Here is a 55,385-nt window from a genome sequence, read left to right as displayed (position 1 = left end):
CTGGGTCACAGAGAGACAGTAACTCCTCGGCTTTCCAGAGATTATTTGACACCGGAAGTGCACTCTTATCTTTGGCTCAGGGTGAGAAAGTCAGTGGGAGTAGGTAGATACAAATGCTATTCATGCCTGGTAGCTGCAGGCTACAGTTCGCTCATGTTTACTTTGTTTGGGAAGACGTTCATTAGGTGGAAATGCTTGAATCTACAGTAGAAAGGAGATTGATGCTTACCCTGTAAGTCTGTCAGCTTTGCCTCATTAGCACACACCCTATTATTGTGCAGAATATTAAGTTAAAGCTTCTAAAGGAACGTTGACTAAATGAAAAACTGAATGGATCAGCTGCGTTTGTCACTTCAGCTGAAGGCCGTTTGAAATGTTGTATTCACTTGATAAAATCAGCAGACCGCTGGAGGTATTACTGATGGCTTCATGTTGAAAGGTCATTGTCTGTGCAGAGCGTCCAGGTTCCAGCAGCACCAAAAAGAGTTTTCTGTAGACCTGGACCTCAAGTCAAGTTTTCACTCAACAAATAATAAATTTCAGTTTATTTGCGCACCACGAGAGGAGTCAGACAGCTGTTTTTTGAATGAAAATGAATGAAGTGATATCCTGTCAATAATAAGCTCCGTGTGGTGAAACCTCAGACTTCACCGAACAGGTCTGCTCCTCGGTGGAGTCCACAGAGCTCATGTGTGTCACTTCCCTCCTCACACCAACAGGGTGTGCTTTCACACAAATATGCAAATTCCCAATGAGAAAGAGTGATGTGATGACATTACTGCGAAGACGTTCATACATTATTCTGAAATAATGTAAACTTGGGGTTTAATGCCTGAGGCTAATTTCAGTTCTCCAGTCTGAGCGCTCTCCAGTGTTCCTGGATCATCCTGGATCACTAAATCATTCATGATCCTGCTTGGTGAGACACCCCGCTGTGATTGCCTCATACAGCTCGGCTGAGGAGTGAGAGGGGGGGCATCTTTACATGTTTATCTTATACATTTTTATTCTGTTTAAAGCGTTAAGACTATGAAAATGAAAGAACTATGTTTTGAAATCCTCATTTTCATAGTTGTAATGATTTCAGGGGCTTCACCAAAAGGGAAAGTACTGCAGATTTAACAGGGGTTACCTGGGACTTACAAAAGACCCCTGGGTGGGTGCACCGGACACTGAGGTGCTGAACCCGGAGGGAACAGGCCTGCCGCGGGTGTCTGGGCGCCGTCTATCAGCGGTGACAGACGGGTGGGGTGGGTGAGACAGACCAGCGTTAAGGACCACAACCGCGTCAAGCTGAACGGAAACACACTGACTTGCAACAGATTTTGGTCAAATTTCCCTTCAAAATAAAACATTCCCAAAATAAGATAACTTCTGGGTGCATGGGAAATTGTATTAAACCGTGGCAACATTTGCATTTAGCAAAGTATTAGAGCAGAACTTATTACACTGGATGTCAAAAGGCTTTAGAGTTGCATTCAATAGTCTTGTAACAACTTCCCGCTACAATAGCTTTAAAATTCTTTATGAATGAAGTTGCAGACAGCTGTTAAATGGCAATGCATGTGTGTTTTTGAATTTATGTGTATGTAGGACTATATATTTGTATCGAATTTGATCATTTCAACAAGCTTATCCAGCATGCATGAATGGACAGTTGGATACATGCAACTTATATTTGGTTGTTATCATTTGGATATGGTTTTTAGATTTTCTTCGTGTTTTTATTGAATACAAAAATGATAACGATTGGTAGCAACAGTATCCACCACACACATTGTTTCCCGTTTTCCCATAACCTAATAAAATACAGTGAAAACAGTGTCATCCAAAGATAAGATGATCGAAAAGAAACATATTTTAATGCACTACGCAGCTTTTTTATATCCATCATTTGCAGCTGCCATGCTTTAATTTTTGAACTCAAAATAACAGAACAATGCAAGCCCGTTTGGTCAAGAAGCTTAAAGGTATTACTTTGAAGGTTGTGACCGGATGCGCCGTGTATTGCCGCTGCTGACTTGACTGCGCGCGGAGAGGCGGGGGATTGCGAACAGACCGACTGATTGGAGGTTTGCTGCGGACTCAGTCGGAGCAGCCGTCACTGAAATAGGTGGGAAAAGTTCCTCCTAACTACCTCCACGGTCGACGCAGAGCAGAGAGACACCGCTGGACTTCTGAAGGTCAGTGTGTTTGAGTTTTGCGGGGGGCTTTTCCGTCGCCTGGTCAGCGACAGGCTATTGGCTTCTGTCGGAGTTACTTTGTTGCTATGCACGCTGTTGCAGATCGGAGGGTTCGCCTCCGAGTGAACCTGCAGTGCTTTTGTCCGAGCACGCAGCCTCTGGAAATGTCACCAAAATGTCTCCCACCTCAAAATAACCGACATTCGAACATTGTTTTTCGTCTCGTGGTTGTTTAGCTGTGTAATCAGTACGTCCACGCGACAGCATCAGCCTGCGCGAGACGCATCTACAGAGATACTGAGCTCATTTTCTCGCGGTGTGTTCGGCTATTTGTCCCCGCTCAGGGGGGGCTTCCTCCCGCAGGCACGTCCCTGCCCTTCCCTCGCTCTTGGGGATCCTTGGTGATATCGAGTGAGAGTCCTTTGTTGTGAATGCACATGGATTAAACTCCTTTGTGTTGTATTTCTGCAGTCCGTGCGGGGCTGGAAAGGACCCTGCCCCCCACCTATGCCCCCCCACCCCACCACCTCCACCCGCCCCAGGCATGCTTTGGTCGCTCAGCTCCCACAATTTATAGAGTAAAGCTGCTTGCTTGCAGGGCTTTTACTGTGCGTAATTACAAAAGCACACTGTTTGCGTGCCGCGCATATCCAAATATGCAGGAAAAAGCCGCATAGATGGAGAGAAATGCTGCTGCAGTAGCAGCAGCAGCAGCAGCAGCACATGTTGGAGTGGATGCTGCTCGGCCACATCTGTTTTGAATGAAGCACAGGGACAAAGGCAGTCCGAGTCTCAGGGTGCTTTGCTGCTCCAGTGGCTGGTCTGCACATGTATGCAGACAAAAGCGCAGGTCGTGATCTCTGTGTTGATGCATGCATACATTGAGTGTCTGCCACCCTGACTGAGTGCTCTGGAACAGTCATTTGCCATTATCCCATGTACATGTGCAAGGATTTTTAACTAAATGCCACTCAATTGTAGCATTTCAATGCAGAGCCATATGGGCTCATGATTAAGGTTTTCTTCCAAGGGGACCACATCTGTCTGCGGATTGGTGGTATTGGTGGAGGGTTTCTATAGAATCTGTCTGCAGGTTCACTCTGCATGATGTCACGTCATGAAAGATCAGGTAAAGTTTTGCCATTTTTCAAAGTAGGTTAATTAATTTAAGGCCATCTAATAGTTATTTTTTGGGATAATGTATGGCTGTAACAACACAGAGGGATTTGAGTGGATGCAGAAAACCACTAGTTATCATAAGATGTAGACCTTGACAGCTTTGGCCCCGCTGTGTAAAACCACTGATTGATTCCCAAATACGCAAAAAATCAGTGGGGCTTTGGTCCACAGAGACTGGTGGACAGTAGTCGTTCAGCCACAGCCTGTGTCTAAATATGAGCGGCGTCCCGTGGGTCTCCACAGAGCAACAAGCTGGCTGGTGCTCTCCTCTGAGACTTCGCTTTACCCTGACACCACGCGGCAACGCAGATTCAACTGCAGAGAAATTTACTCTCTTGGGTCCTCAGAGACGCTGCAGTGGTTGAAAGAGAGCGGGGGTGACAGCGGAGTTGTAAATTTCTGCGGTATTGTGTCTGAGGAGTCAGATTTACAGTAAGTTTTTGTCGTAGTGACTCAGTTGTGGGGCCCCTGCAAAGGTGAGTGATGTCATGCTTGATCTCCTGCCAGCTTCTGTCTGGTTTTTGAGGTTTCCCAGGGTTTTGATTTGCCTCTAGAGAGACAGTTTAAGCTTTGTAATCACTGCCTGGGGAACAGTTAGAGTTATACTGGTGTGCATTTGGGACCTTTTAATCTTTTGATAAGTGTCTCCAACTTCAGATGCTAATGGTATGAAGAGGACAGTTGGTGGTAATCTGCAGATTAAGGTATCTTTGGGGCAAACTATCAGCATGACATGCTCATACTCTTGCGCCAGCATGTCACTTATTACAGGTGTCGTCCTTTATCTTCGAATGTAGAGTAAACACAGCTGAAAGTCACGCCACAAACGCGGCCGGTGTTTATATCCGTGCAGTAGTGCTGTGAACTCACTGCGAGGACGTTAGGATGGTGGTTGGCTGTCGTGCAGCATCGTTGATAGTGTTGTTATCATGTGCGTGACTCGCAGCTCTGACAGACTCCTGACTGCATCTCTGGCACCTCTGTCGATGGTGTGAACTGGAGATTGTGTCTGTGTGGTGTTAAGAGGTGCAGTGGCGAGGGATTTGGGACTGTTTTGCAACACTAATTTACAACCCTGCTTCCTAAAAAGTTAGGACGCTGAGTGAAACGTGAATAAAAAGAGAAAAAATCATTGTCAAACAAACTGTTCACTGACATCAAGTGTTCCTGAGTCCATGTAGTAATATATCTTTGACACAATCATGTGTTGGCTTGTGAAGGATACTATCACCTGTTACCAATGAGCCTGTTTACCTGTGGAAAGTTCCAAACAGGTGTTTTTGGAGCATTCCACAGCTTTCCCAGTCTTATGTTGCTTCTTTTATTTATTCTCATTTGTAGTCATGTACTTTTGTGGGAATATGTCAAAAAGGATTTGCCAATTATCACATTCTGTTTTGCACAGCATCCCAACTGTTTGGGAATTGCCTCATAAATGCTGACTGTTCATTGAGAGACAGTCATTCATAAAAGTTTGGACATGTGTGTGACATCATGGCTGAAGTTTGTATTGAGGCCTGGACTGGGCTGCTGTCAGCCACACACGCAGTAAAAGCCCTGGCATGACATAACATTGTGTGTGTGTGTGTGTGTGTGTGTGTGTGTGTGTGTGTGTGTGTGTGTGTGTGTGTGTGTGTGTGTGTGTGTGTGTGTGTGTGTGTGTGTGCTTCCTGGTGTTGAAACAGATAAAACAGGAACAATTTAAGCCCATTATGAACATGCAGCTCATCTCTGGTGGGCTTGCACTATGGCCCAGACAGCTCTCACCACCGTAAGTCTATTCTGGGTGTGTAGCTGTCAGTGTGAGCCTCAGAGTGTGTGTACATATTCCTTTACATAAGGATAGCCCCCTTTATAGATTCAGCGGCATGTTCTCACGCCTCACTAAAAGCACCTGCTTTTGCCGCCTGCACTTCCAGGATGTCAGTCCATGGCGGCTGCTATTTCAGGGAGGAAGAATCTGATATGAGGGGAGTCGCGGCTCGGTAGCAGTGGGAGCGCCCAGGTATTTATGTAAGTTAACCGAGGCTCTCTGACAGACGGATCAATGACAGGCCTCATCCCAAAACAAACCGTCACACAGTGGCGAGGGCCCAGCTGTCCTCTGACTCACAAGCTGTGTGTGATATACGCAGGAGCTTTTTAAAGGTTTCTGGCTGTCTTGCAACGGCATTAATGATTCCAAACTGCAGAGCGGGACTCTTTCAGAAGGCACGCGCTTTATTTTTGGACGCAGTCTCTGAGGGAATGTAAGCCCCAGGGAGTCATTGTAGTCACTGGATCGCATGCAGGATCAGCGTGTGGGGTCATGTTGTCATCACCTTTAGCGCCGCAGAGGGCGATGTGGTTACCAGGCTGGATATCCTTCGCAGTAGTATCGGTTACCAGAGCAATCAGTGTTGACTGTCTGTTGTGGTTTTTGATGTCAGAGGGGGGAGATGTGGTGTTCCTTGCTTGACTCACCAATGGAGCCTGTGTTTGGTAGTAGATCATGTCATAATGTGAGTGTAGTAGTGGTAGCACTTTGTGGTTGGTGGTAATCAGGTGAGTAATACGACTGGGTGTGACAGGCTTGGACATCTGTATGCTGAATTGGGAGTATGTTTGTGTGGTTTGGTGGGTTTGTGTTCATGTGTCTGAGCTTGCTAAAGGTCTTGGGCCTTAAAAAAATATAGGTTGTGACATTTAACTGGAAAAAAAACCCTTCCCCTGTCTGTCTCATCTCCAGCAGGGACCCCAGTCAGACATGAGGAGTCCTCCAGGCTTGGGTTGCTGAGCAGCTGAGGTCAGAGTTCAAGTGCTTGTTCCGGCAGTCATGGCTGACAGAGAGGGGCTGCCCATCGCCCCGGGCCAGGTCTACATCGAGGTGGAGTACGACTATGAGTACAAGGCCAAAGACAAGATGGTGACTATTCGCCAGGGAGAGTGGTACATGCTGGTGAAGAAGACCAATGAGGACTGGTGGCAGGTGAGGAAGGAGGAGGGCACCAAGGCCTTTTATGTGCCGGCGCAGTACGTCAGGGAGGTGCGTCGGGCACTCATGCCCCCCCAGAAGCCATCCTTGAGGGCCAAGCCCACCGTTTTGGATATCTGTCGGGCATCCAATGAAAACCTCAACAGACCCCAGCCGGAAATGTCCAGCTTTGGGCGTCCGTCTCCTTCCTCCACCCCGTCGCCGTCCTCTGATCGTGTCACGCCACCAGTTCTGCCCAAGGATGCAAACCAGAATGTGGGGAGTCCCCATCACTGCAAGGTGGTCGCTGAACTGGTGCTTCTTCACAACAACAACAACCATCACCACGCCAACAATTCAACGTTGCCAAGGACACGGGCAGACTCGCCTCCGCTCAGAGTGGGGAACAACCACAACAAGAGCCCAGATAGTGACAAGACCTCCCCACCGAGCGATCTGCCAGGAGAGGGGCTGAACAAGCTCCACAATGACTCCGAGTCTGGGGACGAGCTGAGCAGCAGCTCGACGGAACACACTCAGGTAAGTGTCGACTTAACTGTCCTAGAAATGTCCTTCCAGGATCTGCTAACAGTTACGAGGTTTGCTTTTGTGCATTTTTTTTTTGTAGTTTGAAGTTTGTCGGGACACTGCAGAAAATGAAAGTTAGCTGTTGAGCTCTGTCTCTCCTGCCTTCCAAACAGGAAATCTGGAGTGCTGACTCTCAGTCGTACCGTTGGTTTTGTCCTTCTCTGTGATCTTCTGCCTTCCGTTCCCTTCCTCGTCTTCCTCTCTCCCTGATTTCCTTCCCACCCTGTGCTCATTTTGTTCTCTTGGGCTGCTGCAGATAACCGCCCTTGTCCCCATCAGATTCTGTGATATTGGGCGTTCAGAGATTGCATGTTCTCTGCTCGCTGTCTCTTGCAGAGCCACATTCATTCATCAGCCCCTAAAACATAACCCGGAACAATTTTGCGCCCCATTTGCCAGATTTGACGAAAGCGACAACAGTTGCAGGTGCTTATTAAAATCTTCTACCGTTGCCCTTGAAGCATAATTTGTCTGGCTCGTGCAGATGTGCATTTTTTTGGGGAGGCGGCTGTAGCAGTCGGGTCATTAATGGCTAAATGGTCTGTTAACAGCTTCACTGTTAAATGGAGGGTTTTGTAATTGAGAGGCTTCAGGTGCATTTAATCCAAGAAGATGTCAAACACAGCGGCCTGGTTGTGTTGTTTTGTAGCACTGCTGTTTCTTTTGTTTTTTAAACTTGCTGATGTCCTTGCACTAGAGGAATGTCTGTAAAGGTATTACACCCAAACCTTGTGCTTTGAAGCAGATGATCTCCTCAAGGGGTTTGTTAAAGTAAGCCTCTATGTAGGGATCCAAACTTCCTGATGCTCCCCCCGCCACCACTTCCATGATATCTGCCCCATCCCTCTGATCCAGGAGAATGAGAGAATGGGTGGAAGGCTGCAGGAACCGAGGCTTATCCTCCCTCGTCTGCAGCGGAGGTAGATCAAAGTAGAAAAAGGAGATTTCAAGACAGTGGGAGTCCAAGCGACATTGCTCTTTGCGAGCCATTTCTGGGGTGGCTGTATCCAGGCAGGGTCAGGTTGTTTGAAGGCTCCAAGTGCTGCTTGTGTTCTTTGTTCGGCAGGCTGCAGAAGCCTCCTCCACCGTGGAGTGAACAAAGAGAGATGGGCTTGAATAGAAACTAGGTCATATCTGCGGAGGATCAGTCTGTTGCCCCCAGTCGCCCTGCCGTGGGGGCCACTGTGCGAGTGTGAGTGCCATGTGTGATGCGCCATGTGAAGTAAAAGGAAGTGCGAATGGAAGCCCACTAACACAGTTTAAGAGCTCAGACCCCCACATGCAGGACAGCTAAATGGTTCGTGGGTTGGAATTGACATACCTCAAAAACCCCCATCAAGGCAAGAAAAGGGTTGTTTTCTGTGTTGCTGCCTGCCTGCACCAACCTTTTTGAATTCATTTCACGCTTGTCAAATCACACAGGCCAAAATAAACACACATTTCACTCTTAGCCATTTACATTTGCATGGGGAGCTCTTTTGGGTGTTTTTTTTGTCAGGCTACAGTCGTGCTGGAGGGGCGGATAAGAAACAGACAGCAGACAGGATTCAGCCAAGAACTCCCCGTGAAGCTCAGCGCTGTCAGTGGTCGCCGGGGCAGGTGGAACCCACTCCCTCGCTCTTTGTGCCTTTTGTGGTGTTGTGTTAGTTTGTCCTGTTTGGCCGGTTGCCAGGCAAGTGAATGACCCTGCAAAAAACCCAATTCTTTCAACTCCCCTGCTTCCACTGCTTCCTGTCATTGCTTGGGTGCAGACAAACTGGGCCTGAGAGAGAGCGAGAGATAAAAGAGAGGATCATTTTGTGACAATGCTGTATTGTACAAATTAATTTTGGAGAATTGCTGGTGCTCACTAGAGCCTGACTGATCAAACTGATTTATTGCTGATATTTGTCTTTTTAACATAACTGAATAACAGAAACACGTGGAAACCTAGTTGGAAGGGAAATGTGGAGAAACAGTGGTGGTAAAGGAAGGCAGAGCAAAACAACACAGAAGTGCGTGATGCACAGCTGCAGCCTTTCTGCTCGCCACTGTAATGCTCTCAACTCTTGACAATGTTGAATACAAAGTGGACTGAAGTCATTCTCAGCCAGACCAGACCTCACTTCCTCTCGTAGAGCCCAGTTTGATCAACACAGGGCACAAACTCTGCAGGAGAGGCACTCCAGTGTCCTGAGATTTTTATCACTGAGCCGTGATTAGGATGCTCTCTGTTTATGGCTCTGGCTGTGTGCAAATCTAAAGTTTCAGCATTACTTTAAATGTAAACTCTGTGTTGATTAGAAAAAGCAGGAGTGCCAGTGATTTAGTTTGCACTCACGGGAATAAGTTGGGGATCTTGCAAGAGGATTCAAAAACGAGGGCAGTGCAGCAGAGGGATGCTGGTTTATGGTCAGACCCACGCAAAAGGAAAAGTTAAACAGATCCAAAAGCAGTGGATTCTAGAGCTGCAATGATGAATCGATTAGTTGTCAACTAATAAATGAATCAGCAGCTCTTCTGACTATGGCTGCAAGTAACAGTTATTTTCATTGTTGATTATTTTCTCAGTAAATCCATCAATTCCTTGGTCAGAAAACAGTGAAAACTGTCCATCAGTATTTTCTGAAGCCCAAGATGATGAGCTAAAATATCTTGTTTTGTCCACAATCAAAAGATATTTAGTTTCTGTCGTAGAGGCTGCTGGACGGATGGATCTTTTGGAGGGATTTGTCGCTGACATGCCTCCGCTCGAGTGCCAGCTGGCCACCCCTAATTGATTAGATTTGATCTCCCGGTGACGATTAACGCCTCTGTGTCTCTCCATGCTTTCCATATGTAATTTGCTTATCTCTGGGGCTCTGGCAGCAGCAGAGCGCGATAGTCCACTCCCCGCCTCCTCGCCCCCACCACGAGGGGCCGGTGGGGCAACACGGCCATCCTCCTGAATCCTATTTAGTCCCCCGAGTCCTCCCCTCTCCTCTAAAAGCACAGCTTCTATGCTCTTAAGGGATTGGCAAAATAAACCTCTTTTCCTCACTACTCAAGAACCTGGACGTGGGATAGTGTTTATTTTCTTAAAAGAACGTGGCAGGCCGTATGATTTTAAAAGCCTGCTTTTTTACATAAACATATTGGGTTTCGCTACGGCTGTTCAGCTTTTAAGACACTTTGGTTTTGCTAATTTTAAAATTCAACAGAAAAACATGAGCAACACCAGTCTCGGGAAAGTTATTTTCAGTTGGATTATTTCGGAACACTTTTACTCATAGCTTCTTAAGGACTTGTCCTTTTGGTGGGAAGCTCGTTTTCTTTCCAAAGCGCAGTGACTTAATGAGCGGATGAAGGCTGCTCTGCGGGATTGTGTGAGAGGCCGGATTGTTGTTTTCTTTCTCGGCAATGTGTCACCGAGGGGAAGATGTTGCGGCCCTGGATGTGTTTGTGTCTGTGGCTTTGCGCTGTGGAGCCAGCAGGCTGCCCTGCGCTCACTCACTGCCTGATGAGAGAGACCTTGAGAGGCCCCCCCCTGCACCCCTGCCTTTATTCTGACTCGCACAATCACACCCCAAATAAGATACGAAGCACTGATGGGCTCTCTCTTTCTTCCAAACATAGCACATGTAGCTGTTCAGAAGTCATAGTCTGTAATGTGCAGCGCGTCATGTCATAATAAAACCAGTAATTCCCTGAGATTACTAGCTGCATCAGGCACTAGCATGTCTTGTTTCACCGGAATCTCCTCGACGGTCAGCTTTAAGGATGCATGCAGCCACAATGACATAACAAGCTTGTAAGTGCATCCGGACAGGATCCTCAAAGGGTTTAAAACAAAAGGAAACAGCTGAGTCGAGGCCAGCGTCTGTCTGCCTTCAGCCTGCTGTGTGGTCTCGCTAGCTGAAAGAGGAGGAGGAGGGGGAGGGAGGGAGGCGGTTGTGGGCGTTGCGAGACAGGGACAGAGTGCGAGGGCCCTGGGCCTTGACAGAGCCCCCGTGGGATGGCAGAGACCCAGGGACAGGAGGCCAGACAGATATGTTTTCATGTTTGGGTGAATCTGGAGATTAGTTGTAGCCTGTGAGCTGTAAACCTCCGAATAGCTGCCACGGTGAGATGAATGACAACATTACAAGGCCACCATTAAAGATGGAGGAGAGCATTAAAGCTGGATGTCATGATTGTCTGTCGAGCTGTTCTTGAATGTAGATGGATCGCTCATTGTGTACTGTTGTTTCTTCCAACATGCGCTCGGTTCTGCTCAGCTGTATGTTTGCCGACTTGTGCAACAGAGCAAAGGCTGAGAATGTGTGTCAGGGACTTAGCGGTGCATTGAAATAGACTGCTGCGTGGGGGTGGCTGGGACTCCTGAGTGCACTTTGAAAATGTTTTCACTCACAGAAAGGTTTGATCAATTTACCGCTGCTGTTTTGGAGCGCTGAAATGGATCATTATTGTGCAGTGACGTGAGTTTTCTCCCACGTGAAGCAGAAATTGCGTATTGCTCGTGGTGGCTGCCGGCAGAGACTTTCTCTCGCACTTGAGGGTCCTGGGAAGCTCCTCAGCTTACTGTACAGAAAGGACCTGTTCCTAAACATTCCAGCACCACAATAACCTGCTAATTACATGTTGTGCCAAATGGATTCTTTGCCCGCAGAGTCCTGAATTTGCTCCAGAGCCCTCTTTATAGCCAATTTCCAAATAAGCTCAAATCTTTTGAAGTAAGTACAAGAAAGAGCGTGCTTTATTGCATAATGATCTTGTAAATAGCAACAAATATGAGTGCAAGCAGCGTTGTAAAGTGTAACCATGTCCTGTCTGTTGCACCCCGTAATCTGGACCTCAGCCGAGAGTCTTACTCGTGGACCGGCTGAAAAGGAGGCCCCTGCTTGTTTTCCAGTGCATACTTGACATTCCTGCCTCAGTGCCTACACACACACGCACACACACACTCCCATACAGTGAGGCAATAGGCAGGCTAAGTCAATGAAGGTCTGCTTTCCCCTCAAAAGTGAAGCCCTGGACTTTTCGGTAATCTAATATTAAACTTGAGCAAATAGTGCGTCTGCCGTGTTCATGTGAGAGTCTGCAGCTCTCTGTCTGCTCATCCGCCCGCCTGCATTCTTTCTAATTCTCTCCCGTTTCCTCTGTCTGGACCTTTTAGTTTCTCTTCTGCTTTTCTCACCCACCCTGTCTCCGTTGCTTCCTTTTCTACCGTCAGCCTTGTATTCCCCTTTGCTCACCTGTCTCTCCCTTCAGTCTTACTGAGTGATGTTGTCAGATGTGGTCTCAGTGAAGGGCAGGACAACAATGAGGAGCTCCCGGTCTGCACTCCCAACCTGTGACCACCTTTTTTTTTTTTTCAAATTCCCCACATCCACCCAGGCCTCTGTGATATAACAAGAGGATTAAACCCTCAAGCCCCCCGCGGCTGAGCCTTCAAGACGACCACGAGAGCCAGTCTTGACAAATCAGGCCTGGGGTTAAGGAGAATCATGTCTGTTGTGTAAGGTGCAGGATTTAACCTTTTTTAATTCTTTCCATGAAGTGTGGGCTAAAGGTGAGACGGATAGAATGGTTTACTTACATTCCACGTTTCTCTTTGTTAAAGTTTAAGGTGTAGATGTGTAAGAGCAGCGATTGTTGCAGCAGTGTTTACTTCTGCATTTTATTCTTAGCATACAGTGGGAACCCCATTTGAAACAGATCATTATTTGATACTTTCATGCCAATCAGATTGTTTAAGTTGTGGTAGCAGCTAATTAAAGGCGCAGTGTGTAAGAGTTGGTCACTCCAAACAAATAGGGGGCAGCACATCACCACAGTAACCGCTAACTGCTGCTCAGTGTGTAAAGTAAAGATAATGTAACTTTCTTTAGCCATAGCTGCTAGCATCCGTTTGTAATAAGGCAGGCTGGGCCAGAGCTAGCTGGTTAGCATGCTAACTTCTCTGCTACACAATGCACACATGATGTTACATCAGAGCTGTTCTTCTTTAATGCTGCGGCAGACAGGTCACATGGTACGCTGTCATTGCTGATCAAATGGCACATCAACTCCCACTCTAACCTGCAATAATTCCCCCCGATCATCTGAAATTAAACAAAAGACATCAGCTGTGGATGACACGACTGCCTGAACTTTCAATACGGGCTTGTTTTACTGCAGCATTTGTGCAGGAATTTTTGAAAGAAAATCGACGGCATCGCTGTGATGAGTGGATCCACAGTGGATCAAAGGGACCCTGTGGTGTTTTCTTGTAAACAAGCAACTGTTATGTTTTCATTCAGTGCTACCTCATTATTTGAAGTCCAGTGCTGTGTTCATCCACGTTTACCAGCTTGCTGTCTTCTCCCTGTCTTTGTTGGCACATTCCAGTATATCCTGGGATGTTAACACCACCTGTTGCTGAGACCAATCCAGTTTTATGTGATGAGATCACTGCCTACATCTCCCAATTGTTCATTGATTCATAGAGGTATGTTACTCATTTATGGGTGTTCCCCCCCCATTGGGAGGGAGACATAGGTGGGAATGGGAGCATCAGTTACGCTGTGCTAGAGCCCAAACAATACTTCCATCCGTGAAAAAGAGGCAGAGAAAAGTCGCCAAGACAAATGGCGACCTTGATGGATGTGATGTGTGTGTGATGTGTTTGGTCGTAACGTTTGAGTATGGTGAAGTGGTTCACTGTTCCTAGCAACCACTGTCACAGTTTCTGGTTAACCCAAGAATGATGTAAGCAGGGTGGACACGGCATTTATGACGGATCATTTAGAGCGAAACTAAACATCCGCCTCACAAACCGAATGTTTAAGCTGAGCATGATATCAGAGGAAGTGGAAGAAATGAAACCAAAGGCCGGTTCAGTTTGGTAATCAGGCGAGGAAAGGCCTGCAAGTCGTCACTCCATCACCAACCTGCAATTAAGCATGTCACCTTACTTCTTTGCAGCTCTACCAATGTGAGGTAATACATGTAAACTTACCAGCTGATCTACAATACTACAGGAGCATTCATGGAACTAAAGACACAGCCTCACTAGAGTTAGCAAGCTAAGGCTTCCTCTCTCTCTCTGTCGCTCGTAGTTCTCTCCGCTCCAGCGTCCGTGAAGCTGCTCTGCCTGTCAGCCTGTGATGCAGCGTGGTATTTATTCACAGGGCGGATGACGGGGATACATCACCTATTTCATTTGCTCACTCCCACTCTTTCCCTCTTCTCCTCCTCACTCCGTTGCTCACTGCGGTTCATTCAGTCCCCCCCACCACCACTGTCGCTCAGCGTCCCTCTCTCTGGGCCTGGCTCACCACTATAGCTCGGTGGACTGGGACAGCATGTACCCAGAGAAGGTAAGAGAGCTGGCCTGCTTTTGGTAGCCCCGTGATTTATTTACCTCACGCTTCCTCCCTCTCCTTCTTTGTCTCTTAGCCAGCAACCCTCCCTGGAGATTTTTGGATCCCAGTGTGATTTCTTTCTCACCACCAGAGCCCCTTTCTGCCTGTGACATTTTGACTTTGACTGAACGTTCAGACTGACAGCACCAACTGTTGTGTGCACTATTATGTGTTTGATATGGTGTTGGACACGTGTGGGTGTTTTTGTGTGGGATTTATTTAGCTGGTAACTTGACCGCCCTCCTCTGTGTTATCCACAGAGGTCTGTGTTTGCATACAAGTGATGATGCTTGGGGCACCGGGCTCTCAGTGCATGCTTACATAACTGATGCTGGCTGTGTCCGGAGTCTTTTGAACAGCTGCTAGTCATTTTCCCCCAGCGGCCTCCTGCTTTGGATGAGCAGACAGGTCAAGCCATGCTTACGTTCAGCCCTCTGAGGACAGCGATCATGGTCTGGGGAACTATTTCCCATAGTATCTCTTACAAAGCTCTCTGTGTTCGATGTACAGTATGTGGCTATTAGCACAGTGACTGTAAAGCCATTTAGATATCTCTTTCTGGCTATAAAAGCGTTTTTGGCCTGCATGTAGTGCTTTCTGTGTGGTGTGCCCTGTTTTCCGATTTCTCCTATTACCTCTGAATCCACCACGGGGGATTGGAGTCAGCAGAGCGCTAAAGTAGAGCGCCGTCACTCTCCACAGTGCTTGGCTTTGTGTTTATTTCCCTCTCCTTGTTTTCGCCCACACTGGTGTTTCGCCTGCATGGAGACCGAGTGAAATTTGAAAGTTATAACAAACCATGCTTTGAAAGATGAAAATTTCTGTCGAAATGCTTCTCGTTATCCGAATGTTTGTCTTTACTTTCACATCTTGTCTCTTCAAAATACAGGACTGAACACAAAGTAATGTGATTATGGATGTATTAGTGGAGGAGATCCTGTGCAGCTGCTTCGCAATAAAATGAGTCTCCTTATGTTAGAAATTAAACTAACTGAGTTCAGGATGGGCCCAAATTTGATCTTCTGTGTAATGAAAGGGTATCTTTCCTATTCCTTCACCCTCTTGTCACACGCTTTATTCTTGTGCTTCGCTGCTCTTTGACTTTTGCGCTTTTTATATAATAGCTTGTATCTCTCAGTAATTTAGCACAACAATACGGCCCGTTACTGCAGATCAAAGATCATTTGTGACCTATCCGGTTATTTCTCTGCTCTCGCTGCTTTCCTCTGGAGAGGTGCAGCTGCTGCAGGCGTGTGCGAGGGCCGGTGGAAGCATCAGCATGTAGGCATCTTTGAGCATCAAGGGGCACGTATTGTCTCTGTCATATGCCATCGCTATCGCTAATTACTTGGCCTGGCTGCCAGAGAGACAAAGGATGAGCCGTGAATCGATCAGCGCCGAAATATTTCCGCCAGCGTCTGTCTTGCCAGAGGTCATTTACTGCGAAAGGGAGATTAGAATTGGTCTGTCATCATGCAGCAGCAGTTGGTGTGTGTGCACAGGGGTGTGGAAAAGTGTGGAGGAGTCACTGAGCTGTGCTGTGATTTGAGTTTAACCTCTGCGTTCTGTTGATGATGCTGCGCCGGTCACTTTATTGATCATCTATCAGAGGAGTTTGTTGGATGCGTTATTGTTTGATCATCAGTTCTGCTTTTGTAGGTCACTCGCGGGCTGGTAGTTGAGGATGTGCGGCTGCTACAGTCCTGTAACAGCCTCGCGATTTTAACCGCTGAATCGACTTTCTAGAAACTCTGGGTTTTTTTTTTTGTCCTCAGAACTTTCCACGAGCGGCTGTCACTGAACAGAGGTACCACAGTGAAAAACAAAGGGGTACACACAGAGTGCACACTGCACTACTGTGGATCCGTCTGGATCCCTCTGCCAGCTTTAAAGCTCTGTACCCAGGCAGCCATCTCAAACAGCAAATCCAATTTTAAAACAGCATTAACACACATCCTATAATTGCACTCAGATGGGGTTTGAGCTCAGCGGGAAGTCTGCCAACCAAGCTCTGCCTTTTGGGGATACGGTACATGTCTCTGTACATTTCCTCAGGGCCAGTCAGAAATAGCCCATCGAGCTCATAGATAAGACAGAGGCACGAGGAGGCTGATCAGTGTTCATGGAAGCGATTTCCAAGGCCAGCGGCCTTTCAGTGCCCTTGCGTTTGATTGGCAGGGAGGCACTCCCAGTGTCCATTAATGAAATGGATATGCCGGCAGGAACGGACGTCTCAGTGTTCCCGTCATGCTCCGCTGGCTCTGCAACACCATTGGCTGGTTCGATCACCTCTTTGTATAGCTGATTGACAGCTTGTTGATTATTCCGTCAGGGAGGGATTACAAAGTTTTATTCCGAAACTTATAGAGTAGCTTGTATCCTCTTCAAGCCTTCCACTATTAAATAAAATGTGATGTGAAGCTGTGCTTAGAGAACGGTTCTGCTGGAGCCTTCTTGGTTTCATGTTTCTGTCTCCCCCCATGCCTTTTAAAGCATGTTATCTTTTTTCCCTTTCATTTGTGATGGACCTTGGTCAGGTTAACGTTATCTAAAGTGAACAGAAGCAAAACAAACATGTGTTTGCAAGTCTGAGCGCCAGTGCTGTCGTCCAGCCCCATGCACCTCTTTCTGTTGATGTAATGCTGTAGTTCCCTTTTCCTATACGCATCCATATAGATGACACTCAAATTGTCTCAGTTTCACAGGATTGTATTAATGAGGAAATCCTTGATATTGTGTCATTTAAGCGTGTGGCTGGCCTCAGATTAACACAGCTAATACTGGATATACCAACTTTTACATAACCTGCTTACAGAAAGACACACATGGGAATTCGGTGCACATGAATATGAAAAAAGGTCAGGGAATTGAAGGAGATTTTATTTACTAATACAGCATTTCTTTCTGTTTTGTCTCCATATCCAGTGATTGTTTACCACTAATGGAGGTGATACAGACTAAATCCATTCGACAGTGAAGGGTCACAACATAGCTGAGCTCATTTGACCCCAGTCCTGCTAACCATCTGCTTAGACAGGCACACCTCATTAATGCTTGTTTACATCTTTTCCTTGTCCTGAGTGCATCCTTTTTATCATTATCTGTGTGTGTAGTTTGACTGTCTTGATGGCCATTGATCTCATTCCTATAGTGACCATTTGGATTCATTAATTATGTGACTTGGGCGGGAGTATTACCTTGGAATGTGGCTTTTTTTTTTCTCGCTCATCACTGCCTTATTGATGACAAAGGTCAGTCATCTGAACGCTGTCTTTTACTTCCCTCTGTTGTACTTTCTCTATGAGAGTCTGTTGATTGGGTGCTTCGGCGAATGTAAGATGCAATAACAAGTGTCTGTGTGTTTTTCTGTGGTGGAATGACTACATCTACAACATTGTTTTATTGGGATTAAACCACAAAAACAGACCAGGTCAGAGTGCCATAATCATCTAAAAAGTGTTATAGGCGTCAGCGTAAGCTTCATGCAACTGAAGGACAGAGGGGCTTACAGGTCAGCCCGAGCCTGGACAGACTGCCCCCACCTCTGCGCACATACACACATGCACATACTAGAATGCAATCTTCTTACATATCTGGATTAAGAGGTTGTGTACTGTACATTCCTGGGTTAAACCCCCCCTTCCCCAAACTCTGGTTCATCGCACACCAACATGTTCCAACATATCTCATCTTGTTGTTGAACAGTGTGCTTATTTGGTCTGTGATTATTGGTCTTGACCCTGATTGTGGTGGGGTTAAAAACAAAACATCCTGTCCAGCACCAAGCGTGCCATACTGTTGATTCCCTTAAAGCCTTTTTACGTTTGAACGTTGCGCTGTTATTCCACCTCTCCTTCTGCTGTTCAGCCGACAGCGGAGGTCATCACAGAGCCTAACCGATGTCTGCGTAGAATAAGGGAGCTGGCTGGACTGGACGGGGGTGACGTGTTATGGGGGATTTAAAAAGCAGCTAACAACAATTAGCAGGCAAATCAAAGAAGACAGAGAGGTTAACAGCTAACCTACAGCAACCAGAAAGGATAGGAGCCACCTATGTTATACGCCACGCAAAAGGCTGGCTCTGTTGTGTGACACATCATGTGGCTTTTGCCTGCAGAACGGCGGCATGCTGTCTAAAATCATGCACTGGGTCGGTGTTAAGATGGTGGGTCTTCTTCTTTATCTCTTTTTAAAAATGGCTGAAGACAGTTCGTGAAGGTATTCACTGCTTTGTTCCATGTCTTCGTTGTTGCCTAACTCACAAATTCATTCTCCTTGTGTCTCTCACTCGAAGCCCCTTGTTGATGGTAATTGAAATGCGAGTAATCTGTCTTTCTTAGGGTTGGGGGTTATGCGGCTGCTCTGTGGCCTGGGCCGGGACCCCCTCCGGGTGGCCAGTAGAGAGGGTTGTTGTTGATCTGGCAGCCAATCCCTAGGCTCTTGAGTCCCTATTGATCTGAAGTGAGTGGGTATTTGCAACCATGGCGACGTATTGAAATGAGATGGAAGCCACTCCAGCGCCTGTTGGGTTGCGGTGCTTTGGAGATGTTGAGCTTGCTCTGTTTGAGATGATGTTTGAGGAGGATGTCAAAGAGAAAAAGCCACTACACAGAAAGATGCTCAAATTAAGGAGTGATTAAAAGGAAATAAAAGAGGAACCATTATATTTCTCATTGAAGTACAAACAATCAGGGAAGATCTACCATTTCTATCTATCTGTCTGTCTGTCTGTCTGTCTGTCTGTCTGTCTGTCTGTCTGTCTGTCTGTCTGTCTGTCTGTGTGTGTGTGTGTGTGTGTGTGTGTGTGTGTGTGTGTGTGTGTGTGTAAAATACACAATATAAGGGACACATGCTTCATGAATAAGGGATAGAGCAGATGTAGGTAAAAGCTGTAATTTGCTATTTATTTTATTGACTTTCTCTGGGTGCAGATTTTGGGGAACCCCTGGTTCCTAAATAATTTTTTCCCACTGTTAATACTGCTTTCAATGTATCCTGACCAGCATGCATGCAGTATTTGACAGATCTATCCAGAATGTACCCAGAACCTGAAAGCGAATTGACTGAAGCTGCAGGTCATTTCGTTGGTTCTCTAAAAAGTACATTCATTCAGTTCCATTAGGTTCATTTTACTTTTACAGCCCAAAAATCACAAATTTACTTTAAAGACGTTCGAAATGCGCACAACATACAACACCCTTTGTGTTTTATGCACACCGTTTTGGACCTTTGACTAATTGTCAAAGAAGCAGACATTGTCTCACTTATTTGGTCATTTTTTGTCTGCTGAATTAACTACTGTCTGCTGAGTTTCTTCTCATCCAAACCTTGAAAGAGGCCGCCTGTCAGTCATCTTATATTGTTTAAAATGAATGTGACAGTTCTGCAGTTGAATACCTGAAACTACTCTTCCCTTAATTCTATTAGCCAGCACATTCTAGTTCCAGCCACTGTCAAACTTACATGTTAAAACCCTAAGCTCATAAACTGGATGCACTCCAGGTCCCTGTCCTGAACAGGAACAGACTCCATCCCGGCTCTTCAACCATCTCTGTGCCCATTTGGACCCCGATCCAGTGTCCCTTTGTTACCCTGAAACAAACCCACTGACCCCGTCTGCTGCTTCTATCCAGAGCAGTGACACCATTGCTCCAGAACCCTGTCAGCACCGCTCAGCAGGAGAGGACCACCTCCTGGCTCAGGGTTACCAAGTGCCCCAGTTCCTGCCCTGCCCGGTGCTCATTCTGTCAATGAACCACGGACGATTTGGCGCACAGAGTTGCCTTTACGTGCCATTGCCGGTTTGACAAAACAATAGCACCATTCTCACCAATGTGGCAAGACATGCCTAGTGGAAATTGAATTGCTTTCTACACAAGCAGCTCTGTGACGATCAATTACCCTACCAAGACCCTTTTATGGGTCACTCAGAGGACGAAGGGGAACAAGGCTGTCCGCTTGGAGATATCAGAGACTGGGAAAGTATATTTCTTAAGCCAGTAAGTTACTGTTTCTTTCCCCACATGTAGGGTACTGGGCTCTGTTGAGATGGAGGTAGCACACAGCAGCAGCTGGGTGTCTGATTGCCACGAGTATGTCGACGTGTACACAAGGAGGTGGCAGGCGGTCCAGAGTTCAGTATGTGGTCATGTTTTTAGTGTGACATGCAGACCAGTAGCCAGCTGATGATGCAGTTCATTTCTCTAAAGACCCCAAGCATGTGACTGGGCAGTATAGATGACAAGGCAGCCCTCTCTCTGGCAGGGACCGTCCATAACAATGGCTTTACAGTGGCTGCTCCGCTACTGGAACTTTTCTCTGGATGGGTATAGAGAAGGGAGGATTGGCAGCCTCTGGGTAGTGGGCTGAGTGACCCATGACCCACACCCACCAAGACACAATAGATCTTTCTGTCACTGCATGTCCACCCCCAACATGCACACACACACATACACACTCAAACACCCTGAGTCATGGTATGTGGGCCAATGGGTAGATGGGCTGGAGATTTAAATGTGCCCTTTTAATTTTCTGTAGCCTGGTAACCCACTTTCCCATGTTCTTTGGCCCTGTCACCACGAGGCGGTTGATTAGTCAATAAGTTTACTGACAAAAAAATATTTTGGTTATGAATTTTTAAGCAACATCAAATCAAATCAAATCAAACTTTATTTATATAGCACTCTCCATCCATTGAAATGCAACACAAAGTGCTTTACAACAGTTAAAAATAATATAAATGAAAACAGAACAACAGTGAAAACCCATCCCTCCCACCCTCCATATGTACTAACACACACCCTCAACTACATGCATACACACACACACACACACACACACACACACACACACACACACACACACACACACACACACACACACACACACACACATATTCTCACCACAGACAGTAGCGAGAGTATTGAGACATGGCAAAACCGGCAAGCTGGCACATATTTTGTTGCTGTCCAATGAAAACCATGCATCCGAGTGGCAAAAATTGCAAAATGTTTATTTTTTTCAGAGAAATTAGATGAAAGATTGAGCATTTTCTGGAACAGTGGAATAGCGTGTTACTTGCGACGGGAATGTGCATCACATTACCTTGAGCATACAAGTGTATAACTAGCATTAATGGATAATGAAAAAAATTATGATTTGATTTTAAATGGTTTCTTAAAAATCCTGAAATATGCTGAGCACAATTTCCCCTGAGCCCAAGGGGACATCTTCAGATCCCTGTCCATCACCTAAAGCTCTTCATGCCTCTGTCATCAAAACGTGCCATGGCATTTGAACACAGCACTTGATAGTTTAATATCACTTTACAGTGAAAGCTTTTGGTGCATCGCTTTAATGTGGATCATATTTCCTGGTGTGGTTTAGTTTCCACGTCTCCATTCTGTGACTTCCCCTCTTGCCATGGCTGCTTTTATTTTGTTAACTGCAGAGGACACTTCCTCTGTACACAGCATGAAGGGGGATCATGAAGGTGCTTAGAGCACCAGCATAATGATGTTGTTACTGTGGCTGAAGTAATCAGCCAGATTTTACACAGTACTAGAATGTAATCAGACACATTCATTTTAAAAAACAGCCCTGATCTCATTGTCTGTTTCCACTGTATTCCTAGCTGTAATTTAATTATCGCATACCCTGTAGCAACACTGACTGCATCCCATCCACATGATTTGTTCTGCCAGGCCTCAGCCAGTGATAATTTGTAAATACTCCATATGTTTCAGTGTTATTTTTTTTTTTACGAGGACTACCAGAATAGAAATCAGTGTTGTTGTAAATATTCACTTTGGTTGTTCCTTGAAGTCTCCTCCTGTGCTGCGCCTGAGGCAGAAGAATAGAATGAGTTGTCCAAACCGCCCGCTGCGCTTTCGCTTTTCTCTCTCTGCTCAGGTGATTCCATTTCCTCCATGTAGATGTGCCATCCCCTCTGTGGGAGGTCCCCGCTGTCAGTCTCTCTCAGCCCAGATGTGCTGTTACTGTCTGCCGGCTCCCCAAACAATCCGCCTCCATCTCCTCTCTCCTTCCCCTCTCTGCATTTCACCCTCATTCCCGCCTTCCTTTCCTTGCATCCCCACTCTTTTTGCACTGCTGTGTAAATGCCACCACTGCTGTGACTCTTTATCTGTCATAATCCTGCCTAATGTTAACACAGACGTCGGTTGTTTCCTCTCTTGGAGCATTGTGATCGGTTAAACCAGGGTACCCTGCAGATCCCACGTTGCCTTACTTACTTAGCAACCACAAAAAAACACATAGCAACTAGGCATTTTCATTCTGCTGATGTTTGCTTGAATGTAGTTCAACCTACGTGGCTCGCTTGTTAAAAATACGACACCTTCCGGCCCGTGTTCTAAGAGGCCTGTCTTGCACCTCAAGCTGAAGCACTTCCTGTGTCTATCTGTGTTTGTGTGCCGTGTTTGTGTGTATGTGTGTGTGTTCACCACAGCCTGCTGGTTTGAGGGTTTCTTCTGGGAGGAAGTTTCCATTTCCCTTGTGGGTGGCTATCTCCTGTTGAAATGGCGCACGCAGCCCCTCAGCCTGCAGCTCCACCACAGGTTCAATCAGTGTTGTGGGGAGTGTGGCGCTGATGAATGGCTTGAACAACTCAGCCTATGGTCACATGCATGTCTGCACACATGCGCCCCGCATACCCCTTGCAAATGCACCCTATAGCACTCCACAAAGGGTTATGTGGGAGTGTGGCAGCAGTGGAGGAAAGAGGGAGAGATGTGTGGAATTATGCCACTTGAACCTCCAGGGTGGCAGGGTGGCGCTTATCTGGGTCACATTCTGCAGAGGGGGGGATCATTAAATTTGGAGCATTAGAAATCAGCTCCAGAGCACACACACACTAATGCATATGCATGCTTCAAACGCGATCACACAGTGGCACAAAGTGTAAGCTACGCTGACTCACACCACGGCGTACCATCCTTTTCTCTATTTTGCAGCTGCACCTAAATCCGAAGCGGCATTGTGAGATAAAAGCGCTCCTCGCTGCATGTTTGATTTTCAATTAACCTGATTCACCGGGGTTAATACCCTGATGCGCCACAACCAGAGTGCTCGGCGGCTCCGAGATGTTCCCTCTCCGTTCTTACCAGTAATGAGTCATCATCTGTTTGAGCACACACAGACACACTCGTCTTTGTCTCCGCCATGGGGCATTCAGTGAAGAAATAAGCATAAACTAATGCACAGACATGAAGATAATAAAGACTTGGCCTTGATTTTAAACTCAAAGTGGAGCTTTTCCGTCAGGTTTTGTGTTCTGGTACTGAATGATACTTCTCAGTCCAGGCAAGATGATGATTGCAAGTATGTTCCCATGCAGGCAAGGCACAAGTGAGCTGTAGAAATTATACTTTTGAGGCTCCAAAGTTTACAGGGTGACTCATCCATAATTGTCGTACTGTGTTGCTTCATTATTTGCCAGCTCTTGTAAGCAGCCCGAAGCTCTAATCAGGGATTCATTATTGATTTGAGGCCGAGGTGCACTGATGCATCAGCACACGGGGGTAAGCCTGTTTCAGTCTTACATCCCCTCTGCCAATATGTGACTCATGTGGATGTCCAAAGCTCAAACATACTCCGTCTACAATCATATAAAATGTAGAAAGGCAGCAGATCTTTACAGTTAAGAAGCTGGAAGCAGAGGACGCTTTGGGACGGGATCAATCGAGTGATGGATTATTGGACTTATTCAGCTCTAATTTTGATCTAACTCAAGTTTTCCGTCCTATATGTTTCCTTTCTGCCCACTTATATTTATTAATACAGACAAACAACAAGTCATTGACAGAAATGAGCCTTTTCCTATGAAATATCTGTGCACGCAGCTGTTTTAGCTGTCAGTTTCACACCTCTCAAGGATTTTACTCGCATTAAACGCAGCAGGCACGGACACTCTCGATGAGTCTCCCTCTCACCTGGCTCATCACCACAACATCGTGACGTTCCCATGACAAGCAGCTCCTCCCACCAGTCTGCCGCTCCGCTAACGACGTAGATAATGGCACTAATCTGTCATCATCCTCATCTATTTTGGCTGACCTTTCCATTGACTGACGGGGAGGAAGCATTGAAAGGGGCGTCGGGATCAGCTGCGATCACTTTGTTTTCACACACAGCTGGTGGCAGACTTACCACAACTCCAAAATCTAATCTCGATAATCTCCTCCCAGCATTGGACCGAGGAGAGAGAACGCCGCAGATACTGGCAGTTCGGTGATTGCAGCCTGCTGGATGTTATTTGCGGTGGAAAACTGCCTTTCAGACGGCTTTTTGTCGAGCTGTTTTTGTGCTGCTCAGACACTGCTGAGATTAGGCCCTCAGTTGTTTTTGCCTCATTTCTCGGGTCCATGCGGTGCAGTGTAAAGGGCAGCTTTCCCCGCAGCGTCTGTCTGTGTAACTGGAGCGTGTGAACCACAGACTTTATGACCCCAAGATCACGACCTGCGACCTTTAATGGCCGAACTTTGAGCATGGCCACCCGTCAAGCAATCCACTCTTTCTCTCCTTCATCTGCTCTGTGTTTTCTGTCACTCATCCTCCCTCCCTCCCTCCCTCCCTGTCTCTCTCTCTCTCTCTCTCTCTCTCTCTCTCTCTCTCTCTCTCTCTCTCTCTCTCTCTCTCTCTCTCTCTCTCTCTCTGTGAGGCTCAGGTCATTCAGCTAATGAGTGCTCCTATTTAAGGCAAGCACCACGGCCCTAAATAGATCTCTTAAGATCCTTTAATCGGCCGCTGAGGCCTCCTCTGCTGTGTGTGACGACAGTGTGGATGCAGCGAGGCTGTCACAGTAGCCACCACCTGCCACATCCACATACCTGCTGGGCACCCTCTGCCCCGACTGGACCCGTCACCCCTTTTTGGACCATGTTTTCATACCTGAGGACCCCACACTATATTGTGAGTAGCCGTTGTTCCACGCTGTCCGAACGCAGGAGGAGTGAATGTGACTGGCGGCGTTGAGGCTTAGGCTACTTGGCTGGGGGAAAAGTGGAGCAGGTGTTAGTGGGTCTTGGTTCTTGTCATGGTCTGAGTGCAGAGCTGCTCTGACAAACTGTGTGAATTCTGGTGATTTTTATTTGGTTATTGTACAAAGTAGAGATTCTTGCACTGTGTTAAGGAAGTTTTAAGATTATGTAATGCTGCTTTCTACTTCTTTGCTGTATCTCACAGGGAAATATTGCATTCCGTACTCCGCTGCATTTATTTAACAGTTAGTCTTATCAGTGTTTGGTGATTGGAGGCAGCAAGGATGAACATGAATGAAGTGTGTTGTCTTAGTTTGGTGAAAGAGAGAAACTAGAAAATATGTGTAAGAATCTCTCCTTTCTTGACATTTTATGAGTTGATTTTGTTTATTTATTAGACTAATAAATGGACGTGGCCGGATAGTGGCTGGTTGGAAGATTTTAGGTACCTCCTTAATTCCAACTAGTTAATTATTTGCTGTTTCAGTTTCTTGTTGAAGCTCTGAGGGGAATTCTGTTGATTTTCAGTAAATATTAATGGATGCTCTATGAATGCAGTGTGTTTTTGAAAGGCCTGCAGTAGATTTCCCTCAGGAGTAGCAGTAAACTCCAGCTGTCTGTTGGTAAAGTTTTGTGTTACATAAGAGAGAAGAGGTTGTCGGCTGTGTTCAGTGTCCTCTTTCAGCATCAAAAGGGGTCCATAACTGATTCACAGAGAGAGTATAATGAGGATCTGACCTTCACTTAACTGCAGGGCAAACGCAGTTCAAGTCGAATGGCCGGCTGATGGGAACAGAGACTGTCAGTGAACAGAGCTGATATTGTGGGATGTGACAGCGCCTGGAGGTTGCATGCGTGCGCTCGTGTCTGTGCGTGCAGGTGATTGTATTCATGATTGAAGCTTTTCTTCGACATAGAAAAGGTCAAAGGCCCTCTTCTCCTCCGCTCTGACACACCTGCCCTCCTCAGAGGACAGGAAAGACTGAGGAAAGACTGAGGGGGTTAAGCCATGTTGGCTTTACCCCCCCCCCCCCCCCCCAACTCACCATGGTAACCACAGCTGTCAGGTCTACCTACTGTGACTTCTTTATTCTTTGTTGCTCCAGTCCTTTCTGGCTTTCTTTCTGTGTCACAGCGTTCCCTCCCTCCTAGAGGAGCCAAGTAACCCGTGTGACTCTTTACACCTCTCTTTAACCCCCCCTCACTTTGTTTCTTTCTTTAGCTCCACCTCTCCTCTCCTGTCATTGTCAGCTGCTTAGCTGTAGTGACTGAAGGCTGGCTGGTCTTTGTTTTCCTCTGTACCAAGAGCCCTTGTGTCCCGCGCTGTCTCTGCACTTCATGTGGCACAGCATCAATGGACCTCAGGCCTACTGCCACCAGGCCCCCTGGGTCTGCTCCGTCATGCACATCAACACCCCCGTTCTGCTGGCCAGGCCGGATGCAGATAAATCAGGGCCTAGTTTAAAGGGTCATTTCACCCAAAATACAATTAAACATGTCCTTAAGTGGACGGCTGAAAGTCATCTAGAAACATGATATGACACATACTCGTGGTATTAAGCCTGCAACTAAAAGGGATTTTCATTCTTCACTAATGTGCCAATTACTCTGTCAGTTCGTTAATTGTTTCTATAAAATAGTGGTAATGACCTGTTTTTTCCCAGATGTTATAGTCTCATCTTCATTCCTTGTTTTATCTGAAAGAAACAGTCCAGAACCACTAATATTACATTTGCTTTCATTAGAAAAGAAAGACAAGAAGCAAATCCTCACGTGAAAGAGGTTAGAACCAGAGCATGTTTGCCAAGTTTGATGAAATTATTGAACTCGCTACCAATTAGTTTTCTGTCAGTCCACTAATTGATTTATTGACTATTCCTTTGACTAACTGTTACCATGGCAGCTGTGACTCATTCTGTTTTCTTGCGATACTGATGCATAATATCCTTGTTTTACAGAATTTTACATGCATGATAATGTATCACCATATCATTATCAAAACATTATGACAAACTCCACATCAGTGCATGACTCTAGTGCATGACTTGTCACAGGATCGAAAGCACAGGTGGAATTGATAACCTTAAAGATGGCTCAGTTCCATTAAGTGCACCAGTTAAGCCATTCCAGTGAGCCAACACGCACAATAGCAGAACCTCATCTGTGTACAATGCAGCCATTATTAATGTTACTGAACACCCCTTTCATGCTATGACATGCCGAAACGTCTGCTGGGAAAAAAGCTCTGTTTTGCATGCTGGCTCACTGTCACGCTGTCATGGCTTCCTGGGACACTTTTACAGCACAGTGCCATCAGTAACACTCGTGTTTTTCCCTCTCTGTCTGCTGCCCATACCAGCGCACTGGAACTGTCACATTTGAGTGTAAGGCAGCAGTTGTTAATATAATGAGTTGCACTTATACAAACAAGTCAAAATTCGTCCCATGAGGAAGGCAATTACTTAATTACTGCTCTCAGTGTGTTGTGATAGCAGTAGTATGAGGTTGCCTGTGATTCCCACTGCTTCAGCAAACCCTGACTGTGTTGTAAACATGTAAATTGTCATTGAGTCAATTGAGCACTGACCACCAGAGACCACAGTCAACACCTGAAAGTCATCTGGGCAATTAATTTAAGCAGGCAGACGTCAGTGTGAATTCTGAATGGGATTGTATTATTCCTCTCATGACTCATTGCCCTTAACATGTGCAGAATGTGCTTACTTTGACAGATTTGCGTTAGATGTACAGATCTGATGTCAAGTTTATTTTTGATGCCTTTCACCACGGTGTCTTAAGCATAAGCTTTTCGGCCCACGTGTGATTATCTATAGGGGGTCACTGTAGCAAAGCCTTGTTCACAACAAGTGCTTAAGACTTTCCAAGTACAGTGTATCCTTTCCCAGCAGCCTCACAATGGCGACTGTACCATCCGATGCCTCAAATTGAACCAGAATCTTTGACTGTTTTTCAACCCCATGCTCTAGACCTCCCTTATATTTAGACGTACACAACCCAAACTGCTATAGGCTGTCTATTTTGGAGAAAGACCCTTCTAATAGTCCAGATGAAATTAGTCACAGGCATAGGCAGCACGGCCCTCTCTGGTGCGGCTCAATACGAGTGCATTAATCCCTCATTGTCTCCCAGATGATTGACATAGTCTGTGTTGTTCTGCAAAGGGAACACGTGTAATCAGCGAGGTATCAGCAGATATCTGCCGGTGCCTTGCTGATTGTGTGTGTTCCTTGTGCTCAGTAATCTGCGCAATGGTTATCAGCAGAGGAGAAATGTTCCTGGGGCGTCCCAGTTATCTAACATGCTGATGTCTCGGCTCTGTTGCAGATGACTCTTGATTTATTTGGCGTCTGTGCCGTGAAGACGGTAGCTTGATCTGTTTTTGTCACCGTCCCAGCTCGATGTGCTGATGTGTGTGCAGTGGGAATGTTTGTGGATGAGGACGGAGGGAGGAAGCGTACCTTCCGTCAACTGACAGCCCTCGTTTCATCTTTGTCACTGATGTGTCTTTTTAATCCTTACATGCATTTAATGTATGGATGGATTTCTTTATTTTAGTATTTTTTAGGCCTTTATCAGACAGGGACAGGAAAGAGGGTGACATGCAGCAAAAGGCCCGGCCTTGAATCCTCATAGAAATGTGACAAAAGTTGCGGCAGACACACACACACATATGCTGGCAGTGCTGCAAGAGATGTAGAATAATATCAGCAGCATGTTTACAGTAGTTATTAATTCATCAGTCCAACACAGAAACTTCACTGGTACATGTAATCTGCTTCTTCTGAAACCTAATCCACCAACATAGGAAGCACTGAGGCCTCTTTGTTCCCTGTATGAGTGATATTTTTCCTTTACATGATGAGGCATGATAGGCCCCTGGAGGATATGCGTGTGCGTGTGTTTTGCACATGTATCAAAAGGAATGTGTGCACACGCGTGAATTCTCCTCCTCATTCCCTCAAAAGCACAAAGTCTCATGGAAGTCCCGCTGATGCTTTCAGACAGCAGAGACTCGGCTTCCTGGGCAGCTTGAGGAGAATACGTGCAAAGTGCATGTTCCAGCAGGAAGAACGTCTCTTTCATGTGCCAATCAGGTTCACTAGAAATGGAAACATGGTCGGTGATGCACGTGGACTGTTAGATGTGCAGTTCAGTGGAATATGGATGAGTTGGATGAGATGCCTGTGTGTAATGTTCAGGTGTCCATTTAATTTTGGCCATGTAGTTTCACACCCCAATCCTTCCTTTATAGTTTATAGATAATTTCACTTCAACGATGGAACTTTGCTCCATTCAAAGATGGTTTTGATGTTCTGTTCACTTCCTTGTTTTGAATTTTCGCTTTTATGATGATTCCAGATGTTATCAAGTCGTTTAAAAAGGAGATTAATAGTTTGTGTGGCGGAGCGGAGGGAAATCAGGGCTCCACCTTCTCTCTCTTCTGGCCTTCACCGAGTATCTCTTTCTGTTTCCACATAAACAGAGCAGATTAGCAGGAAGATTTGAGGGAATATTAATAACCCACTATAAACTGCCAGCTGCCTTCCAGACGACTGCTAAAGACAGAGAGTGAGAGCGACTGGAGGTTTGTCTAATAGGAGCTTGTTCCACAGTGTAATGAGCTGTTGCAAAGTGATTATATGCCTTTATGATGTAGTTTGTGCTGCCTGGTTATGTATTCAGTGAGGTACAAAGATGTATTGTCCAGTGTGAAGTAATGCTATATTAAAAATGTCTTGAGCTAAAAACAAGCATGTATTTAAAGTGTCAGCTGGCAGGACTGAGTCCAGTCCTGTGTGTGTGTGGAGACCTGTCTCCAGCAGTGCTACTCCAGTGTTGCTCTGCATGGGGGCTGACCCAAGCATGCTTCTGGGAAAGATCCTGAGATGATGTGAAAGCTGAATTTTTCTCTCCACATCAGACCGTGATGTCGTTTTACCATTGGAAACAAGTGGACCTGACTTTATTTAAGGTGCCTTTGGTGCTACTTCTTCCTGCATACCTACAGTGAGATGTCTTCACGGATCCATGCGTCTGAAACACACTAGGGCTGTACTAGTGGGGGCTCCAGTCCGACCTGGCTCCATTGTTGCATCTCTGTCTCTCTGATGCCTCATGTAGTTTCTTTACCACCCAAAATAGTATAAAAAATACCCTCAATTATTTTGAACAAATGGAAACATGTCAGTTATTTGAACGTGACTCACTCACAGCCTAATTGTAACTATGTTGGGGTCTTAACATGTTCTGTTTGTTTGTGGTGCTAACAGATCACTTCAGATTTGTCAGCAGAAAACAACAACGAGAGAGAGAGAGAGAGAGAGAGAGAGAGAGAGAGAGAGAGAGAGAGAGAGAGAGAGAGAGAGAGAGAGAGAGAGAGAGAGAGAGAGAGAGAGAGAGAGAGAGAGAGAGAGAGAGAGAGAGAGAGAGAGAGAGAGAGAGAGAGAGAGAGAGAGAGAGAGAGAGAGAGAGAGAGCTACACCACTAAATAACACTACATATAATTTGGACCCAGTCTACCTCAGGACCCAAGCCTGGTCTCAGATTGTAAGAACTGAGTGAACCCATGATGTAAGGATGCAGCAAGCAGACCATTTTATCATCAATTAATTGATTAATCATGATTATTTCTTCGATTAATTATTCAGTGCAGAAAATATCAGGAATCAGTGAAGATTCCCATCATGTCCAGTGTGATGTCTTCAGATTGATTTTGTCCGACCAACCAAGAATCCCCAAATGAATCACTTTTTCATAACGTAAGAAGGAAAAACTGTCAAATGTTTGGCCTTTCTTCTTCTATCTAACTGGTTATCACAATATTTGCTAATTAATTCTCATCATTTAAGCTGCACCTAAAGGCCTCCGCTGTACGGGGCCCACCCCCGTCCAAGCAGCCATTCACCCAGCGAAGGCCAGCAGTGTAATTAGCTTGAGCCAATCGCGCTGAAGGCATGAGGGCAGGATTAGTCATTAACTGGGGGCTTAGCTGTCAGCTGTCAGCTACAGAGGAATGCTGCTAAGTCTGTGCGTCAGCCCTGTGCTGCAAGAGAAATAATCATCCTGGAAGCAAAATAGATCAGAAAATACAGCGGCACTGGTTGCTGCTAATAGCCACAGCCACGGGTGGATGGATCAGGCACCGGCTATAAAAGTTTCTGTTGCATGTGCAGCCTGGGTGCTGCTCTTTTCATGTCCTGATGATGATATTGCTCTAGGTATGTCTGTAAAAACACTGACCTGAAAACAGCCTGCAGTGGCACTAATTAACCAGGTTTTCATAGTGCCAAGTGTGAGAATCTAATGTGTAATGTTTAGTGGTGTCAGCACAGAACAGACCCTCTGTTTGTCTTGGCCATGCAGCGGCAAAAAACCTGATGGCAGCGAGTTAGAGCACAGAGGGTCTTTGTACGGCAGAGACCACTCGAAATGAGTAATAAGAGAGAGATTTGGCAATGCCGGTTCCATTAAAGAAATTGAATTTTTCTTCGGTGCGTCGTCGATATGTTTCCCCCCCAAACCTGTCTGCGACTAAACACAACAAATTGATGCTGTCAGGGCGCTGGCAGGTCGTTTGACTTCTGTAGCCAGAATTCATTTACCAGGCCCCTTCCCGTTCAGCCTGCTCTCTCAGGAGCGCCCGCAGAATCCATCACATCCCGTTCCTCCTTTTTATTGGATGCTTGTGCGGGTAACAGATTGCAGTGCTGCTCTGTCATCCCGTCCCACAAATCTGTCTGTCTCACACTTTGATCGGAGAGCACAGACGCTGGCTCGCAACTGGTGTGCAGCTTTTAGAGGAGCGGTGTCGCTGAGTCCAGGTTTGGCAGAAGATGAGGAGAAAGAGGAGGAGGGGTGGGTGCGCAGCACCCGCACTGGGCAGACTGCTGGGGAATTGGGAGTCACGCCTGCTGTGTGGCTTCACGGCCTCTGACCCCCCGCAGGAGAGGACTGAAGGAGTTGCTGCATAGCGTGCACATGCAGTCTCTTTGTCTCTGCTTCAACCACACAATCACTTTCTCTGAGTGTTTCTCAGAGGGACCAGTGCTACCACAGCCTGCTAGCATGTTAGCATCTAGCTTGCAGAGAGGCCCAGGAAACCTGCAAGCAACAGTATGTGTTAGTACTCGCATACAGTTTGAGCAGATTTAAGCATTAGCAGGGACAGTTTGAGTGCGATGGCAGGGTTGTGAGGGAAAGCTTTGATAATGGAATCTGAATGTGAAATCAATGAGTCACGCTCTCAAATTGAAAGACCACGCTCTTGAGTAAAAATAGAAAAAAACGCCCCATACCTTGTTAGTATAGTCAGGTCTTCACTGAGGTTCAAGAACCAAGTATTCCACAGAGGCTCAGGTTCCCTTTTCTGTACCACTTTGCGGAGTGAGCAAGCCGGTGGAAGCTGTGTGTGCCCAGGCTGCACAGATCTGATGACTATAGCGAGAGAGGAAAGCAACACACACCAGAGGACGCTGAGACAAGACATGCCCAGGTGCTGCAGGGACACAGGTGCCGCCACCCCAAGCGGCTTGTTACACAAATCATAACATGTACGCTGACAGTAAGCAGCAATGCAAGGACACGATCTCAGATTCTGTGTCTTGCAACTGTGCATCCTCGCACACCCACACACACACACGCACACACACACGCACACACACACGCACACACGCACACACGCACACACGCACACACGCACACACACGCGCACACACGCGCACACACGCGCACACACCAAACAGCAGCTGTATGCTCCTGCTGCACAGACCTGGTGATATTTGAGACACACACACACATTCTTAAACACTCCAGGAATGTCTCCATATGCTTTAAAGAGAGGAACTGGACTAAAAAGGAGATGTCTGGCTGATTCTGGCTCGTCTGTGTTTGTTTTCATGCTTCGACTCAAGTTGGAGCCCCAAATGGAAGCCAAACCCTGTGATCCATTGGGTGCCTATAAAATAACCATGGACGTGTTGTCCCAGATATGAATTGTTTGATTCCCTCGCTCTAGTTAAGCTCGCTTACTGGCACACTCGTACTGCAGAATCTGCGGCCCAGGACGGCAGACTGGTTCTTGGCCAATGACAGCGTCTCCCCATATGCACATGAGAGTGCGCAAGAGGGAGGGGAGCTGCAGGCTTCCCCCGTCCTCAAAATTCTCCCTCCCTAGCTCATTAACATTTCAAGAGGAAAATGTGATTGGAGAGGCAGTGTGCGGCACAGTAAACCCCTTCTGTTACTCACACAGAAGACATGAAGACAGCAGAGATGCTGCTCGCACAGTCTTCGGTCTGCAAAGTACCCGAAATTATGTAAACCAGATCAGCTTGACACCAGAACTCAAGATGAGCTGTCAATCGCAGCTTGTTTTCTACATGATTATACCATTCTGTGCTCTAATCTGGTAAAGTGGCAGCCTTGAAGCTTCTTTGTCTGCAGTATCCAAGCAGCAGCAGCAGCAGCAGCAGCAGCAGCAGCAGCATCTATTAGACCAGTTGCAGACACCGCATCCATGGAGCTACTAGAGGTTTATCAGGAGCGGGTGTATTTCCACAGACACAAAGTGACATTTTAGCCGAGCGCTATCAGCTCAGGACCAAAAAGGTTAATTGCTCTCGTCTCTGTCAGGTTGTGGGCCGTGCCGAATCCTCTGATCCATGAAATGAAAGTAGCTGTCGTCATCCTGACGAGTGAAAAGATGCTGACTCACTTTCATCTCAGGGTTTTTTTGGATTTTCTGGGCTTTCACTCAAAAACCGCGGTCGTGTCTTGCTGACCTGTGTGTGTGTGTGTGTGTGTGTGTGTGTGTGTGAGTTGCATTTGTAAGTCAATATTCAAATTCCATTAACATTTCCTCCTACCCACACTCCCTTTGAATCTTTTTCACCCTAAGATGAATATTAGGTGTTTTTAAGCACGATGCCTCGCTGAGCTACCGTGCAGGGCTGGAGCTGGTTGTGAAGGAAAGCGAGAAGCGGCGTGTGTGATCGTAAGCATCTGCTCTTGCTCTTGTGTTCACGTTGATACGTGTGTGTCAGTCTGCTTATGAAGAGAGCTCTTGATGGTGTGTGTGTGTGTGTGTGGGGGGGGGGGGGGGTTTGGCTTGTGAAATGCCACAAATGTGATGATGGGGGAGTGGGCGAATGTGGTCTGACACCCAGTGAGGTGGAAATGTAGGTTAATCTGCTCATATGGACACAGCCATCATGATCAGCAGCATACCTCCTGGAGCAGAGGGAGGGTGGGTGGGGGTGGGCGTTGGCTGAGCCCGGGAGAGGGCAGAGAGAAAGGGAGAGAATGGCCAAAGAGGTTTGGTGCATGATTACTGGAGGATGCTGTAGGGGGAAAAGGGCAGGGAGGGTGTGCTGTGTGTATTTGTGTGTGTGTGTGTGTGTGTGTGTGTGTGTGTGTGTGTGTGTGTGTGTGTGTGTGTGTGTGTGTGTGTGTGTGTGTGTGTGTGTGTGTGTGTGTGTGTGTGTGTGTGTGTGTGTGTGTGTGTGTGTGTGTGTGTGCTAGAGAGGGGAAAAAGAAGTGAAAGATGAAGGAGGTGGGAAGAGGTCAATGGAGAAAGATGAGAGGACTGAGGACAAAAGAACAGAGGGAGCGGCGTGGATTGATGCATTGGCTCTGAGGTGGCGTGACCCCCCCCACCCCCACCCCCACCCCCAGCCCCTGCGGTCCATCTTCAAACACTCCTCTGCGGGACTGCCTGATTGGCCAGGTGTCGCCATGGTCACGGATGCAGCTCCGTCAGTCACCGTGCCACCTCTCCCCACCACCCCACCACCCCACCACAGCTCCTTTAACCTGCTTCCATCTAATTCAATTACACAATCACATTATGTAACATAGTTAGGGGCAATGCACACACACTCTGAGGTGTGACACTGATGCAGGCGCCATCTGTGACAGAAAGAGCTTTTAAACAAAACGCAGGCTAATTATTTTAGCCTTACTGCTGCGACAGTGTCCACAGCCTTTAACATGAAACACGGCCACCTTCAGACTATATCTGTGTGTGCTCGGGCAAGCTGGTGTGGCAAGAAATGTAAAGACATGTCCACGTCCTGTAAGACAAATTATTCGAAAGAGAATTCAAAAGAAAAGATGTGCAGACATATAGTCACACGGCGGTTGCAAGTGTGTTTGGCACACCTAGTAAACCTCCCTCATTGATATACAATTCAACAGCACCGATAATTGCAGCCTCCACAGCAACCGTACAGATGAAGCAGCACAAAAACTGAACATTGTAACCTTCAGTTGTGTCCAGGAGGATACAGCCAGGCTTTTTGACCTTCTGTTTTGCCAATTTGGACACTTTTAGTCTAATGTCATTGTCTAGATGACATGTTGTATCACAGCATTCTTAACCTTACAAGGTTGTGCGCTTTCATATCGTACCAGCAGGTCAGTGATACATGCTGGTGCTGTGTCATTTAGCTATTTACGTGCGGTGCAAGCATTAAGATTTTCTCTTAGAAGCCAGTGTTGGGTCTGAAGAGCTGATCGAATGTGCTCCACTGTCTTTGTCTCTGTGTGGATCCTGGCAGCAGCAGCGTTGTCAGTCAGCAGCACATTCTGAATCAGCTGCAGCAACATGACGGAATCGCATCACAGTCTCTGTCCGAGACAACCGAAAGAATGAAGCGTTCGCGCTGCTTCTGCGTGGGATGTCTTCAGCGTGACTGCGCGGCGTGCGTTGCTGCTGCATGGATACAAATGATGTCTCAGAGTGCAGCATGGAGATGCTGCAGAGTGGGCTGCCATGTGTGCATCCAGAGAAAGCCCTCCCCCTCACGATGCTCTCCTCATGGCCACATGCATTTGATGGAGACTCCCACCCACTCACTAGCGCCCCGCTTCCCGTCCTCCCTCCTGACCCGAGAGAGACACCTAGTGGACTCTGGGTGCACCTACAGCCTTGCGTCCCCGCTGCCCTCACCCTGACCTGCACTTCTTTACCAGCAGAATAATTTATGGTGCGAGGCGCAGGCAGTTTCTAGTGATTGTACAAGCACAGTGGGATAGGTGGATAGACCGGAGGTGGGGGGAGGGGGGGGGGGGCACAGAATAGTATTCCCAACCTGGTGATAAATAAATAAAGGGCTACAGTAAGCTGTGTTTCACGCAGCAGAGCATAATCTCATCAGGCTCCATTAACAAGCCAATTCTCATCAGGTCTTTTGCTTTTGCTGCATGCGTCTCTTCTCCTCTGCCTCCACATTAGACCTTTCTGAGTTGAATTAATCACACATTTCCATGCTAGGTGTGCCTACACACTCTGCAGGCTGCGGAATGCATTCAAATGCAGTTTGCAGGGATTCTATACTGTAGTCTGAAACTCATTTATCATGGCCGTGCAGACAGACCACTGCTGCTGTGGAGACTGTTCTGCATTCAACACATCTCTCTCTCTCTCTCCTCACTGCTGCCTGTATCTCTCACTCCATCCATCCCTCATACGCTCCTCTCTCCCCTGAGCTGTATGAGCGATCCCTCCCACCCCCTCAGGCCTTCTCTATTTTTAATTACCTGTCAGAGACCCTGGGTCTCGATCCCCAGCCTCCCCGCCCCCCTCTCGTCTCATTCACTTCAAACTAGCCAGGAATCCGCCCGTGAGACGATGGCGAGGAGAGGTTTCCGATCAGGCAGTCATTGAGAGGACTGCCAGTGCATTGTGGGAAGGATTCATCACTGACCACGGATATGAACGTGTGAAAGATTGTTGTCATGAGAGTTATTGAGCCGATGATATCTGTTGTGGCTCATTGCAGATAAACTGTGCCTCTATCTGCTGGTCAGTGTTCAGGACTGTTCAGAGTGTTCGTGTAAACTACATCACATGTAAAGAAGCAAAGTAGCCAGTAGTAGTAGCCAGAACATGATGAATAAGTTAATACGTAAGACTTTACACTGTGTATGCTGCCCACATCATGTTTCAGTATAGTCCAGATTTTTTTCTTTAAACTTGCATTACTTATGTTTTTTGTCCACCTGGGGGAAGCACAACAGGCAATAAACACAACACACATGTATTATTACTTCATAAGGTCTTATTAACGCATTAAAGGAGCAGCGTTAGCTTTCATTTGAAGATGTGTTTCTGGCCTCCTGACAAATGAAAGTCCAATATTCAGCCTTCTGTTATTATGTTTTGGTCTCCTCCAGCTCCTGAGGGGGGAAATATGTGGCTCTGAGCCAAAACAGTGAAGTTGAATGAGCTGAAAAGACCCTTAAAAGTTCTGTAGAGCTGAGGCCAACGCTGAGGGTTTGACATTACAGGCAACACTTCTCACATCCCACATAAAATATTGATTAGTGCATCTTTAAGTTTTTAAGACTGAAGGTTTAAGGGATTGCACAGGTGGTTCAGGTAATCCCTCTCAGGTAGACATGAAAGAAAGAAGTAAGAGAAAATACACACTCACATCTCAGATTCAGTCATTTGGACACATTCAATGTTCTATATAAGAAGCTGTTTACGTGAAAAATGAATATTGGCTGATAAATTGTGTATCATCAGATAAAAGCCTTGTAAACTTCCTGTTTCTGGTGTTAGAAGAAGAAATTAAATGAAAGATCTGACATTACAGCATGCATTGCATAATGCTTAGAGGACTGTTGAAGTAGAAAAGTACTAACTGACAACAGCATACCTGTTCTCATAGTATTATTTACCTCATCACTTCTTGATCCCAGCCTGAACAGGTGGGTTATCATTTCTCTGCAGGTGAAGATTGTTCAACTGTGTCAAGGCCTTTTTTTTTCTCAAACTATGCAACAGCTTGCTCAGTCGATCATGTCCTCGGCGCTCATTTGTTCACGTGAAAGATGAGAGCAGGACGAAGGCCGTGCACAGGAGTGATGGGTGGTGTTATCTTTCCTCTCTGCTCGGCTGTGCGGAGCATACTGGCCTGGTTTAAATATAGAGGCTGGCCTGTGGTGAAACAGTCCGAACTGCCAGTGTGTCTGTCAACACGTCTGTCAGTGCCCAGTTTGACTCTAACACACAAAATCAAGCTGTGACGGAGGAAGCTCTGAGTTTTTTGCTGTAATTTCCTGTTGTGTTAGAGGAGTGTGTTTGCTGGGCGGTCGGATCCTGTTCCCCTTTCCCTCTGTCACAGGCCGTCTCAAATTCCCTCCTACCTTCAACCGGACTGTCACACAGCCAAAAGGGCTGACAGAAAAAAGGGACTGTGTGTGTGTGTGTGTGTGTGTGTGTGTGTGTGTGTGTGTGTTGGAGGCAGGTGAAGCCACAGGGGTCGGCGTGCTTCCTGTCACTGTTGACGGCCGACGTGAGGTCGCCATGCGTCGTGCATTCAGTATATTCAGAGGTTACAGGAGAGCCAGCGAGGATGATGACGACGTGTTTGTGTGCAGCTCTGGATACAAGGTGAAACAACAGACAGGGGGCCTGAAATGAGACCTGATGGACATGGAAATATGTGGCCTGTCTTCATCTAAAAATAGTCCAGAGGGTGTATTTTCTGTGTCCTGGCAGGTATCTTTGCAGTGCATCTTTTGCCAAAAGTTGGATTTCATGTCCGTAACAGTTCATTTCCTGGTGTCCTTTTCCTCAAACTGTCCATTTACATGTTGGAGGACTTTTCATCAGAAGCTGGCAGGCACCACCAGCATTGTTAAATTGAATTCCAGGTAGCATTAATAACGTCCTAACAAAAGTTAGTCGGTCTGAATCCTGCAGATACTATGTGACTGCAGGCTGCCAGCGAAACACTTGATGTTGAGTTCAGTCCTCTGCTATTCCAAGCATGCGTTGGACTTCTCTCTCGGCATATGGTGCACGTTGCATAAGGCTTTTCTGTCTCATGCAGAACAGTCCATTTTTGCAAAAGAGGGCACCCATTGTCTCTTGACATCAGTTCTATTTTCAGTTTGTTGCTCGGTTTCAAGGGAGCAGTTAGTCATCCAGTTTTCTTTGTAAAAAGGTTGTTAAAGGTATAGTGCCAAAGCCCAGCTGATGGCTATTGACTGGGTGAGTGTTTTTGGCTGGTTTGTATTTATCACAGATATGCTAACATTTAGTAATACAGCTGAGGCTTATGGGAGTGTTATGGCGTTGCTAATAATGAGTCATGACCTGGATGACTGAGAATCTTTGGTCAGTTCTGACTGTTCTTCTTCTGCCTCTTCACTTCATGGTGCTGTGATACTTTATAGCTAAACTATCTCTTTAAGTACAGGTGATGACATACTGCCTGGAAAGGCAGCATGAGTAATTTGAGGTTAAATGATGGCCGCCTGTGGACCCTCCACTCTGTCCGAAACGATTGCCATCTGAATGAAAGTGGAGGCTGCAGCAAAATGTTTTGTTTTAACGTCTGTCAAAATGGACGTTATGTCTTGTTAATTGCTTCTCCAGCGGATGCACTTTGGTTTGTCTGGCCTGAGTGGAATCTGAATAGATTTGACCCCAGCCTCGCTCCTCAGGCCACACTCAATCATCTGCATTTAGACCTGATCATTACCACATTATTCCCCAAAAACCCAATTAAAGCCGTGGCTCCCCGGCTCCATTCCGGTTGTGACAGATGAGTCTGAACCCGAGTTCAGCCAAACCGTCATCTCTCAGCGGTTCGCCTCCATGCTGGAGCACTTGCTGTGTGTTGGACTGAAGCGGAGAAGCAGCGGGTAAACCTAACTGAAAACAGCAGGAACCTTTCCTCTGCTCCCGCCTGTGTGCAGGATATTAAATAATAATTTATGTGAAAAATATTCCTGTTATTCCAAGACCGGCAGGAAGTCCCATCTGTGTCCTGAAAGCGGTTCAAATCCTCCAACTGAAGCGCCCCCATCCACCCCACACCACCCCACCCCCCACATTCCTCACCTGCAGCACACCTGCGTCTGCTCGGGTCTTTACCCGCTCTGTGTTTTACACAGTGTTTGGTGCTGGATCTCCCCTAGAGACACGAGGCTGGCATCACTCTCACAGACTCAGCTCTGCTCCGAAATATTTTTCAGAAGCATCCACGACGCTGTGAAATTGTCTGAGCTGTCGCCACGGAAACGTCGCTTTGTGGCTTTTGTGGTGTGACCTTCGCGTGCTGCCAAGTTTTCAAAGATGGCTGTTAGAACTGTCTTTGAAGTGTGTCTGCGCTGACACTGCAGCGCCACGTTTGTGTGTCAGTTTATTGTGTTGACTCTTCTTAGCTGTTAAGTCATTTAGAAACTAGCTTCTGCAGTGAAACAGCACTCTGACACTCATTGAGTTTTCCTTATATACCTCACCAACACCGGCCCTCTGCTCAGAAGCAGTCTCTGTCTTATCTCCCCGTCTACTTCCCCTTCCTCCTCGGTTTGTTTCCTCACTCTTGCCACCCTCATTTTAACCAACCCTCTTTGTGCAATTCGAAGCATTGTTGATGGCAGCATGGTTGTGTCACAGAAAAGTGACCACATGCTGCAACGTTCATCCTGTCAAAATGCAGATTTTTTTTTTCGTCTGCTCGTTTGTTGCAGGGACATGGACTCATTTAATCAGAATGATCTTCTTATCTGTTAGTTAGTAATGTGTTGATGCAGTGCAGTGAGCTCCATGTGAGCTCTCAGCTTCAGATCTGTAGGAGGTCATGCGTGCTTTGATGAAGCTGCAGCGTCATCCAGCAAAGCACCGCGTCGGCTAATCAGATAAACGCAAGCTCACATCTTGTCTCGTTTACCTCCCCATCGTTGTGATGAAACATAACATGGTTGCCACGGCGATAGCTTGACTTGTAACATCTTCTGTGTTTATGATGAAGTGTCATGCAGCGTTTTGGCATCTGATAAGCCGCTTAACACGTCGTCTGTCACTCCTGCCGCTGCGCTTCCTTTCCTCATTGTATTTCATCGCAGCTCAGCTCAGCCCAGCCTCCTGCACCACGTTAGCTCTGGGCTGTTCTCCGTCTGATTCCTGCAAACACCTTAATCACCTGCCTCTGTAAATGTTCTCTAGTTCAGCTCAAGCTGGTCCAGAGCTCTGCACAAAGCCTGTAAACAAAAGCTAGCATAGATTGCACATAGGGCTGGGCAATTTGGCTGAAAACTGTATCACGATATAAGTGTTTTATATCGGTCGATATCGATAATTATTGATATTTTTTATTACCTATTTAAAATAAGAACCAGGAGAAATTAAACATTAAATTGAAACATTTTTATTTTAAATTTAACCTTCCTCTGATTATAATGGTGCTGCGGTTGCAGATGTTGTTGGACGTTGGCAGACGTTGGCGAATACGGCTGCGCTCCAAAGAGTGAGCGCGGCTAAGGTGGTTGAATAAGTTTGTGGTATTACCGGTCTTGGTGGGGATGACAGTCTTGCATAATTTACAGACCACATTGGTCTGACTACGGTCCGACTTATAAAATCCAAAAAACTCCATACTGGTGAGCTGACTTTCCCTGTCGACAATTTCTTCGCTCGCTGCAGCGCTCACTTTCTATTTCTCATCTCACGCCTCACGAAGCATCAAACACGAGACACTGAGATGGCGCAACCGAACTTGATACTGTTACGTGATTGGCGTGTTAGCGTGTCACTCCCACTGATCAGCGGTTACTCCCTACGTTGCTCGGTTACCTGAGAGCGAGTGTCTTTGTTTATGCAACCAACCTTGCTTCGCAACTGTTTCTTCCGACGAAGAAAAAAATTATCGAATGTTTTATCGAACATATTTTTTATTGATCTTGATTACGTGTCTATCGCGAGACATATCGTTTTATCGCCCAGCCCTAATTGCACGTTGGTCCTATTTTAGCTACTCTCCACTGGTTCCTTGTCAGGATTGATTTTAAAGCTTTATCTTGACATACAGTTTCTTAAAAGCAACGATTTCTGTCTGTTCAAAGCTCGAGGCAGAAATCTAAAGGTGATCATAAACAGACTGGACAGTGACCATCTTTAAAACGCATCTTAAAATCCTTGTTTTCCCTGTCTTTCTCTTGATTTTATGCCTTGTCATTTTGAGTTCTGCACTTAATTGTACTTCTCTTCATATTTCGCCTTCTCTTTCTCTTCCCGTAAATCACTCAGTAACTTCTGTTTTGAAAGGTCTTATATGAGTAAAGCTTGCATGCTAACACCAGTAGCCCTTTATGTTCATAGCATTTATCTCTGCTCTCTGAATAGACAGATAAAAGATTATGTAAGTGTGCTGAGTCCATCTGGTTTGAGGACCTGATTAGAATCGGACAGATATGATTTTAAAGTATCTGCAAGCCACATGTGGCATCCGATGTGATCAGCAGCTGCATCCTGCCGTGCAGACTGTCAGAGAGACTCATAGCTCATCGCCTCACCTTCATGCTCTTTGAAAGAAGGTTGGAATTTTGCAGCTAAACGCGCATGTTTGTGATTTTGACTTTTAACAGCTCAGCTTGTTACATTCCACAGTCCCTTTCCACGATGTGATAGCTGCTGGTTTCTGTGCTGCGCAGGCCCAACGTTCCCACAGATCCTTAGATCTCAGCACACTCAGTCATTTCAGGGCTACTTCTGGTTGTGGAATTCCTGGAATATCATGACATTTTCAGAAGAAAACCAGGACACTCAGAGTCACTGTAGACATGAGGGAACATCAGCTGAAAACAGCAGAAAGTGCAATGTTCAGATCTTAAATAAGCTCTTGAGGAGGTGTGCATGATCTGACCTCCTCTCTGCTTTCCTTTTGTTCTTCCACCAGACAACATCACCTACAGGTCAGGGCCGGTCCGACTCTCCGGTCTACACCAACCTCCAGGAGCTGAAGATCTCTCAGTCCAGCCTGCCACCCGTCCCGTCCAGCTCCCCCCTTCACATCCTGGGCGACTGGGAGACCCACAAAGACCTGAGTGGCAGGCATTTCTACTACAACCGCGCCACCGGAGAGCGCACCTGGAAGCCGCCGCGCACCAGGGACACGAGCGGCAGCACCAGCAGCATCCGAGGAGACAGCCAGGGCACAGTGGAGAGTGAGGTGAGGGTCGCTTAAACCAGTCGAAGCCGTTTCGTTATGTTTTGCTTAGCATATAATCTGTAAAAGACATCTAACTTTGAGACGAAACACACACAAAACTGCAACAAATCAGCTTCTTCGCTCTGCAGACACACATTAGCGATCCCTTTATGAAGCACAAGGTTCATCTGTTCAGTTTATATGTGAGAAGCTGCAGCCATAGTAGCAGAGCACACAAACAGTGTGTAGATGAAGCCTTAAACAAACAGGCTGCGGTGACGGTGTGGTGGACCTCAAAGGACTTTTAAAATGCTGTTGTGGTCTCTGAAGGTAGGGAAACATGAGTGCCTTTGAAAGGGCGATGTTGAGATTTCCTGTCAGGTTGTAGCTTCCTGACTCACTGTCCAACACTGCCCTCATGTGGTGGTTTGGTTTATTGCAGGACCATGTACTGAAGAGTAATGGCTAATTATTATCGTGGTCTTATTATGAATGAGTGCTGACTTGATGAGTGAACCAAAAGAAAATGAATCAACATATATTTGAATTGTTTAATTCATAGTTAAAGCAGGTCACACCTTCTCATGTGAGGATTTTTTTTTTACATTTTATAGAGCAGATTCATTGATGTGTGAAATATACAGGTTAATTAGTAATAGATGGCAATAAGGATGAGCAGCAGCTATAGTTATGACAGATGTGTCATTTGTATGAGCAGTGTTTTGATGTTTTGGTGGGGGTGGGGTGGAACTGTTTTCAAGGGAATAGTTTGACATTTTCAGAAATACACTTATTTACTTTTTTGATAGCATTTGGTAGATGAAAAGGTTGATATCACTGTCATGTATTTAGGGTAAGTATGAAGCTACAGGGAGCAGCTGGTTAGCTCAGCTAAGCAAGACTGGAAACAGGCAGAAACAGCTAGCCTGGCTCAGTCCAAAGGTAAGATAATGTGCCTACCAGCCCCTCTAAAGCTCTGTTCACACATTACTCTGCACTTTGTTTGTTATTTTTGCCCAAAAACTGAACTGTAAAAGCACCAGTTTGAGAGAGCCAGGCTAATGGTTTCCAGTCTTTGTAACATTACTGCAAAGCTAGCCAAGCTAAGCAGCTCTTGTAGCTAAAGGAGAAGCTCAAAGGAGCATAAAACAGACATACAAAAGTAAAAGGGTTGTAACGTATTCATGGACATATTTGTTGACAACAGTGAACCACCATGTCTCATTAAGTGTCTCTGTGTCTCTTCAGCCGTTGTCCTCAGAGGAAAACTGTCACAGCACCCACTCCAGTCAGTCTGACAGCCAGTACGGGTCGCCCCCCAGAGGCTGGTCCGAGGAGCTGGATGAACACGGACACACACTCTACGTCTCTGAGTACACACAGGAGAAGGTGCAGTCCACTGATCGACCGTGCACCTTATATAGACTGATCCCTGTTGTGCAGGGACATGTCTTTGATAGTTTGACGGACACCTTCTGCATTTCGTTGTAGATTCACTCCCTGCAAATGATATCTGCATTAAATATGGTTGTTTTCCTTATTTTTGGATGCTGAACACTGTTTGTATTCGCAGTGGATAAAACACGTGGATGAGCAAGGCCGGCCTTACTACTACAGCGCTGATGGGTCCAGGTCAGAATGGGAACTACCCAAGGTAAGACTATCCTATGAACATCATCTGTGTGTCTGCTGCCTCACTCGCACCTCAGTTAAAGTCACCTCCTCTTCTTGAAAGTGGAAAATCTTCTCCGATTACATCACCTCACACCACTACCCGGTAACACACTTTTGCATGGCTACTCCTCCCACTGGTGTGTATTCTTAAGCCCTCTCCTGTCAGTGTAAGTGGATGAGAGTCTGAGGAGCTCACACAGGAGCCAAGTTTGGGTGACAGACTATTACTGGCTGTGCACCTGCTAATCCAGAGAGCTGATCACAAATCAGTAGTCCATTCTCAGACCGAGTGGACTGTAGTGCGGACATGGGTATTATCAGTGGACTTTACTGGGGACTGTTGAAGACAATGCCTGAGCTGTAAGAGAACTCCCTCTGTCCAATGGTGCTGTGGAGAGTATCAGGAGAGGTAGGACAGAGGGACGATACTGAAAGGTGAGCTGGAATAACTCTGTGTGCGTCTAAACTTCAGCCGTCCTCTCTGTCCCCGCAGTACAACATCTCCCCTCAGTCCGGAGAGGTTCCCAAGAGTCGCAGTCTGGAGAGGAAGCAGCAGGACCCCATTGTCCTCACCAAGTGGAGACACAGCACCTACGTCCTAGACCTCAACGATAAGGTAAGACACAGTGAAGACGACGGGATTCAAGAGCAGAGAGCTTGTGGCAGACTGTTGGGTCTGATTGGTGTGGACATGGGTCCCGTCTTTTCATGTGGTCTTTGTGCTACCTGTGTTATCAGCAGTGAGTTTAATCCCAGCGTACTGATGACGCTCTCAGCTCAGCAGAGACACAGGCTTACAATGGCTTAATCTGGCTCTTTTATTTGGGGATCTGGGGGGGGTGTTGTTCAAGTGGGCAGCAGGTTTAGTACCTGTGTTTACAAGTGAATGTGTTGTGATGTTGCTATCAGACAGTGAAGTTGGTGGTTTGTATTCACTCCAGCTAGTTTCTGCGCAGAGTCAGGTTGTAGGCTGACTTCCATGGAGCACGCTAATCCATTACAGCAAACATTATGCCTTTAAAAGAGTGCTGGAGAGAGTTAGTATTACACTCCTGTGAAATTGTGGGACTGACGAGAGACAAATGCCAGAAAACTACAGATGAATTTGTAGTTTCAGACTTATTTTTATCATTGCACGCACGTAAATGTTAATGAACAAGTTTGAACTGGACACCAGCAGCCCTCGATAACACCAGTCCAACTGTAGAAGGTTTCAGTGTGAGGAGAGCGTGTGGGAGGCTAACTCTGGTGGTTTCATTGCAGTTTTCTCTCAAACTCTGGCGCTTCACTTCTGACTCGAGGAGATTCCGCCTCTCTCTTTGCCGTGATAAAGTTGGTACCGCTCCCCTCCGACCCCCCTGTCTAATCAACAGACGATCCGCCCTGATTCGCTGTCAGTGTGTCCTGTAGACTTGCCTCGTTTAGAGAGCTGTGATGAAATCAAAGCCGTGCCAATCAAAGATGGCTGATTTGTTCTTAAGGTGGATTGGATGAACAGGAAAGAAGCTGCAGTTTGGAACCTCTCGCTGAATTAACACACTTTCCTCAGAAGGCCAGAATAAAAGCATGTTGTTTACAACCTCAATCTTAACTTCATCTTTACCTTTTGATGACCTTCACTAACATCCAGCACAATCTTGTGATTCCTCTGCAGGTTGCTGATCCATTTCCTCTCCTCACTGACCTCAGACTGACTCTTCATGTGTCTTGTAGTTAGCTGGTAGTTGTTAGCGACTCATCATGTTGTGCCTCTTGTTGGTAGGAGTGTGCTCCGGCGCCCAAGCAGAGCTCTCCAGACTCTGACTCCTGCCCCTCATCACCTAAGCACCCCTCGACAGTTAGTATCCCAGCTTACACCGCATCGCACCACACTGACCGCCATCCTTCTTTCGCCTGCACCCAAACACAAACATCTTCTCATCCTCTGAACGCTCCATCTCTGCATCACATTTGGCTCCTCTCACCAGCTGCATGCCACATCCCACGTCTAACTGCATCACATCTAACATGACAAAACATTTTCCAACCAGGAATGCAGCAATTTTGACCCTCCGCAGCAGCGTTAGGGTGCCCTCTGCTGGTGGTATTTGCACATAACATCAAGCAGCCCAGCCACTTCCAGCCTACAGCATTGTCCCATTCGCTTCTCAAGCCTCAGCGCTGTGTGTGTGGATGTGTGTGTATTTTCATGCATGTGTTCTAGCAGGTCCTTATCTGCGTCTGTGTCTTCCTCCTCAGCCCTCAGAGAAGTGTGGAGTCCTCAATGTCACCAAAATCACAGAGAATGGAAAGAAAGTCAGGTAGGAACTGACCAGTTTAGAACGAAGCTTTGTTTTTTTTTAAAGTCCTGATGAGCTTTTCAGAGAGTCGTCTCTGTGTTATTGTGCCGTACAGGAAGAACTGGACCTCCTCGTGGACAGTGCTGCAGGGGTCCTCCCTCCTCTTTGCCAAGGGTCAGGGGGGCAGCACCAGCTGGGTATGTATCCCATCAGCCCCAAGAGACTCGTGTTCTTGTTGGGCTTCTGAGCTTTTTTAGTGTTCCATTCATCTCTGTGTTATTTCTTTCTTCCTTATTTCTGCATAGTCATCTGTCTTCATTGCCACCTGTGCTGTGAAATGTGTCATCCTCTGTTTATTTCTCCTCTCCTCTCCTCTCCTCTCCTCTCCTCTCCTCTCCTCTCCTCTCCTCTCCTCTCCTCTCCTCCCTCCTGAAGTCTTACTACCGCAGCGGCTCCATCCCTGAGCTGCTCCTCACTCTTCTTAGCAACTGGAAGCGCTCAGTCAAGCCCCGTCCTGCTGTCTCCTATGTGAACTGTAGGCCTGTGCAGGCTGCCGCTGTATGTCCCCTCTCTCTGCATGTCTTCCTTCTTCTCCCCATCCGTCAGTCTTTTGTTCACTCCTGCTTTAGCTGACTGTGTGTGTGTGTGTGTGGAGCTTGATTTAGCTTATCCTAATTTAACCAATTCTCGTGTGCGTGATGTGAAAATGCTTGCAGTAATGAACTCACAGAGAATTATCACCTGACTTTTCTGTACCTTCTCAGCTCCGTGTGTTTTAGCATCATTTAGCTTCATGTTTAGGTTTTCAGCTCTAACCTTTACTGCTCTCAGCAGTGTTGCTTGCAGCAGCAGCAGCTGTTTTCAGAAGGCAGACAAAGGTAGAAAACAGCTGGTTAGCATAGTGGAGCATTTAGCAGCTAAAGAGCCAGATATGTGTCTCAGGAGCTGGTAGAGAATAAAACAGCTAAAGGTAGAGTGAGTATTCGACTTACACTCGTCAGGTGGACACAAACACGACTGAATAAATGTTAATGTTGCCGTTCGTCGTAATAACTTTATAAGGTGGTGATATGTCAGCAGATTTACTTCCCTCAAGTGGCAAATAAATCAGTTAACGAAGGTTTAAGTTGGATGGAAAGATTAATCTAAGCCTTGAAAGCTTTTGAAAGTTTAGATTTATTGTCTTTATTAGACCCAGTAGTAGAGAGAGACAACGACCCCCAGCTGGACACAAACCAGAGATGTTGATGTCCATTTTCAGCAATTTAGATGTTTTAAAGCTCTCTGTGGTAACCTGGAAGAACGCATGTTTGATGATGACAGGCCATCATGGTGGGGTTGAAACACAAGTGTCAGTGTGCATATGCATAATGTTCTGTGTGCCTGGAAACATTAAGTAACCTTGAAAGTCAGTTTCATGTCCAACAGTCTTAAAAAGTCTAACCCGAAGCACTGCCTGTTCATTAATATGCACCTGATATAAATAACAACTCACAGTGTGTGTGTGTGTGTGTGTGTGTGTGTGTGTGTGTGTGTGTGTGTGTGTGTGTATGAGGAGTTCCAAACAGTAATGAAGGATGTGACACCTGCTCTAACAAGCACTGTAGTCCCTGTGGTGTCTGCGCTTTTAAAAACCCTGAGAACAGGCAGAAATTCAGATCACATGTAGTTACGGGATGTTTTGAAATCTAACTTTCCATTTCTTGTTTAACATGAACATCTGATGTCAGCTGCCTGTCAGCCTCTCATACCGTTTCCTTGATTCCAGAAGTTTGGCAGCAACCAGTCGAAGCCCGAGTTCACGGTTGATCTGAGAGGGGGGTCGGTGGAGTGGGCCTCCAAGGACAAGTCGAGCAAGAAGCACGTCATCGAGGTATCGGGCGCTGTGGATCTGCTGTGGATCAACACAGACTTCATATGATTTAATGCGGTGGTTTTGGTCAGAAGTAATGTTGACTTTTCCTCCCTCAGCTGAAGACTCGTCAAGGGACGGAGCTGCTGATCCAATCAGAGATCGACAGCGTCATCAACGACTGGTACCGGGCCCTCACAGAGACCATCAACACACACGTGAGGAGACCGCTGTCGTTAGCAAAATCATGAGATGTCAGCAGTTTAATCTTTGAGCAGATTTCTTTTATCTGCACTCCCTCACTTCCTGTGCAGACCAGAGAGAGCTGAAATCAGAATGTTAACACAGTAAAAAGAGTGAACACTCAAGAGTGTGATCAGGCTGCTGCAGGCTTGGTTGGAGCGAACAGGCCTCAATAGTAAAATAAGTCTGAGTGGACTGTGTCTAATAGTGTGTGTGTGTCCTCTTCTCCAGGCCTGGGAGTCAGACGAGGCCATTGAGGAGGACATGCCCGAGTCTCCAGGAGCTGAGAAACAGGACAAGGAGAAAGACCACCGGGACTCCAAGAAGAACCGAGGTGAGACAGACTGAGACAACGTGCTGTATCCGTGCTCATCATGAGCGTCTTAAAGAAATACACTCATGCCCTGCTCATCTCCCTCAGCGATGAAGACATCCGTGAGTATGGACTCATCAGACCAGAAGAAAACCAGGATGAAGCTCAAGAAGTTCCTGATCCGTCGGCCCACCTATCAGGCTGTCCGAGACAAAGGCTACATCAAAGGTATTCAGACAGAGAGCAGCACAGGCGCCGACCCACGTGGGTTTGAAATGCAACAGCATGTAGAGACCAATGTGTGTGTTTGGTCCCTCAGATCAGGTGTTTGGCTGCAGTCTGACCAGTCTGTGCCAGCGGGAGAACACATCGGTGCCCAACTTCGTCAAAATGTGCATCGAGCATGTGGAGAACACAGGTATGAACAGCACCCATCCGACTGATCTGAATCATTTAGTCATCAGTAAGTAATGGCATCCCCTTCACACCCCTGCCTTCAGTTCAGGAGTGAGTTCAGCCTGCAGCTATTTGTTCATTCCAGTGCAAATCCAGACCTGGAAGCAGTTCCCTAAGCAGCCACCTGTGTGCAGCAGTCATCACATCACCATTATGTTTCCTGTGGACTTCTTGTCCTCTCAGTAGGCTTTGAGCCGCTGCAGAACACGCTGCGGAACAAAGCTGAGCTGACAGCACCACTTGTAGTCAGAGAGGAGAGGTCCAGTGCTAAAAACTGCTGATTCGCTCAGTGACACTGACGCTTCAGTACAAGCCCTTCAGCTTGAGGAAGCTGATTCATCGGGACCTCTGTTCTATCTCATGTAAGCCACAGGTGAATCCATTCAGCTCGCTCAGGTCTGACATCAGTTCATATCAAAGGCACAAAAACAGCGCCTCAAACTGTGTGCTTACACAAAATCTAAGGATGTCAGCATGAGTAAAAGTACCTGAATCAATGAAGCATACACCCAACATACATTAAACATAGAACAAAAGCCCAAAAACAGCTGCAGTGTTTGTAGCCTGTTCAGCTGCGTCTTTTTAACCGAAGCCATGAGGTGATGCGAGGAAATGCCAAGCGTTTGATAGGTCGACCTGTTTTTGGGGCTGTTTGTTTGAGGTCAGCGTTCCCTCCTCTCTTCCTTCTCCTGCAGGTCTCAATATTGACGGCTTATACAGAGTGAGCGGCAACCTGGCGGTGATCCAGAAGCTGCGCTTTGCTGTAAATCACGGTAGGACTCTGGTCTCTTGGCCGACCCCTAACATGCCTGAAACACCGGCTGCTTGATGTGGGATGATCCGAGCTCTCAGCACACAGAACACAGATTTGTTGATACTTGAGGTTCTGCTGTAGTAACACTTCTCTCCGTCACGCTTCCCTCCCTCCATCAGATGAGAAGGTGGATCTGAATGACAGCAAGTGGGAGGACATCCACGTCACCACTGGAGCTCTCAAGATGTTCTTCAGAGAGCTCCCTGAGCCCCTCTTCACATACGGATCCTTCAACGACTTCGTGAACGCCATCAGTGAGTAACCGCGTCCACTGTCCAGATACGCCATGACGAGGCGTTGAGACGCGCATCGCTTTTGTCCCTAATTTAGCCACAAGATGGTGCTCTGCACATGTCCGACCGGCTGTCTGTTTCTCTGCTGCAGAATGCTCCGACTACAAGCAGCGAGTGAATTCAATCAAAGACTTAATCAAGAAGTTGCCAAAACCCAACCACGACACAATGCAAGTCCTTTTTAAACACCTGCGCAGGTAAGAACAGACACACGTGACATCATTTTAGAATTCCTCTGCTCCTCATTGGACAATGTGACTCTGACCTGGTCAGCTGGAGACTGAGTGAGCGTGAGACGCTGAGGATCCGTCAGTGTGTTTATATGAAGTGCTGTTTGACTCTGCGTGTTTACCTTTCCTCTGCCTGATCGGCCTGCGGGCAAACACAAACTACAGCCACTTTAACGTGTATTCTTAGCCCGCTGGAACCAGGGGCAGTATCATATGTTCACAATGACATTTGCCGAGGTTTCCAATTTGCATTTATATGGCGTTGTGTTTGCCGTAATTCAGTACCTATGAAGCGGTGTTTCTGTAGGAAATTTATAGCGTGACATTCAGTGTATGGAGGTCTACGTATATCAGCGGGCGGATTTAATCTTCTTTTTTTTCTCTCCCTTCCATGAATATGTTATTGTTTTGTGCATCTGCATGCAAGGATGTAGATTCTATTTAAAAAGGCTATTATGCTCTAGCCTGGAGCGTTCAGTAGTGTTACAGAGTGTGTGTCGCGAGGCTTGCCTCAGCGCTCCATCTCGAGCCCCGGAGATGTGTGTGAAGGCCGTAATGTTGTTTTTCTCCATGAAACCCCGAAGCTGCGCTAAAACCAAAGGTTGTCAAACAAATTCACGCTCATCGAAGGCCGTTTGTGACACATTCCACCTCTCTGTCTCCCCCAGGGTGATCGAGCACGGGGAGGCCAACCGCATGACCACCCAGAGCGTGGCCATTGTGTTCGGGCCCACGCTGCTGCGGCCCGAGACCGAGACGGGCAACATCGCCGTCCACATGGTCTACCAGAACCAGATAGTGGAGCTCATACTGCTCGAGTACGAGAGCATCTTCGGCAGGTAGAGGGGGATGCTGGGCTTTCAGGCGCAGGCTTCTCCCCCTTTTTCCCCCTTTTCTTTGACTGAGCTGAACATTGCTGTGGACCAAGCAGTTGGGAGAAAAAAAAAAGACTTTACCTTCATTGACAGGACAGTTTATGAAAGCGTTGCACTTACGGAAGTTTTGGGGATGAATTAAAAAAAAAAAGGTGTACAGATTTCACCCGCTTTTTCAGTTGCCATTCCTGCTGCCAGTAGCGGGCCGGACGCCGACAGTGTTTGAGAGTGATGCCGTGACGACGCGTGGACGTCCGTGTGATTTGGTGGGTTTGAGTATTCAGGTGTTTTCACATACACTGGATCCCTGCGGCCAGTAATTTGAACTTAAAAGCGGAGCCAGTGGAGGACCTCGGCGGATCGCGGCGGGGCCCCGCGGCGACCTCGCCGCCCCGCTGGAGGAATGAGCTGAATCTGAACTGGCTTTCTGCGTCGTGGAGCTTTGTCTGTGATGTATCAGCCATGTGTGGTTTTGGATCAGGTGGAAAAAAATAATCAGTGTTATGTTAACAGACTGTCTTTTGGCACTTGGATGAACTGGAGTTACAGATCGTGTCCCTGACTTCCCACAGTCCCACCGACCCCCATCTACACCACCTCCCTCACCCCAGCGCCCCCTTTCAACCAGTGTTAAGCATTAACCCTGTGACACGAGTGCCCTGTGACTTGAACGGTGGAGGACAAACCCTCTGTGTGTGTGAGTGAATTAACCCTAAATGGAATAAAAGCTGAGCAGAAGCATCCTCGTCTCGCCACTTTGTACAAACTGTGTGTCGTGTAGTCTTACGTGCTTTGGTAAAGTTTCCGTTAAGCTGCCGGGGGTCATCGTCTGTGGACTTCAGTGTTGGTTTCTTCAGTGGCGGGAAACGTCACCGAGCTCCTGGTGTTACTGGAAAACAACAAAGTGGATTTCTGCGAACCACGTTACCGATTTTTACATGAATCGCCACTGTCGGCTTGACGCCCCTTCTCCTCACCGAAGCTAGCATTAAAGAGGACTCAGAGAAGGGAAACGGCACGAGAATATCTCAAAGGTCGATGTATGGGAGCATGTGGGTGCTAGAATGCAAAGAAGAGCCTTTAAAAACCTTTCAGAGCATATGTACAGTGACAGGAAGTAGTTGTTCCAGTGTGTTATAGTGACAGGTATGTATGCTTTGATGGTGAACTAGTGAAAGATGATTTTCATTTTGTAAATTTGAATTAAAAACGTGACATTACACAGATTGTGGAAGAAGAAAAAAAAACAAACACATGATCGACTGTTACTTTTGTTTGAAGGTGTATCTGGAGTGTTTGCGCATGGTCAGCTGCACATTTTGAATGTAATTTTCAGGCTAACTGCTGTTTGTGAAATTGCTATGTCTAATAAAAAAGACAAACTAAACGTCGAGGGCGTGAAGCGCGTGGTCTTTGTGTGAAGGTCTCATGGTCACAGCGGGCGGACGCGGCGGAGACGGAAAGGTGAGTCTGCTGTTTAACCTTCAATCAACTCTAATGCTTCACCTTTCCCTCGGCTTTAATTACAGAATTGAATTAATCTACTCAAATGATATCTTGGTTATTGAATTGAGTGATTAAGCTTTCATGTCTCAATCAATTATATTTCTACCTGTTAATTATGAAATGAACTGCAGTATATTTCTGGAGATTTCTCAAATGCTGCACAACCTCTGCCGCTCGGCTTCCATTAATCTGATTTCTGCGTTCTTCGAAGGCGTTTTTGTCATTACTCCTCAGGTCAAACTTGGCTGCGGACCTGAAGGGTGTGGATTAATTGATGTCTAATTAGGTAATTGCCACAGTGCCAGTTTTGATTAAGAAGCACGAGGCGGAGCGGGTGCTGAGTAAAGCTGCTTGCTGAGGGCTGCACAGAGCAGAAGACTCCGTCTAGTATTCCCTTTATTTTAACTGCAGGTTGTGTGTGCGTGTTTCTGTGTTGGGATAGCTCATTTCATACGTGTGGAAGCCCATTTCTGGTTACGAATGCTGGATTTAAAAATGCTCACATGGGGACAAAATAAGAGGAGTGAAATTTCTGACTCAAGTTGATTAAATACCAATTCCTTTGTTATGAGGTAAACTGTTATATGTCGAATGTTTGACCTTCTAAGGCAAAGCACGAAGTCAACAGTCAAAGAAGGAGCTCTGAGGGAAAATGGGTGCAAGCGTCTGAGATTCTTCACCTCTGCTGTTAAGAGCTTTTCATTCTGCAAACCGACCAATAAAACTTTGCAAGAACTTGAAACTGAAATAACTGAACACACAAAATTAAACATTTCACACAGTATCTGTAGTTTTACTATGAGTTTTGAACTTTTCTTGTGCCTAAATGTTCATATTTGTTGAGGTTATCTTCCCAAATCAATAGATATGAATGCAGTGTTTTTGTAAAGTTCTATAGATCAATCTATAGATATAGATATATATACATACAATAAGATGAATTCTACAGGTGTGCTAACTTTCCAACTATTTTTTCCTTTTCTGACACTAACGTCTTTCTACACATTCTCAGAGCACCCGGAGTCGTCTAATCCCCAGGTTTGTTTGTGTGTTTTTATCACCACGTGTTCCCTCCTCCTCCCTCTGATCACAACTATTCCTCTTTGAAGTCAAATCAAATCCCCTTCCCGCTCTTGCCTACGTGTTCATTTGCTGCCACAGGTTTGACTTACACCTCGGCTCCGGCTCTGTTTTGACAGGACGGACCACCTTGGATTCGACAAATGTGTTGGAGGCAGGTAGCACTGAATCATGTTCCCCGTTGGAAACCGCAGGCCGTTAAAACAGAGACGCAGAGGGGAGGGCCTCCAGTATTTCCAAATGAGAAAACAATTAGATCATTTCTATAATTCATGGGTGCGACCGCAGCTCAGGCCCGGGGAGGCTCTGAGTGTTTGAAGTGCTCCATATGCTTGCGGTGCTTTTCAGGCCTGATCTGCTCAGCGCTGGCCCGGCCTGCTCCGCAGAGGCTGAGGTGTGGGCAGGTAATGTGAACAAGCCATTATGGAGCATAAAAGATTTATGGGTCTTCAGCGCTCCCCTCCGCTTCATTTGCAGGTGGGCTGTCGGCAAAGTGGCTGGATGAGGAACAAAATGGTTGGGGAGTTTTTGCCACTCTGT

At 46.6% G+C, this 55,385-nt stretch overlaps 1 protein-coding gene across 6 annotated transcripts; it reads left to right on the top strand.

Moving 5' to 3' along the window:
- Positions 1–2,012: 2,012 nt before the first annotated feature.
- On the top strand, positions 2,013–53,650 carry arhgap12b (Rho GTPase activating protein 12b). 6 transcript variants are annotated; one of them, XM_070986518.1, is made up of 18 exons: positions 2,034–2,183; positions 6,091–6,855; positions 42,979–43,251; positions 44,479–44,619; positions 44,804–44,884; positions 45,398–45,520; positions 46,667–46,741; positions 47,143–47,204; positions 47,299–47,380; positions 48,952–49,056; positions 49,155–49,253; positions 49,510–49,612; positions 49,700–49,819; positions 49,911–50,009; positions 50,743–50,820; positions 50,981–51,115; positions 51,246–51,351; positions 52,053–53,650. In XM_070986518.1, the coding sequence occupies exons 2-18, from the start codon at positions 6,178–6,180 to the stop codon at positions 52,225–52,227; spliced, it is 2,535 nt and encodes an 844-aa protein (XP_070842619.1). In that variant the 5' UTR covers positions 2,034–2,183; positions 6,091–6,177; the 3' UTR covers positions 52,228–53,650. The 6 variants fall into 6 exon arrangements, with proteins under 6 accessions (XP_070842624.1, XP_070842623.1, XP_070842619.1 ...); XM_070986521.1 differs by having other exon boundaries at positions 2,065–2,183; positions 48,955–49,056; XM_070986519.1 differs by having other exon boundaries at positions 2,085–2,183; positions 6,094–6,855.
- The last annotated feature ends 1,735 nt before the right edge of the window (positions 53,651–55,385 follow it).

Source organism: Chaetodon trifascialis, chromosome 18 (genome assembly GCF_039877785.1).
Source record: "Chaetodon trifascialis isolate fChaTrf1 chromosome 18, fChaTrf1.hap1, whole genome shotgun sequence".
Classification (NCBI taxonomy): Eukaryota; Metazoa; Chordata; class Actinopteri; order Chaetodontiformes; family Chaetodontidae; genus Chaetodon; species Chaetodon trifascialis.
Note: the sequence above shows the minus strand (reverse complement) of the source record. Positions and strands in the feature narration are given on the sequence as shown.

Excerpts from the sequence above, each read along its gene's own strand:
- arhgap12b (XM_070986518.1), top strand. The coding sequence starts at position 6,178 with ATGGCTGACAGAGAGGGGCTGCCCATCGCCCCGGGCCAGGTCTACATC. Across the intron at positions 49,820-49,910 it reads AGACAAAGGCTACATCAAAG|ATCAGGTGTTTGGCTGCAGT; the intron begins GTATTCAGACAG and ends TTGGTCCCTCAG. Across the intron at positions 51,116-51,245 it reads CGACTTCGTGAACGCCATCA|AATGCTCCGACTACAAGCAG; the intron begins GTGAGTAACCGC and ends TCTCTGCTGCAG.